Source organism: Mesoplodon densirostris, chromosome 17 (assembly GCF_025265405.1).
Source record: "Mesoplodon densirostris isolate mMesDen1 chromosome 17, mMesDen1 primary haplotype, whole genome shotgun sequence".
Classification (NCBI taxonomy): Eukaryota; Metazoa; Chordata; class Mammalia; order Artiodactyla; family Ziphiidae; genus Mesoplodon; species Mesoplodon densirostris.
This window is the reverse complement of record NC_082677.1, coordinates 57,959,940-58,032,028: the sequence shown is the minus strand read 5'-3', so window position 1 is coordinate 58,032,028 and position 72,089 is coordinate 57,959,940. Positions and strand designations below refer to the sequence as shown.

Below are 72,089 nucleotides of genomic sequence, written 5' to 3'. Positions count from 1 at the left end.
CCATCTTAAAAATATGGTAAAACCCTTCATAGTATACATTCTGGTTCTGAGTATTTTGAAATCTTCAGTTAATCTTTTCAACTTATTGGTTGATATTAAGTGTTCTTTCTTCTACGAACAAATAATGCCTTCACTTGTTAATCTCTTGCAAATGTTATTATAGTAATGAAAAGAAAGTACATTAAAAGATTTTAGATCAATTTGAAATGCAATAGACACAGAATGATAAACAACGATTACAGAATTTAAGGAAGTCCTTGTAAATCAAACACACCATAAATCCCCAAAACTTTTAGAGAGAAACGCAAAAGGAAAAAACAAGAAACAAAATTCTTATACTAATCATATTATGCCTAGGTATATAAAGCAATTTTCAGTTTACTGCCATTTCAATCCAAACTCCTGCCTTTGCAATGAGGTAATTCTTTTGAAAAAGAATTACTTTTTAATTTAATACTTAAATTTCTGAGTTCATGCCTGGGCACTTATATTTCCAGGACAATTATGGTTATGCATGTTGCAAACATCACTTTTTAATATGTTTTCCATTATCTCGTTAATAAAATTCTGTACTAGACAGTTACATTTCTGGGAACACAGCAAGTCAGAATGAATGCTAAGGAGAATTGCATAGTCTTTGCATGTCTCTTTTCAATCACTTGACCTAATGGCCATATGATATTACCACTTTCCTGAAAGTGTTAAGAATCACTTTTGCCAATTTCTTTTTTTTCCCCTAAAATTCATTCTCTCAGAAAAGTACAAAGAATAAATGCTCTCATGCTATGAGCATCTGAAAGAGTGCTAACAGGGATAAGGAAAATGTAATGCCTCATACTAAAGACATTTAAAACAAGACAATAAAAACAAAGGAATTAACTGGCTTAAACTGGAGTTCACCTGTGCTCTGAAGTACTGGAAGCTACGTATTAAGAGAGTGAAGAATTCAACTAGTAGAATTTAGAAACTATGATAATAGTATTTAAACGAATGAATTAACTGATTTAAAACCCTTCTCCACAGATGGGTTGCTATTCAATGATTCTTAAAAACTGTGCCGACACTTATATAATGCAAATATACCACTACTACTACATAATACATAACAATAAGGGCAAACATTAAATGCTGGATATACACATCTGTGTATTTTAAAGCATATATAGACAGCTTATATAAAATGTCAGGTTCACTTGTAAAAAGGAATAAATGACCAGACACTATGACACTATGACCAGAACATTGCAGAGCTATAAATTAAATAACTATAATCTCTGGTAAGTTGGAGATTACTTGATCATGGAATCATGATTTTGATACGAGTGGAGCAGTGCAAGTGGAATATATGGCAAGACTAAGATCAAGATTTTCAATGAAGAATTTCTGGTAGACAAGTTTAAGATTTTCTCCGCAAGTGAAATAGTTCAATTAAATGGACATTATAGTCCTTTGAATGCAAATATTCTCTAACTCAGCTGCAGCTTACAACCCTACAGGAAGGTATTTATAATATATGTATAAAATTACAACAGAAGATTTGAGTTACTAGTGGACAGGAGTTACATTTTATTGATCTTTGTACTACAGAGTACCAAATAACCACAAAATTAATGTTTGAGTTGAATTACTTTAAGTTTAAAGTTATACTTCATACATAATTATACAGGTTTTTTGGTAGGTTATACATAAAGTTATGCACATTTTTACAATTATTGATTAGTTCTTTATTTAGTTGTAGCTATTTTTAGAAGAATCTAACCTCCCCTCTACAGGATTTAGGCCATGTAAAAGTAAAAATCATACATGCAGTAACACTGGTTTTTCTGTGATACACATCAATGACAAAAATGACTCCCAACAACAAAAGGCTCAACAGGCTACAATACTGGTATAATGGCAATTATCCTATGTATGCCAAATTTCAACAAAGCAACTTGTTAATATATATTTGTAATTCAAACCAGTAAACTCAACATAAGACTATTCCTTAGTTTTTATCAGCATGCCACATAAACTAGCATAAGCTAAAAAAGTTATTGCTTGACTTGGTGCTTTTACTGACCAATAATCAGTGTTATACATACATTGAGAAGTTTTTAATTCAAGTATATACAGGTGATCAATGCCATGGACTAAAATGATAATCTGGTGAACATTCATAAAGAGAGCTTCCGAGTGTAGATTTAAAATCTCAAAGGATAAGGGTTATTTTGGCCTATTTTGGCTTATCAGTAAGTCTCAATGATCAACTGACACTATGATTAAAAGAAAAGTGAGACCCAGATAAGTTTGTGAAAAATTAAGTAAGTTTTAGAACCATTTCATGTCTCAGACCTGGCTGGCATCACTTCAAAGAACTTTGTTTTCATGTTTAATATAAAAAGTACTATATTCATACAGAGAGTTGAAAGTGTATACATATTCACAAATGTTCATCTTTAAAAAACAGGTTAAAGACCAGAAGCATAACTCTCAGCTTCAGAGATCATATTAGGATGTGTTATTTTTCTGATTTACATAGTTCTACAGAGAACGAATATCAAAGCTTTTAGAAAATTTAATTATGTAAAAAGATATTAGGGTGAAAAAGGCAAAATTTTTTGTTTTTATATAAAGGTATTTTTATGTACATAAAACTTAAATCAGTGGATTAAGATAGGCAATAGTGTATTTGTAAAATTTACAAACAGCAATATCTTTTCTAATGCAAAACAATTATAATAAATGGTCCTACATTTTATATCGATAGAAATTAAATAGTAAAAATTTTGAGAGAAATATTCAGAATATTTAAAGAACTGATGGAAATGTTTTGAAGGAGAAATATACAAGAATGACAAACTACTAGAGTTCTATAATGCTCTGGTTAGATCTAAAAAGGGACTAGGAGATCAAAGCACTGTCTACGAACTATTACTTCTACCATTTCTCTAGTTTGAGCATATTGTTTCCTAAATATATAATAGGTTTTTATATAAAAATCAGAAGAACCTTTTCTGATTATTTTAGAAATACACACACTGAATAGTATATATTCTATTACACTTTCCAAAATAATGGTTAATAAATACAAGAGAAAACATGCATCAAGAGCCTTAAATATGCACAGCTTAAGTACTAGTTCCAGAAATTTATGGGAGATAGAGGTGTACTTAATTTATAACAAGTATCTAAAAGATTATGATAAAGAAAATTGCAAATAATTTCAATGCTAATAAAAGTGCAAACATATGCTCTATTAAATACTAGGCGGTTATAAACATTTTTCAAGATATTTAATGCTCAGTATCTAGTATTAAATGAAAGCCAGGTATACATGGATGTATACATGTTACCAAGCAGCATGTGTTTGTTACCAAGCAGCATGTGTTATCTACTCCCTTCTTCCTCCCATTCAGTCACTTCCCAAGAACACATACAAACACTCATATATACATAAAAACAATTGTAAAAGAAAATTATGCAAGGGTTCTTAGTGTGCTTGAAGCATTAAAATATTAAATTGTTTACTTATAAAAGCTTTAATAGCATAACTAAAGTTCACAGAAGGTAGTAAGTCTCTAACATCTAGTCTACAAAACTTCTTAAAAATTAACTAGAATAAAAGACAGAATAAAAGACAGTGTGGAATTAGTGCTTTCCAACACTACTACATAGATCACATGTAGGCATTTATCCCTAAAACACTGAAGCTGACTGCAGTTCAGTACCTTCAAACCATTTACTAACTGGCACATTAAATCAAGTATTTATATACTTTAAAAAACAGAAGTTAGAAGTTAACAGATGGGGATTCACTTCAGGAGAAAAAGAATCCTTAAGATATTTACTAACTGAAATTAAGATTCCAAATTGTGACTTATGTCCAAACTTATGTACCATAACGTCTCTAGATTTAAAGCCACAGGGGGGGGCTAGGTTCTAACACTACCATGTGAGAGCTCTGAATCTGATGCCAGGTAAGGGTTTTTAAAAGCTGCCTAGGTGATTCTAATGTGCTCCAGGCTACAACCACATCTGAGTTTTAACCCCCACTTTCCACCTCCTGTGAAAGACCCCTCTACCTTCCTTGAAGGATTAGTATAATGTTTTCATTTGTGTACAGAACATTGTGACAATACTCATTTTGATTTGGAATGGTTTATCTGCATTTGATGGATCTTGAAGCACACTGACACACTGCAGTTTGATCTATGGCTACAAGGATTGTAAACTCAAGTTACCTCAAGAAAAAACAAAACAAAAAACATGCTACATAGGGCTTGGAAGAGCTGGCAGCTTCTCTAACATTCTACTACTATTGTCACCACCTCGGGCCACACAGGATCTCCCTCATCACATCTGCTGCTTAAGCCTACTCTACTCCTCTCTATACTACATACTGGTTTCTCTGTTTTCTCAGTTGTTATCATCATATATATATATATATATATATATATATATATATATATTTTTTTTTTTTTTTTTGCTGTACGCGGGCCTCTCACTGCTGTGGCCTCTCCCGTTGCGGAGCACAGGCTCCGGACACACAGGCTCCGTGGCCATGGCTCGCGGGCCCAGCTGCTCCGCGGCATGTGGGATCTTCCGGGATCGGGGCACGAACCCGTGTCCCCTGCATCGGCAGGCGGACTCTCAACCACTGCGCCACCAGGGAAGCCCCATCACATATATTTTGACTGGCCAAGTCGATCCTCGTGCTGGGTCAGTCTCACTAGCCTACAGGTAGACTGCTCTTGGCTCAGAAGCTCAGCGCTATCTACTCGGCCAGAGCGGTGGCAGGGCTCCCAAGTCATCTAGACGTCATGCATATGAGCAGGACAGGTTCCCCCAGAAGGCAGCATGGATGGATGTGGGCAGGCAGCAACGTGACTGACAGCTCTAATAAACACAGGAGAGCTGTCCAAGGCACTCAGGGTAGCACTGATGCCCAGTTTTAAACTTTGGTAATTCTTACAGGAAAAATGACCAACTTTAACTAGTAAAACTGGTTTTACCAGAATATTTTCCATGAAATCATCATGTCTGTGAGAATGCTGCTTCTAGGAACATGAATATAACTAAGCAGTTAGTCCTGTCTTTCCTTGAAAGGTACAAGTTTTGATTGCCTAATAATGATATTCACTTATGTGCAAAACAGGGACTGCAAGTCAAAAGTACAGAGCTGCTCTGCCAACTCACTAGAATTTCAGCAGCTTACTTCTGAAAGACCTCCTCATTCCCAAATCATGAACAATCTTTCACCTCACTGTTAAGAGCTGCATTCTCTTATCTATAGTATGCAACAAGTTCTTATAACTTTTTATAACAAGTTATTTCCTGCTTCATTAGAATAGATTATATTATAAATTTGAATCCTCAACCTCCCATTTAAAGACCAGCCAGTATAAGATCTTAAAGAAAGATTATGACATACTAGCATATTGATGCATCAGTTAAGTTTTCACACCTCATTAAAGTCTAAGTTTAAAATAGATCAAACTTAGTCTCTTTTTAACCATTTGGTTTCAGAAAGTTCATCTTTATAAAACTGTATTGTAATAACTGACAAATTGTACAACCATCTACTCACCAACTATACTTTGACAATGCAGTAGTTCCAAAATAATTGTTAACTTGTTTAAAAATTTGTTAAAGCCTTTGACCTTTAATGACCAATTTACAAGAAATACATGACACAGAAAAGTATTTGATAAAGGGGCTTGCAATCAGCAAAATCGATACTATGGGAAACTCAAGGACAACCAATGGGCTTATTCAATAACCACAATAAAATAAATAAGAGGGAAAGAAAGATCTATAGATTAAGAGAGACTCAAGGAGCAAATTTACCAATTGCCATTTATGGACCATATTTGAATCCTTGTTTGAAAAAAAAAACTGTCAATCACTTGAGATGAGAATTTGAACACTGCCTATTTGGTGATATAAAAGATTAATCCAGATTCACACCTAGCTTGAATATTTCGATTACTGTAAAGAACAATTAGCATTTTTCTGTTTCCCCCAAAGACAAGTTCTATTATCCAGTAAGATCTTACCTAAGAGCTCTGAAATTGCACTATGAACTTCAGACAAGTGATCTAACAGAGGTTCCCTAATACTCTAAACTTTGCTAAAGCATCAAACAGAAGTCCTTTCACTGAGTCTGTTCTATCTGGTTGCTTTGTAAAGTTTCTGCTCATGTCCAACACCATCTGGCCTGGAAGGTATTCCAAGCAGTCAGTTGCTGCAGAGAGGTACTCATCTTCCCTAATGGGGAGTTATTTTAAAAAACAAGGGAAAAAATAAAACACAGTATCTAATTTACTAGCTATTTCATGTTTGCAACCAGCTAAAATTTCTACACACTTAGATATCTGTGTAAAGCTTTTTAACGTACAACTGAGTTAACATATCACTGATGATAAGTTCAGCTTAATGTTTTAATGTTTGTTTTTTAAGCTATAAACAAAAGCTATTAGAGTTCTGAAAAGGACACCAAAATCAAAATCTCCTCTTTAAAATTCATAATGGAGAATCAAACTAATTTATCTGCTCAGGTCACAGTCAGCACTATATTCCAGACCCAAATCCTAGACCGTTATCTTTCCAACACAATGTCGCTATTTCAAAGCTCTATAAGATCCATCATTTGATTTTGGCTAGGCAAGAATAGAGGGAAACAAGTTAAAGTTCCAAAATAATTAACACTATTTCTAGTAAAATGCCACCTGGGTAGCTTCAGAAAAAAACATTACACTTCAAGAAATAAATGGCTAACTTTCTAATCTGTCAACTTATCTAGTTAAAACCAATCCATTGTCATAGAATCAGGACAACTAAGTGTGTCATGACCCATGTGTCATGTGTTATCTTGACTAGGTCACTTCACCTCTCTGGCCATCAGTTTCATCAAGTATATAAAATGTGGTTAGATTTTTAAGGTAACTTACAGCACAAATTTTGATTCTGTATTGTAATATATAGAGAACTACAAAATTTAAGTTACTTTTAATTCTAAAAACATGATTTAAATTCTTATGGAATATATATGTAGGTTTGCTGTACAGCAGAAACACATTGTAAATAAACTATACACCAATAAAATTTTTTAAAAAGCCTCCTATTGTAATCAACAACTAGTATGTTGTGATTAGTTCAACCCTCATCTTCTATAAACTGCAGTATTGCAACAGACTCCTGACTTTCCCCAAGAGTCTGTCCATAAAGCTGCAAGGATGACCTTCTTAAGATACAATCTCCTGCTTAAAATTTTTCTGTGGCCTCAACACCTGTAGGATCAAGTCCAAACCCCTTAACATGTCACATGAAGCACACTGCATCCTGGCTCCCACCTGCCTGCCTTCACCTTCTCTCTTTTACCATGCTACTTTCATACAAAATCTTTAACATCTACTACTTTTAAACTGCAACTTGAAGCAGACTTTGTTCATCATTAAATATATGAACAAAGAAGAATTATAGGACACAACCAGTAAACAAAAGCTCACTGTATTTTATGAATACAGTGACTATTTCCCATGAACTCAGATCCTGACCTAATTCGCTATTTAGAAAGTAAAGTCAGTCAGCCTTTCATAAAAGATAGAAAAAGATCCTGTCAGTATCCCCCAAGATAATCTTACATACTAACCTGGGAGGTGAATAGTTTGTTCCCTTTGTCTGTCTTGATATAGTATTCCTGTGAATCTACTACCTACAAATGCAGATATTTTGTCTTTTCCAAAGATTTAATAGAAATTCATTTTGAAAATGTAGTACCTAAATGCCAAATGATGTTCAATGTGCCAGGATACGGCAGTGAACAGAAGAGTCTCTGTCCCATGGACGCATACTTTGTGAAAGGATATAGACAAAACGTAAATGTGTTAGATCAGTGCTGAGAAGAAAAAGGGTAAGGAAGATAATGATATTTTAGATGAGATGTCACCTCTCTGAGAAAGTGATATCTCCTTTTAACACGAAGAAAGGAAGAAGCCAGTTGTGCAAGGTATCTGGGGAAAGAGCGGAGAGAGGAAAGACTGAGAGAGCATGTGCTCTGCTAGAGAAGGAGTGGGGCCACCGTGGCCTGAGGGACATAAACAAGTGAGAGAAGAGGAGTGAAATCAGAGAATGGAGCTGGCGTTTGGGGTAAGAGTGGGGGCAGTTCAGGTAGGACTTGGGGCAGGTATCAGTTATATGCAAGGCAATGTATAAGTTCCTTTCACAAATTCTCATTTTCATAGCAACCCTCGGAGACAGGTATCATCTTTATTTCAGAAAAAGAAAATAGACTCAGGTTAAATAAAAGTTACAACCTTTATGAGAGGTGGTAATGAGATTTGACCTCAGGGTCTGCCTGACTTCAAGGTATTTATCAACTTTATATATGTCTTTTAGATATATTATCTGTAAACATTTTCAGCAATAGACTAATATTTTAAGCTTCCTATTATGTACACTTCAAACAGTGAAAATTAACCATTTGCATCTGACTAAGAACTTAAGACCTATTGCAATGATAAGGTGGGCCCAGAAATGAAGATTTAAGCCAAATGAAAAAGAACACAGGTTTCAAAGTTTTCCTATCACATTTCCCCATTGTATTAATTGATAGTTCCCAAAACTACAAAGAAAAGGAGAAACAAGATAACTGACCTTAGTTTTCAGTAAGTCAATGGAACTGAGTCAATCATGACCTTGCTGGCCTTGCTTTTATATGTTACACTTTTCAGGGAGCCTCTAAAAAATTCAGCGGTGCTAATTTTTAGGCTGCTGTTTTTGTCAAGTATATTCCTTCCTTTATTTTTCGGATATTTTGTCAGAGAATGAGAAGTTATGATTGTCCTTAAATATTATTAAAAGGAAAACAATATGCACCAGGAGAATAATAAGAAATAAGGGGAATTAAAATTAGAGAAACTACTACTTAAAACTGCCTCCTTAACTTTTCTGATAAGTGTGTAAAGTGAAAGCATAATTTCCTGAAGAATATTAGAACTCCCTTTAATGAACTAGTCATAAGTTTTAAGTGGATCATTTGTAATTCATCGTATTGTAATAAATATAAGGAGTGCAGTGAACCATATACCTTGTTCACTTATAGCATAACTGTTATATACTTACTAGCAATTTTAACATCTTTACCATAAAAAGCTTCTAATATACACATATATAAAGCCACTTACTGTACTTGTATCCCAATACCAAAAAGGTGTGATTCACAACTTACCCATTACTATGTTCTTAGTTTAAAATAATCAGTAAGATTGTTTTTAATTTTCAAAATACTTAGAGACTTCATAAGCAAGTATTAACAAGGAAAGTAATTGTTGCCAGTCTTCCAGATAGCTTGCAAGCAGTTTCAAGAATTGAATTACGGAGAATTAACTAGATAAGTCAAGCTGGAAACAGATTTACCATAGGTAATAAGGTTTAGTCTCTACTGGAAGGAGCCACAGCAGGCTTTTGATGGAATCTCAAAATAAGCCCAGTTCATTCCTGGTGTCTAAAACCCATGAGTAGCAGTACTACCTTCATCCACAATGTCCAAATAAAATGAGTGTTAGCAACACAACTTCCTAAAATACCAGAGATTATAACTGACATTTAAATGAATGCAATATCTACTCTCTAATAATTTTTTCAAATCTCCCTTTTATTATTGTTAATATTTCAGTACTTCAATGTGATAAGGCTCTGCTTTCTCTCATTTAATCCTCATGAACTTCTTTGAAATAGTAGCTAAATCTTACTTTGAGGAAATTAAGGCTGAGTTCAACAAACTTGCCCTCATGTATTATTCTGGTCAGGCTGTCCTAAGAACAACAAAAACAACTACTTAAAATTGGGTGGCTTAGATAACAGAAATTTGTTCTAGTTCTGGATGACAGATATGCCAGATCAAGGCTCTGGCTAGTTTGGTTCCTGGTAAAAACTGTCTTTTTGGCTGCCTTGAAGAAGGCTGCCTTCTTACTATGTCTTCACATGGCTTTTTTTTTTTTTTTTTTTTGGTTCTTGTTGGGGAAGCTGAGGAGAGTTCTCTAAGACCACTAATTCTATTGAATCGGGGCCCTACCCTATGACCCCATGAAACCTTAGTTACTTCCTTAGAGATCGCATCTCCAAATACAGCGACACTGGTGGTTAGGGCTTCAACATGTGAATTTTGTACGGTAACAAACATTCGTCCATAACACCTCAGTAATATTGCTAGTAAATTTATACTACCTTTTCATAAAACTTAAACATTAAAAATCAGTTATCAAATAATTTTAGTGTTAATATTTCATTGGAGACTTAGGAAGTGAGATAGCTTTAAGAGAACCACAAGCATTAGAAGAGAAAAACAATTCTAGGACTTGTAAATCTTTAGCTAAACTACTGAAATGCAAATTTATCAGTCACTTTTCCTGAAATAAGTTAGGGAATAATAAATTGGTATGATAAATACTGTCCATATACACACGTTTAAGAGGTAACACAGGAAAGCAAGGCAGACAGATTTAAAATTGTAGAAGTCAGACTGCATTTTAAATCCCAGTAAAACTGACTTCTGGACTAGGAATAACATTGAAGTTGAAACAAAAATCCTAATGCTTGAGCTGTAAATAGGTTAGCCTAAAAATTCTAAAAGGTAAGGCTGAGTCATCTACTAACTTGAGATCAATAAGACAACTTGAAGGGGATAAAAGTGCTGATGAGGAGAGAAATATAAGCCTCAATGACATGGAAAAAGGATACTCTCCCCAGGGGAATTTAGAGGTAAAGAGTGAGTTTCCCCATATTAACCTGCTGCCTGAAATCGAAGTTTTGCAGGTTGAATAACACCATACAGAAGATTTAACAGGTTAGAACAGCATAGTATGCACCTGTGAACCACACACTGTTTCCAGATTCCTCCAGACATAATACAATTCAGCATCTTAACATTTCCCCTCAAGCATGATCACCCACACACCCAAACTAGATCATGTTCACACAAGTACTTTAATACATCATGGGCCCTGGTCTTGACCAGTAAACACGCCAACACCTATACCTGGTTAACCTGTTTTTTAATGCTGATTTTGCCAAATAATACAGATCCACTGCATGCTGAATGGAAACTACATATTTATCATCTAAGATAAAATAAGAGTTGAAATGAATATTGGTATAGCAGACCATTAGCCCAGTAGGATGAGTTATTTTTATTTCTAAACAGTATTCAAGAGACCAGAGAAACATACAGTGAACATTTTACATCCAGCAATCAGAATTTAAGCTTCAGCTTGTCCTCAAATTTCACATGCATATGATGTGGACAAGTCTTAAGTCTGTCATTATCGTACATCTTGATGCTTCCTTATTTACACCTGGTCAAGTGTCTTCTAAGCACATCACGACCAAAGAAATTAAAGTCTAGTGACCAGTTTCAATAACTCTGGATATTAGATTTAATCTTGGTAGGCTGAATTCTTCAATTACTGATTCAAGTGTTGAACACTGTTTAAGGTTAGTTTTGGATATAAGCAATCCTAAGAATTCAGAGTAATCCTAGGATAAGTAAATCCTAGGGAGTTTACCTCCCTCCATTTATATATGAACATTGAATACCCAACAGACTAGAAGAGATCTATAACTAAGAAATGAAGCACAGGAACAAATATGACCCTGTCAGATACAAGCTTTTAGAAGGTTTAGCAAGAGGGCTCAGAAGTTGTTTTATGCTATACAGCATCTTACACATGCTCTTAAGCACTATATGAATCTAAGCTAGCTAACATTTTCAAGCAATCTCACCCTTCTCTTTGCTTGAAAAAATAGCTATTCAAGGAAGGACATGTCCTTCCTATGTATTTGGTTCAACCAAAAAAAGTTTAACATTGTTTCAGATGTTTAATCCTTTTACTAAACACTGATAACATCTGTAATACCTTTTATTAAACATTGAAAGCATCTGTAATACTACTAAAAATCGTCTTTGCTAAGAATGCACACTAAATAATTATAATTCCTTTAAAAAAAAATCAAGTCATAAAGCAGACACGTCATGCTACATTACATTTACTCAAAAGTTACAAGGGGATAATCAGCATCAACTATGATCCACACATTCAACATCAATTATGGTCCTGCTGTGAAAACTACTTAAGGGCAAAATAAATTCTATATCACATCAAACAGTGAGATATTAAAATCCTTAAAAGTAGATCAATACACACATTATAAAATTGGATCCCAATGCAAGATGAACATACAGGCTTACTAAACAAACTCTAAATATGTAACAATTTGACTTTCATTCTCAGACTTTAAACAAGAACAAAATCATACACCCCATGTTTTCCCACAAAACTAACAGTGAGCTATGCATTATTTCTTTAAAACGTCCTTATAGTTTTTAGATGTTCAAATTGTTCCATTGCCTCAGAATACAGCACTTTATTCAATACTTGTTATAGATTATTACCAGCTACTTAAAACATTTTTTAAGAAGTGTTAACCCACTGGTTCTCAGTGGGTGATTTTACGCCCCCATGGGAAAAATAGCAACATCTGGAGTTGTTTTTGGTTGTCACACCATGTGGCTGCAAGAAGGCAGGAAGGCAGGTGTTACTAGCATCTAACGCGTAGGGGGAGGGAAGGGATACTGTTAATCATCTTACAGTGCACAGGACAGCCCCCACAACAAAGAAAACACCAAGACTGCTAAAGTTAAGAAAACTTAGGTTGACTTAAATAATGTTCAGATATGGAAATCTGTGCTAATGCAGCAGACACCGTGCTAACTGCTACAAATACAGAGAATAAGACAAGAGCATGGATTTTAGAGTTTCAAGGCCATGGGTTCAACCCGTGGATCCATCATTTTCTAATAATGCAACCTTGGACAAACTGTGTAACTGTTCTGTTGCAAAGCAGAACTAATTTTACTTCTCTCAGTTATTGTAAGGAGCAAATGAGAAAATATATGCAAAGTGGCCAGGACAGTGACCAGGAATCAATGGATGTAGAATCAAAAATACGGGAGTGTTCCAGCATAGAGAAACCTAAAGACACATGACAATTCAATGTAATGTAGTATAATACTGAATGGGATCCTGGAACAGAAAATGGACATTATGTAAAATCTAAGGAAATCTAAATAATATGGACTTTAGTTAATAATCATATTTCAATATCAGTTCATTACTTGTTACATATACCATACTGATGTAAGATGTTAATAAAAAACTTGGCGTGAGGTATCGTGCAAACAGTATGTATTAACTTCATGACTTTTTTAAGTCTAAATTTATTCTAATATTTAAGTTATTAAAATGGAGGCATTTCTATGCTTCCTCCTTCCTCTGAACTCATCTAAATGGTCCCCACTAAATGAATTTTCCTTTTACCTACTCTTACCACCTGGATGGATAATGGTATCAAACTCCAAAGAGTATTCAATCTACTAAAGACTATCAGGACACAGAAGACAAGATGTAACATAGCAGACGATTTAACTCTATCAGAAGATATGTTTAGGCCTAAAACATTTAGGATATAAGAGTTCTAAGAATTTTTCCAAAAGAGGTTTGAAAAACATTACGGAATTGTCAAGATAAAAGAACCATATTTATTGGAAAGTAACCAGAAACTCATGAAAATGTAGAAAAAAAAAAGTGTTATGGGTGTTAAAACTGGGTGCCCTGAGTGGAAAAACCTTCCTATACTATAATCAAGACTACAACGCATTTACTGAATATTGTTTTTGCTAATGCAAAGTTTACTTTTCCTTCTATATGGCATTAGATTTCATGCTGAAGACTGACATTGCTGCTGAAAACAGGTAAAGGCTTCAGACTGATAAAATACGTAAAGTAAATCTCTAGTAACAAAAACAATTAAGTGCTCATAAACAAAAGAACTGGCCCCTGCTTTAAATCCAACAGCTTAATGAGAGCATATGGGATTACTTTGAGCTCCCCAGAAAAGTGATACCAGGCAAATGCAAAGAATTCAGTTATAACAGAAAGGAATAACAGAACATCATACCATTTTCTTGATGTATGTGTCGACGATAAAAAAAAAAAAAAAGTATCTTTGAAATACTGGCTGAAGGTTGGTGTAAGACCTTATTTCTTTTACGTAAATCACGTCCCTGGTCTTTACAGCCCCCTTAGGGGTACAGAAGAGTTACAAATAGAGAATCAAAAGTACAAAGCCACTTGCCAGACCACACAGAAGAGAAGCAGTAAGGGTTCTCACCTGAATTGTTTCTGACCAAAATATGCTGAAGTCCTAACCCAGGTGCCTGTGAATGTGATCTTATTTGTAAACAGGATCCTCGCAGATGTAATCAATCAAGTCATTATGATTGTCCCTAATCCAAGAGCGCTGGTGTCTTTATAAGAGAAGAGACAGGGAGAAGACAGCAAAATGACAGAGGCAGAGATTGCCGTGACATCTTCAAGTGAAGGAATACCAAGCATTGCTGAAAACAACCGGAAGCTAAGAAGCAGCAAGGAGAGATTCTCCCTTAGACCCTTCGGGGGAGCTGAGGCTTGCTGCCTCCTTGATTATGGATTCCTAGCTGCCAGCACTGGGAGACAATAAATCTGTTGTTTTAAGCCACCAAGTTTGTGGCACCTTATTATGGCCGCCCAAGGAAACTAACACAGTAAGGAACTCAGAAACACTGGCTGCCCTTACTGTGTCACTAGAACTGTGACGAGCACCTAAATATGGAAGAGGGATAAACAAATGCCAGCAGATAGTGAATCCAACTCTAGCAAACAAAACCAGTGAGAAATTACAGTGGGCCCTCCCTGCCCACTGTACCTTGTGTGCAGCGGACGGTGGTCCTTTTGGGGGGTTCAAATCCACTAACCATCACTTCCACTCCTCCCACTGAGAACCATCAACTTGACTTCTGAACACATACTCCCTTAGGAATATCATCTAGGAACGTATTCACAAACACCCACAACCCAGAATTAGTATGTCAGCTGTTAGAGAAAACAGGTGCCATGTTTTCCACTAAGTGAAGTCTGGCAATTTCCTTCACTCAGTGAACCTAAAGACTTCTCAAGACTATTTGCAATTATCATTTGAAGAGGTTTTAAATTCTTGAATAGTGAAATAAACTCATTCTACAATGTAAAACAAGGCAAAATTCAGAATTTTGCCATCATGTGCTTATCTGAATCTTTCAAATGGGAGAAGAGTAAGGCCAGTATCAAGATCTTTCTTAGATCTGTACAAATGAAAGGTGGTTCTCTTTCAATTTATCATTAGCATTTTGAAGATTAAAAGGAAAATCAGTAACTCAAATGCAAGACTGGACGCATCCACTTGACCTAAGCCATTTGCTGACCACTGTTGCCTTGAATCAGACAGTTTTACTCGTTGGCATTTTGCAAATGAAAGCCTTTTGTCAGATGGAGAACCCAATACCTAGATCACCCCAAACTGTAGCTTCAGAAAGGGGAAGAGTTGTAATTTATCTAAAAGAAAAAAAGAGCTAACTGTTATCCGGACATCTTAACAGTCATATGAATCACACCCATTTACTTAGTTACAGATATGCCAGAACCAAGATTTTAGAACTGCTTATCTGATTCAATTCACTGGTTTGCACATTTGAAGAAACCAAGCTCCTAGGCAAAATGCCCCCCAAAGATAACATATAGCTGGTTGATGACATCTACCAACTTTTATCCTAATATCCTGCCAGTATTAGAAAGTCAAAAACTTATATACATTGAAATATTATTTATCCACAATAAGTGCAACTAATATATTTCATGCTAAGTTTCTACCAAGAAAATTTATATCTCCCTCAGGAAGGGTCTGGGGAGAGGAGCCTGACATCAGAAACCTAACAGCCTAGAGAACGAACGAGGCAGGCGAGAGAGATACTCGATCCCTAGTTATATTGCGGAGGAAGCCAAGATTAAAGGCTGAGACGGGGACAAAGAGCTCTACAAACTCCAGATACCCTCGTACTTGCCACAAGTAATGCTGAGGAAACCTTACTCGAGTGCCGGGCACACTGTGCACAAAGACAAACACGCCCGCCGTGAAGTTAAAGTTTGAGTAACAAGCATAAGCTGCGCTGTGAGAGCAACCCATCAGCCAGAAGGGAATCCCATCCGCCTACACTACGTGGCCGCCGACCGAGTGGCCTCCGCTTTGCCGGGTTCTAGAAGTGGCAGGGCCGGCTATTTACTGCGGGCGCGTGCGGCCCGGTGGGTACAGGGCGTGTCCAGCACTTGGCTGCCCACCTGTCCTGCGCGGGAACCCTGGCTCGCTTCTCCATCCCCGCCAAGTCCCCAAAGAGGTCAGGGGCACCTACCTGCAGGCCTCTGCGCCGGGTCGCGGGTCCTGGAAAGCCGAGAGGTTCGGAGAGACTCTGTCGCCAGCGCCATGGTCAGGGCTGTGGCTGCCCAACGGCAACTTCTCAGCTGTGAGGTCTGTGCCCCACCAGGGACGCCAATTAACCGGAACCCCGAGGCGGGGGCTCCGACCAGGCTCCGCCCCCGCCCGCGGTCCGAACGCGTAAGCCCAGGCTAGCGCTTGTGGAGCCAGGCAGCACGTGAGGCCCGCATTACGTGAAGGCCTGCGCAGGCGCAAATGGAAATGGGGCGCACCTGGGGCAGGCAGCACGTAGAGGCTCCAGCACGCACACGTAGGGCACGCCGAACGTGGGGTCATTGCCTCGGGGTCGTCAGGCATGCGCAGACGGCAGGAACTCAGGGCGGGTGCGGCCGCGCCTTCAGGGCTCCTGAAGCAGGCAGTCGGGTGCAAGTATTTCAGTGGGCCTCACCCCCAAGCCCGCCTTCATCCCAAGGATGACCGACCTTCACCATGCAAGCGAAGGGGTAAGTACGTGGTTAACTCACACCACCTGGGTTCAAACTAGCCTTAGTAACTTTGGTTAAATTATTTAACCGTTCTGTGCCTCTTTCGTCCCCAGTGACATGGAGGTGATACTAGTACCCACTTTATGGAGTTTTTTGTGAGAATTACACAAACTAATGACCATTTAGTCACTGGGCCTGGAACATAAATGCTAAAATGATGTCGTGGTAATAAATGCACCTAGTTTTTCACGTATTCCTTCCTGCAAAGAACAAACAAATCTTTATCTGGCCCAGGAGAGCAATGTTGGAAGGTCTGAGGGCCGGCTGCTAAGGACATATATGTGGTCTCCTAAGGGAAGTTGGGAGGGCGGGGGAAATTGAAGGTAGGGAATCCAGGCTAGATCCAGTGCAGGGCCAGGAGACCCATAATTAGCTCTGAAAGACCAATAATCCAATTGCCCGAAGCTTCCCATTTTTCTAAGCTTGAGAATTTTGCAGTCACTTTCAACCTTTGGCATATGTATTATAATGTCTTTTCCTTAATAGGGAGGATGCTTGTGTGATTTGGTTATAAATTACCATGGAGTTTAAGTGGGAGCTTATTGGAAAAAGTACCTAGGAGTGGTTGTTTCAGAGAATACTTACTAAGAAACTGTGACGCTGGGGGCCAGGGTTTAGTGGTGGGGACGTTGTGGGAGAAGGGACAGAGACAGCTGCTCCCCAGACTGAAAAATTTGTCAACTAGTAGGTCCTTTTGTTGATGTTAACATTCCTTTTGGTGGTGGTAAAATGTTCCCTTCGTAATTACACAGGTGGCTGTAGTTGACAGAGATAGGCTACAGCTGAGGACCACTTTCAGTCCTGCAACAGACCAGATGACTTTAGTCTGTCCTATGCTGCCTAATTGAATGAATATACGCGTCCCTCCTCAGTACTTGGGAGGAGAAAAGCTCATCCTGTTTCTGAAATCTTGACAAACACTAGTGGTGAGTCTTTTGAAAAAGCAGGTGTTTTGTTTCATTCAGGCCGCTCTAACCAGATAACCACAGACTGAGTGGCTGATAAAGGACAAATTTATTTCTCACAGTTCTGGAGGCTGGAAGTCTAAGATCCAGGCACAGGCCTGGTCAGGTGAGGGCCTTTTTCCAGGTTGCAGACTTCGGCTTGTAACTTCACATGGTGAAAAGGGCTAGGGAGCTCTGTGGGAGCCCTTTATGAGAACACTAGCTCCCTTGAGGTACAGAGCCCAAAGGCCCCCGTTCCTTATATCACCACATCAGACATTAAGATTTCAGCATCTGAATTTTGGGGGACACAAACATTCAGACCGTAGCAGCGGGTGACCTCAGTGGTCATTTTGATAGCTTATGTAACATTTCAGTTTTTCACCAGCCTGTGCTATATTTGCCCTCCTCATCTGGAATGCTTTCCTCTTTTCTACCTACCTACATTCTAAGCAACCTGGAGACCTTATCCAAATCCCAAATCCCACCTTCATCAATGGACAGATATTTCCAGGTTACCCTCATATATTCCTTCTCTGACTTCCAATGGCACTTATCAAGTACATTATTACTTAGCTATATGTCATATATTTTTAATTAATAGACTTTATTTTTTTAGAGCAATTTCAGTTTTACAGAAGAACTGAGCAGAAAACACAGAGTTTCATATGCCACCTCTTTTCCCCCCACAAATTTCCTTATTATTATATTGCATTAATGTTACATGATTTGTTACAATTAACAGACTATTATTGATACATTATTATCAACTAAAGCCCATAGTTTATATTAAGGGTTCACACTTAGTGTTGCATAGATCCAAGAGTCTTGATAAATGCATAAAGTCATATATACACCGTTACAACATAGAATAGTTTCACTAACCTAAGAATCCCCCATGTTCCAAGTATTCATCCCTTCCTCTCTCCACCCAAGCCCTAGCAACCATTGACCCTTTTACTGTATCTATAGTTTTGACTTTTCCAGAATGTCATATAGTTGGAATTATAGTATATAGAATTTTCAGACTGGCTTCTTTTGCTTAGTAATGTGCATTATTATTAAGCAAAATATTATTAATATTCTCCCTGTCTTTTCATGGCTTAATAGCTCATTTCTTTTTAGCACTGAATAATATTCCCATTGCATAGGTGGACCATAGTTTATCTATTCACCTACTGAAGGATATTTTGGCTGCTTTGAAGTCTTGACAATTATCAGTAATGCTGCTATAAGCATTTGTGTGCAGGTTTTTGTAAGGATGTAAATTTTCAACTCCTTTGGGTAAAAAAACAATTGCTGGACTATATGATAAGATTATGTTTAACTTTCTAAGAAGCTGCAAGACTATCTTCCAAAATGAATACCATTTTGCATTTCCACCAGCAAAGAATGAGAGTTTGTACTGTTCCACATCTTCACTGGCATTTTGTCAGTGTTTTGTGTTTTAGACATTCTAACAGGTGTGTAATGATATCTCATTGCTGTTTTAATTTACTATTCTTTAAGGAGGTGAAATGTTGGGTATCTTTTCATTTGCTTCTTTGTCATCCATATATCTTCTGTGGCAAGATGCTTGCTTTGATCTTTTACTTATTTTTATTGAGCTTTGTATTCTTACTGTTAAGTTTTAAGAGTCCTTTGTATACTTTATCAGTCCTTTGTCAGATGTGTGTTTTCAAATATTTTCTCCCAGTATGTGGCTTGTTTTTTCACTATCTTAAAAGTTTCTTTCACAGAGCAGAAGTTTTTCATTTCAATGTGGTCCAAGTTTCGTTTGATTTTTCATAGAGAGTATGTCTGGTGTGGTATCTAAACCCAAGGGCATCTATGTTTCCTCCTGTGTACCTTCTAGGAGATTTTATGTGTGTGTGTGTTTTACATTTATGTCTATAATTTCCTTTTTTTTTTTGCAAAAGGTGTAATATGTATGTCTAGATTCATTGTTCTGCATGTATATATACAATTGTTCCAGCACCATCTGCTGAAAAAACTATCCTTTCTCCATTGAATTGCATTTGCTTCTTGGTCAAAGATCAGTTGGTAATATTTTGTGTGGTTCTATTTATAGGCTCCATATTCTGTTCCATTGGTCTATTTGTCTATTCTTTTGCCAATACTACACTATCTTGATTAATGTAGCTTTATAGTAAGTCTTGATTTCCCATGAGGTAACCCGTGATAAGATAAAGCAGAGCTTTGTAGACTATAATGAGGGGTTGGAATTTTATTTTAAATGTGAAGGAAAGCCACTAAAGGGATTTAAGTGGAAAATGACATGATTTAATTTATTTACTTATGTGCTTATTTATCACTTTTAGAATCACCCTGGATGCTGTTTGGAGAATGGATAGAGGGAATCAAGAATAGAATCAGGGAAACCAGTTAGGAGGCTTCGAAGCAAGTAAGAACTCCTAGAAGAGTCAGATGTCAGATTAGCTAGACATAAATATCTCCTTTAAAGATTCTTCCTGATTCAATAAGCATGGAGTCTGAACTGAAAATAGAAACAGTGCAGAAAAAGATCTGTTCATAAATCCAGGAATCCAAAGGTAAAATATGACAGGCTGTGATAGTGTAATATTAAGAGGGATATGCCAGGCTTAGATCATCTCTAATAGCCTGTAGCTTAACTGAACATGTGCTCCCTTTGGTGCATTTTACAAGGTGCCTAAGCTTAAACAAATGATCCAGGGTTAGTTAGGAAGATGTTCATCAATTAAATGGCCATTTTGCCAGATACATACTCAAAGTCATTTACTGTCCTTTGAATCAGATGTCTGATTAGTTTCTTACTTGAGTATTTGATAGGTCCAATAGCAATATTTGTCTATCTAGTAAGGAGGTGGAGTTCCCAACGGTTTCCAATGTGATTTCCTACATTAAAAGCTAAATTACCCTCCTGTTAGAACAGGTTCCTTATCTACCATTCACAACCTGCCTGCCCTTTACCATTCCTCTACAGTGTTTTTAACCAATGTAATTTTACCACGGTTAAAATCATAAACAAGTTTGTGGAATACAACATGAGACCGAAAGGAATCTGAGAAATTAGTTTGTTCAAAAAGAGCAGTAGGCAATAGAAGGGTGCTTAAGGATGCAGGCTTGGAAACTGCTTGCATTTGATTGTCAGGTCCACCAGCCAGCTCGTGACCTGGAACAAGTCATTATGTTGTTATATTGATACCTCAGTTTCTTCATGTGTAAAATGGAGATAAAACTGATAGCTTCCTAATATTGTTTTGAGAATTGAAGCCTACCTAGAAATCTCAGTCTTTTTGTGCCCAGGAAGAACAGGAAACTGATTTGGGGTAAGCTCTAGAAACCTGTTCCACAGCAGGTGATGCAGAGGTAACTTTAAAGAGATAGGATGGGTTTAATAACCATGCTAAAGGCAATAGTGATCAAGATCCTGCAAGTTTCTTCCTTAAGAGAGGATGGTTGCAACATTTGGTACGCATGATGCAACCTACATCCTACTAAGTAATGACTTAGTAGAACTTGAGCTGGTACAGATGTTTTGGAGTTCTTGTAATCCAAGAACTGTAATTCCAACCCATCTGGCTGTAAATCCAACCCATCTGGCTACTATGTGTCCCATTTCCACACAACTGCTATTCAAAATCTCTTCAACCAGAATTTAAAAGAAGTTAGACAAAGGGGAAGATTCAAAAAGAAGGAGATCCATGCCATATGGAGTTCAAAAGGCTTTCATTCTTCAGATTTAATATGACCAGAAGCTGATATATCAGCCACTAAAAGACCTGATAGCACTGAGCCTCAGGATTTGTGGAAAAACAGCTACTCATACACAGGAACCAGGAGGACAGCCTACACTTCCTCGAGAATTTTGTGGAAGTGATAGAAATGGCAAGTACTACTTTGGTCTCCTAGGCTCTTCAGGTCTGACCAAAGCAGCTGCAATCTAAGCCCCTGTGTGTTATTAACCTAGTATTGTCTTGAACTGGCTAGAGAGCAGTATTTGGCCTCAGCTCAGCTCCAGGTTTTATGACCCTTATAGAGAAGCCTGGAGACAGAAGAAGCAGTCCTTTAATCTCACTTGCCTACAGTTTTCAAGCCCCTGCATGCTTAGGTTAGTACTGGGAGATAAGGGTATGGGAAGAAGTGATTAAAGCAAAGTCCACAGGATATTCTTCCTCTATTAATTGGAGAAACATTACATAGAATGTAAAGGGCTCCTGGTATTTGTGGAAGATTTCTCCATATAGCTCCCTATCCAGATATGATTGTTTTGGGAATCATCACAATAACACAGTAAGAACTATTGCACAACGGCAATACATCCGTGTCCTGGAGTCCTTTCCCATCATGTTTAATACCTATATTAGTTTGCTAAGACTGTCATAAGTAATACCATAAACTGGGTGGCTTAAACAACAGAAGTTTATTTTCTCTCAGTTCTGGAGGCAGGCTCGGTTTCCCCTGAGACCTCTCTCCCTGGCGTGCAGACAGCCATCTCCTTGCTGTGTCCTCACGTGGACTTTCCTCTGTGTGTATGCCCCTGGTGTCTCCTTTTTCTTACAAAGACACCAATCTTAATGGATGAGGGCCCCACCATTATGACCTCCTTTAACCTTAATTATCTTTTTAAAGTTCCTATCTCCAAATATAGTCATGTTCTGAGGTACTAGGTATTATGGCTTCAACATACGAATTTTGGGGTGACACAATTCAGTCCATTACAATACCTAAAGAATACGTCAGCTGGATATGCTGCACCTGTCTTTTCACTGGCCAAGGAACACAATGCCATGAACCACCCATGTAACATGGAGTGAAAGCTTATTCCTAGGAAGTAGCTTCTCTTGCAATGGTAGGATAAAGGCTAAATCAGCAGTAACCTCAACCTTTAACTAAGAGTGATGGCAGCCTAGAGTTTAAACTATTTGAAACACATACGGTGGGTGTCTCTGAGGAGTCTTACCGAGATTAATAACTTAAGTACAGACACTCAGTAAATTTTAACTGCGTGTCTTAACCCTCTCTTGGCCCTCACCTCTTCATCTGAGTCTCCTTGTTTATATCTCTTGGCTCTCACCTCTTCATCTGAATCTCCTTGTTTATATCTCTGGCTTTATTCTGGGGGTATTAAAGCCTGTTTCTGGCCAACTTGAATAAAGATCCGTAGGAACCGAATGTTAATTTTAAATATTTGAAATGAAGTAGTGAAACTAAATGACAGTAAGAGTATTTCTCACATTTGTCTGCTTGCCTTGGAAGTTCTAAGAAAGAGACATATATACCATGTAATAACAGTAATAGCATTTATTGAGCACTTTATGTAAGGATTTTTTTCAAGATGTTTACATATATTATCCTATTATTTACAACAGGACTCTGCTTTAGGTTATATTATTATCCTCATTTTGTGATTAAAAAATTGTGTAGCAGAGGTATTTTAAAACTTGCTCGAATGTAAAGAGCTAGCAAGAGGTAGGGTTGTAATTAAAATTCAGCCAGATTGGTTAAGAGTCATCATTTGCTGTATGCACCTTTTTCCTACTTACCAAGGAAGATATATTTATATTATTAAAGTTATTCTCCTTTAGTTAAAATGCTAATCACATCAAATAGACTAACAAAGAAGCAATGAAAGGAACTTACCCTAAACACCTCAGAATGTTTAGTATTGGGTCTTCAGGAGACTGAAGTTTTAGAATACAAATACATATTCATAAAAAAGCTTAACGTTTGCCATTTAGAATGCCTGAGATGAAATAAGCTTTGAAAACTGGAGGGAAAGTCAAAGATCTTAAACCAAAGAAATACCGAGGAAATATTTCTATAAAATATAAAGAGTATTGGTATGTTTGTATTTCCCCCAGACCCCTTTGATTCTGAGGTTATTACTATATATATAAAAACCACCTTCTTCCCCATCACACTTGTAATGTCAATCATATGGCTTCCCCTGCTATCAAAATTTCAGTGAAACTGATTTCACCAGTCCATTATCTTTTTCTTTCTAGAGGTCAGAATAGCAATAGTAGCACAGACTGATTTCTATTAAATGCATGGTCAGAGGTCATTTTGAATACCAGTCTTATATTTCTGATAAAAACAATGAAAACAAACCAAATGAAGAGATGTACAAGTCAACATGGTGGAAATGTACACACACACACACAAACACACAAACACGCAAACACCCATGCCCTTATCTTCAAAGGCAAATCCCGAGTTACTTTATTTTCTGTACTTGTGTTTGAATTCATGACCATTAGTGACTGTGTTGTGTTGGAAAGGAGACAGTGCAATGTAAGGCACCAGAATTCTATAAAAATCATCAAAAACTGGTATCTGTTCCAGTTGACATGCATGCTATTCCTACAGTAATGAAAATCTTTTTTATATAATTTTTAAAATTAAAAGCATTAACAAACTCATCCTGCTAAATGTTTGGTAGTATTTTTTGTTTGTTTGTTTGTGTTTTGTTGTTTGTTCAGAGAAACTGAACCACAATTGTTAGAATAGAAAAAATAACTCAAATACTAGGCTAAGACTCCAAAGAGAACCCTTAAGAGTCATCAACAGATGCAACAGCTAGAGCATTACCTTAGAACTAAAAAAGATTTCGAGGTCTTCTAAGTGCGTGTTCTTCAGTGCTGTTTCTTGTTGTTTTGATTTTGATTGTGAACTCCTACCCACCGATCCAGGACAAAGACAAACCTGTGTAACCTGGCTTGTCATGCACAAACAGAACTGGCATAATGACGCTGGGACTGGTTTCTTTTAAACGCTTTTAGAAATCCTAAGTAAAATTATTTTGCACTGCCCATTAATACGTGGCAGATCTGCTCACATTCTCTACAGCCGATTGCCTGATAATTCCCTCAAGTGTATATAATGAGGTGACTGACTCATGCATTCCTGAGGACTTTCTTTCTCTAACACCCATCCTCCAATCTTCTTAGACTTCAAGTGCATCATTCATGTGACTGTCTTGTGTAAATAACTATATTTTGAGCAGAGCAAGGGTAAACATAACATACCGGATACAAACAATGCAATAATATTATAACTATAAATTAATGTTGTATGAGAGTTTCCTTTTGGGTTTTGATGATTTTTTTTTTAATTGTCTGGCCCCTCCTTCCTTCCTGAGCTTTCCCCTCTACTCAAAAGCTATCACCATTTCCCTTGGGTAAATTATATATTATAACATATACTATATGAAGATGGTATAGATGTACTCTAGTCAGTCATTTACTTATTTGTTGGCCTTCATCTTATTTTCTGCTACTATGAATGTTCTCTTATTAAATATTTTTGAAAAATTGTCTTTGTGTTTGTACTTATTGTCAAGAGCTGAGACCTTATCCTACTTGCAAGCTACAACAAAGATGAAATATTTATTATCTGGCCCTTGACAGAAAAACTTTGCTAACTCTTGTTCTGGATCTCATAGTTGGATCTCAATAGAGCCCACTCTGTCCTTTTATTCTTTAAGTTAAATTTGAGATGAAATTATGCTTTTAATCTCCAGAGTAGCCTTTTTGGGGGACGGGGAAGGCTCTTATTATTTTTAGTTACTGCTGGGGTGTGTGGTGGGTGTTTTTTGTTTTCTGTTTTGGTTTGAGTTTTGGATTTTGTGCCACTCACTGATCTCCTTATGTTCTTTTCCTGTTTTTTGGTTTGTTTGTTTGTTTTTGTTTTATTCAGTCCTTCGCTCATTAGATAATTCAGTTTCACTAAGTGTATGCTCTGATTACTCTGCCTGATTACCGTCTCTTTGGCTGCTGGGCCACCTTTGGTGGGCTGTTATATTTCTTCTGGGCTCCTAGAAACTTGGGTCTGTTGAAGAGAGTACCCCTCACTGTGGAAACCCTGAAAGTACAAAGACAATGGAGTTTGACTCTATCTCCTTGCATTTAAGGGCAAGCTGTCAGTGCTCTGTGCAGGCCCCAGAGAAGAGTTTGCTACTCTCCAAAATCCCTATATTCTCGCAGTGTCAAAGCAGGAAAGACTAAATTCACAAACTCAACAACCATTTGCACTTTTTTTTTTTTTTTTTTTTTTTAAATGAGCAGTTACGGTGAGGGAATAATCACACATATTCCTTGACTTTAGCCTGGGAACCAAAGCTCAAACTTTTTGTTGGTTGCCCCGTTCTCCAGTCCATCTAACGCCTTAATGAGGATATTCTTCACCAGTTTTATGCATGCCTCAGCTGCAACCAACTGCCCAAAGATGACAGGATTTGTTGTATGATAAAAGGGAAGTACCATAGAATTAGAATCAAAGGAGAATGGAACAAAGTTCAGGCACCATGTTCTAGAATTTCCACACATATCTCAAAAGCCTTTAAGCATATTGTTTCAATTTAATCTCTTCAACATTAAAGAAATATCAGAGTTTATATACCAAGTATAGAGAAGCTGTGGCTACAAAATCTAGCACTTTCCCTAGATATTAATAATAATTAAAATAACCCAAGCCCCCTGAAAACTTACTTCCACTGTTACTTCTGACCAAGAGAGACCATTTAGTTTCATATGATCCTCTACCAGAACGCATTTTCAGAGATTTTTAAATTTCTTTTTTCCTATAGTAGAGGAGCTTGTTTAAATGTCACACCAAAATCAGTTTCATCATGTATTTCATTGATCTTACTTCTTAATTAAGAGAATAAGTTTAGCAAGCTCTAATACTAAGAATAGAATAGGATTTACTTCCAACTTGTTTCGTTTCCAAGCAATTTTTTTTTTTTTACCCTGAGAAGATAAAATATGAATGCAGGATCTTGTACCCTAAAGAGAATACATGGAAGAAAATGTCACAGTTCTCTTTAAGACAGCCTCTTCTCCTCTGTTGTCATGTACAATATACATTTCATTTTGCAGTAGCAGACTTTTAAGCCCTAGTAATTGTTGTATCACAATCCTGCCTTTATATAAATTATATCCATGTTAGGACCAAATATGTAAAGATGGAGAGGGAGAAAAAAAAAACCCATGTAATAGATTTGTCATTTTTATGCTCTAGTTCAAAGCTATAGGATTTTCTCTATCACCATCAATTATATTTTATACTGTCAAATATGTTCTCTATTATCTCCTATGCAGGCAGAAAATAGAAATAAGAAATGTGATTTTTAAAGGTAGATAAGTTATCAAAGCAGAAGTGCTTTTGAATTAGGTCATTCTTGCATAGCATAATGAATCTGAAATTCCCAGTAGAGTTTTGTAAGGAGCGTTTAGAAATACTCAGGGAATGTCAACCAGTGGGTATCAGTGAAACTTTTGCTCTAATTCACACTTTATACCTCAGCCTTAACATTAATTGAGAGGGGGCAGCCCAGAGTCTGACTACATAGTGAGGAAGGACATTGGTCTCTACAGTAGGTGAGCACCTCTAGTGGCTGTTCTCCTTCACATTTATCAAAAGGCATCATCATTTTCTCAGATATAGTTCTAAGTAGGAACTGGATAAAGCTTTCAGAATCAGAGAGGTAATAGCTGTGTACCACAGATACTTTTCTATAAAGTTTGTTTATGTCCAAACCATCACCTCCTTGGAAAGTGATCCTACATAGAAGGATTTGACAGAATTACAGAAGGGATAGAAAGGTCTCTTCTGCCTTTAATGAATAGAAAACACATTTCCCAATGAAGAAAGAATCAAGCCATGGGAATTATTTTTATCTATTATGCATGTCACATATTGTTTCCAAAATGATTTTATATATCTTACAAGGATGCATAAAATGAAAAAAGATAAGAGTGTCATTTCAGAAAAAAACTGATGTAGGAACAAAGTGGAATTGAAAAAAAGGAAAACAATGTCATAATACCCACAAGTCCACTGTAGATAAACCACAAAAATAGATCTGACTTATAAATAAAAAAGCTTCTAAGTTGTAAAATTTGCAATGTCCATGAGATACAAACAAAACAATTGCTAAGGAGGAGTACACTATACTTCATAGTTAAGTCAGACAGTACTTTCTCCTGGGGGTCCTCATGAAAAGGGTGTTGAGATGCACATGAATCAGATGTATCCAAAATGGTACACTGTGCTCTTAAGAGCTGAGAATTTCTTTATCACAGAAACGTAAACCTTTTGAGATAAAGCACTGTTATGTAATTCTTCGCTTTTTCTAAAAAAATTCCTCCAGGTAATCTTCATAGGAAAATATCTTTATTTGTAGTTAAATATGTTGCAGTGTAGTTGAAATAAAAGAGATATTGCTAAGCCTTCTTTTAAAAGTAGTATCAATTTAAAAAAGAAGGGTCATATATTACAATAAGATTGGATGCTACTAAATTCCATAATCAGGTTTTTTTTTCTCTTAGGAATTCACCTTTAAATTCAGCCTCTTTTTGGCCGTGAAACCCCTTTAGTATCAAGTGTGTAGGTTTACTTTCTTAATATCTCCCCAATTCTTCCCCGTTCCACGCAGCCATCACTACTGCCTTCATCAGGTTCCCATGATCTTTACTGTGGATCATTCCTCCAACTGCTTCTGACAACCTAGCTTTGCTATGTCTTGTTTCTACTTGAGCCAGTCTTCTTTTCACTCCCAGGTTGATTTTTCTAAATTGCAGATACGTTTATGACCATCTACTGTGCAGTATCTTTCAATTGTTCCTCTAATGATTTACCTCACACTTTATAACGTATCCTTTTCTTTCTTTACTGGAGTGTTTGGAGCATTAATTCCAGACACTCAGACACCTTACTTTTTTCCCAGCCATCTTCAGCCTCATGTACTTCCCATATTTTGGCATTCTTTGTGTGCACATTTCTTTCTTTGCACATCCTGTTGTCACTGTTTTAAAAGTCTTTCTTCACCTTAATTTCAGTATGATTGTCACCTTCTCTGGAATCACTTTCCTGGTGCCAACAATGTGGATTGGCTTATGTTCAGCGATGCTCTGTTAGTCCTGTGTGTTTTTCATCTCTATTCTAACCCTTACCCCTGTTAAAGCACTGTCACTCCTCTGTCTCCCACGAGACTGTGAGCTTTCTAAGGATAGCAAGCATGTCTTTTTAGCTCTAATTCAACATCTAATAGATTTACTTGTACTTGCTAATAATAAAATAACTTTGATATATATAGTTCTTCCTATGGGACAGCATGTTATAAGACCTAGCACATATACACATATTTAATTCTCACAATAACCATCGGAGGTAGGTAGTAATCTTTATAGATAATAAAACAAAAAATTGAGTGGTTAATCAATTTCTCAATGGCTACCTAACTAGTATGTCTAGTACTGAAGCCAAAAAGAAAAGGCTAAACAATTTCACTAATTAAAAATTTTTAATTCCTGCATGAATAAAATACCATACTCAAGCTCAAGAATGAACTAAAATCTGAAAGGGGAATATATTTTAACTATTTTAACAGAAAAGAATTAGGTACTTTAATTAACAAAGAACTTATGCAAATCTACAAGCAAGATGAAATCGAACAGTAGAAAAAAACCCTGAAAAATGGACAAGGCAGATAATAATGATATAATAAATAAAATTATATCGATAATCTGTAGCTAATTTTTATTTAATACATACAGCTCTTTGCATGGTAGTGCCCCACTGTAAAAATGACCATACAAGCTAAATCATGCAAAGAAATCATAATCCATGGGAAACATTGCAGTTCTATGACCTTTAAAATTTTTTGTCAAAACATTTAAAACTCTCTTACTATGTTATAGATGTACAGAAAAATATAATTATTAAAATTATCATTTATTTAGTACATTGCAATTTAAAACATTGAAACATTGAGGATCAAAGTTTTATTCTTTATAAAAGACTTATCAGGAGCAGTTTGGACATTGCTTACCTTCTACTTCATGTTGTTAAATATGTGACACAGAGTGAGTATCTTTTCTGTGCCTTGGCAGATTGTTATTTTCCTAAGTTGGGATCAGCTTCCAACATTTCATCCTTTTTGCTTTCAATGTTGTGAAATGCCTCTGAGAATTTCTTTAACATGAAGTTTTTTGCCAGCCTTGCTTCCTCTGGGATATCTTAATCCTTTTTGTTCACAACCATTTTACTTACATAAATTAATAGCTATTTCCTGGAACTTCATTTACATTATGATTCTAATTTCACTTTGTGTTAATTCTTTTTATTTATTTGCTGCACTTTTATCTTTGTTGTCCATTTTCCTCTTTGAATTATCCATTTTTATAAAATGTCACATGGATTTCTCTCTGCCAGAGGAGGAGACCCAAGTAAGTGCTTTTGCTTCCTGTGTGTGAACTGAATAACACATGCAGGGACCAATCACCAACAGACTTTGAAAGAAGTGTGAATGGCCACCGATCATGATGTACATCTGTTGTTTCTGTAGAGATTTTTGTACTGAAGAGTGAGCAGTGAAGATTGTATTTAATGCAAGTACTCCTATAGCATGGTAACTGAAATTTGAAATGTGTTTTGGGAGGTTGATGTTACTTACATAAACCATGTAAGTGAAACTACTGCATATCAGAACCATGCAAAATGAGAACTCTTATACTTTATACCACACTGCCTGTTTCCCATACACTAAATTCTCACAATAATTATAAGCAGGCACTGTTACAGTCCTAATTCTACAGATGAGGAAACTGCAGCACAAGGCTGTAAAGAAATTCATCCAAGGTTATAATTACCTGTAATCAGGATTCAAATCCAGGATCTGTTTTGGGTCTATGCTCTTAGTCAGAACCCCTGTTACCTCTAGTATTCTAAGTAAATGTGGGCACATGAGGTTTCCTGTCCTCTGTAATTTTTCATTACAGTAATATTATTAAATTCTTGTGAAGAGATGAATTAGTTTTAGAATCTTGATAATGTTAAACACAAATGACTAAATGCAGAAATGCCCTCTATTCAGAAAAGATAAAATATACTGAACACATTACTCTAGGAAGAGTATGAAGATTAGTAATGTGACTTGGATTTTAATTTAGTGTCACTCATTGCAACTTGGAGTGAAATTCTTCTACCTGTGTATATAAACAAAGGTGTCTTGTTTTTGTTTTGATCTTTGTTTGGTTTACTTGTTTTGTGTGGTTGCCAGAGGTTGTGATGATAGCAAAGAGATGAAGGATCTCTTTGATGTTCTGATGAAACTATGAGCATTCTTCTCAGAGAAATACATATCCACTCAACATTTTGTGTATAATTTAAATGGATGCGTTGACTCCCTGAAGTCTGTCCACAGACTTCTTATGAGATTAAGGGCACACGTTTAAGTTTCTTAACAGGCCAAAGCTCATTTCCTTCTCCTGTGGTCGCTTCATGAATCTAGGCTGACAAAGTCTCCAACACATTATGATGCCATCATCTCAAAACTAGGTTTCTGCATTTACCACCGTGGAGAAAAGAGCAGGGGTCATCATGCCCCAGTCCTAAAGCTTCCTTTGCAAGTGAGAGCAGTTCTTCTACTCCTGCAGTTTGAAAGCCAGCACTTTAAACAGTCTTACATTCTTTTTTGTCTACTCCTTTCATTTCATGTTTTGTCCTGTGTTTGACTGTCTATTTCCACTCCACCAATTAGTGTTTGTATTGATTACTATTCATGTGGTCATCTAAAATTTATTGGATGCAAAATGTGCAACTCACATATTCTTGATACCAATGAATGATTCCTAGGAAGACTCTGTTTTACGAGCCTTGCAAATCGATAGGGGCATAGGGACAATAAACAAGTAAAAATAAATTAAATACTTAATTAGTATGATATCAATATGTTCAAAAATAAATTAAAAGGTGGTATATTATACAGTAGCTATTTAGGAGAAGAACCTATTTAGCATTTGGAGGGGAGGGGAGGGGAGGGGAAATCTCTAAAGACTTAATATTTGAGTTGAGACTGTATCTTCAGAGATGTAGGGAGAAATACACCAGACAGAAGGAACAACAAATAAAATAGGCCCTGAGGTAAAGCGAGCCTGTTTGTAGGGAAAACCTGCATGCACATGTTGAAAGAAATTAAAAATAATAGTGAAAAGTAATTTTAAACCTACAGCCAGATCCTGAGGGATTCTAGAACAGGAACTGAAAAAAAGGGCTGAATAGCTAAGCTTAGTAAGTGGTTTATGAGATGAAGTTAGAGAGAGCTATACAGGACATTTGAAACAATTGAGAGGAAGTGATTGATCTAATAATATGTATATGATATGTTTTATAAACATCACTCTAACTCTGGACATTTCTGAAGGACATTTGGGGAAGCAGTAATGATGTCACTAGAAGGCTATTTTTGTAGTTCAGGTAAGAAATGATGGGTCCTATATTAAGGTGAAGGCAGTGATGCAGGAAGGGTGTGGATAGCTCAGAGATTGATTTTGGACAGGCCCATCTGCTTTACATTTGGAGAAAGAAAAAGCTTAGTTCAAGTTATTGACAGATTGTATTGATTTAAAATGTCTGTAGGGCTTCCCTGGTGGTGCAGTGGTTGAGAGTCCGCCTGCCAATGCAGGGGACACGGGTTCGTGCCCCGGTCCGGGCAGATCCCACATGCCGTGGAGCGGCTGGGCCCGTGAGCCATGGCCGCTGAGCCTGCGTGTCCAGAGCCTGTGCTCCGCAATGGGAGAGGCCACAACAGCGAGAGGCCCACGTACCGCAAAGAAAAAAAAAAAGATTGTAGATCACAGTCACTGAAGTAATATCCTTTAATTTTTTATAATTTATTTTTTCAGGTAAACTCTATATATGACAATATAAAGAAATTTCAGTATATTTTGGGTTCCTACAAACTTCGCTAAAACATATTCTTTCTAGTATTTTTAAAATGTTTCACAGTATGCATTCTTTTTTTTCATGTAATCTGTGTTCTCAAATTTTAAATATTATAGTGTTCTATTTGGAAATAGTGTCTTCCTCTGTGATTTTAGAGAATATTTCTTACTTTTGAAAGCAAAATACTTTTCTAAATATCACGTAACATATATTATTATTCTCTTATAACTTCTTTAATTTTTTTTGTACAGTGTCTCATTTTTAGCCTTTATTTCTTCTTACCTAAAAGTCTTCTGTATTTTAGTTGTGCATATTCAGATATGGGGATTTTTAGGGACATTTTAAATATCTAAAAATATTTCCTATTTTTCATTTTGGCAAACCATAAACATGCTATTAATAAATTTCCCCCAGTTGTCAATGCAAAGGTGCAAACTTACCTTCTATCAACTGAATCAGTTGTTCAGGCCAGAAATATTTGCCTAATAATTCAGTTCAATAAATCTGACTGGAGAATCTATCTGATAGGCACTGTGCCAGGTGCTGTGGTTACCTCCCTGCACAGTCTTTAAAACTGAATTTATATCATTAATGTAGGAATGACCCTTATTTTCTTTCTTAACAGCACGTTGATAGTAGACAGGTAGGTAGACCCCATAGGATTCTTTTTTCAGATGTCATCTGTCATGCTCCCACCAGTGCCTGTTAGTTTCAGTGATCTTTCTTGACTCATACCAGTTGCTAAGTAACGTGGAAAAGTACTGCAGCTTCACTCCCTTCAAACTACTGCTCCTAAATATGAATAAAACCATAGACATTCTATTTTTGTGTTCAGAACTCACTGCTTAGATTCTCTGAAACATAATGGAGAAGGCAGTAAAATTACAGGCCAAATAAGACTTCTGAAAAATATTTGCTTCCTTTTTTTCTCTGGATGCAATAGAATTAGTTCTCTTTTACCTCTGAGCTTCCATTAGAGTCCTAAAATGGACAGATTGAACTGAGAACCAAGAAGACTCATTGCTTGACCTTGGGCAAATTATTAATTTCTCAAGTCTGTTTTTTAAATCTGTAATGCATGAAGTGGTTAAATTCAATGGTTGTTCTTCCTCTTCCAGCTGGATGATTCCATGAAACAGTTCTGCGTAATATCCCTAAGCCACCAAATGACATTATTTCTACATAAATTTTATAAATTGTTTTATTATTATTTGTGTTGCATCTCTATTTGGCTGACACAGGATAGCTACTAAAGATATTTACAACAGAATTCTACTTCTGCACACTTTATAGTTCTTTGCACTCTCTGTGGATAAGTAAAACTAATCACATAAAAATAATATGGAGTAATGACCCTTTGACAAAGTTTTAGGTCATTTTCCTTCTCAAAATTAACATTAAGTCTGGGCCTGCATTCAGTTCACATCTTGGGGAATGAAGCAAGCTTGCATGTTGCCTTGCCTTTTATCTCTCTCAATTCCAAGTGACTAATTGCTTTAGTAAGTTCTCTCTTGGTGGGAAGAGTTCCTATAGAGTATGTTGAGTTTTTCAAATATAATATGTATTTTCATCCATTATAACTATGACTGCTTGTCTGTCTTCCTCCCTAGGCTGTGACCTCGTACAGGGAGAATGGTTTGCATATTTCATCTCTACATTTCCAGGACCTAGCACAGGTCCTGTTGTATTACAGTTATTGTATATTTTCTTTAAACCAGCAGAAGTAAAAGTGCTTTAGGAAACCTCATATGTCCTTTGGCTAGTGGGGATATAGTTAGCAAATTACTACTTTTCAGAACAAAATTTCATGAGAGATATATCTCCAGATTCTGTACCCTCAGAGGAAATCTAAGAAATAACATTTCATGTATTTCTACAGAGTATATTTCACTCAAATTATAAGGGAAAGTGTAAATCAAAAACAAGTAATCAAAATCATTTAAAACTTAACATTTTCTATTTCTACCATATTGTGTAGCAGGTGTATAGCACCTGGACGGGTGGTAATTGGGAGAGGAGTTACTGTTTATCTCATAAGGATTTTTTATATTAGTGGTATTTATAACATAAATTTTAGGATAAAAAATTTTCATTACAAGAATACCTTGTTAATTTACAGTTAAATGATAATGTTTACTAGCACCCTCTTCCCAAGTAAAGTATACTCTATATGTATATAATGTTATTACATATATATATTCTATGTATATTATATGTGTGTGTGTAAATAACCTTAAAATATCCTCTGTAAGGCTAAAGAAAATAACTAGTATAGATTTTAAAAACTTGGATTTTTAAAATAATATGAGAAAAAAAACCCACCCTTATTTTTGTCTTTATTTCATTAAATATAATAATTGATTGTGGAATGAAATAAAAGAAATATAAGAAAAACATAGGTAATCACTTTTTTCTCAGTATACCAATTAGGCTCAGTTCCCAAAAATGTAAACCAAAATATGAAGACCTAAATAAAGTCTTTCTTATATTCTTGCTTGCTTATTCAAATATATTGTCATATTGAAGAGTAAAATGTAGGTTTTTAACATGCTTAGTATATAGTAATGGTTGTGTATATTCAGTAACAATTTAATTAAATGAAGATGGCCTCCAAATACATTTACTGTCTGTATTAATTATTGTCTCCCATAAGTGACTGGTTATTTTAAAATGCACTAGTAATTTATCTAAAGTATTTATATATATATATATGAAAACATTTTTCCCTTTTCACTATTTAACTTAAGGGCATTCACTAGTTATTTTTTTAAGGTTAAGCATAATACCATGGAGCAATTTGTGTGAAATATAGAGTTGAATCCAACCATGATTTTTTTTTTTTTTTGCAGTACACAGGCCTCTCACTGTTGTGGCCTCTCCCATTGCAGAGCACAGGCTCCGGACACTCGGGCTCAGCGGCCGTGGCTCACAGGCCCAGGCGCTCCGTGGCATGTGGGATCTTCCCGGACCGGGGCACGAACCCGTGTCCCCTGCATCGGCAGGTGGACTCTCAACCACTGCGCCACCGGGGAAGCCCCAACCATGATTTTAAGGTCTAGTTTGGAGGGATTTTTTTTTTTATGCTATGAAGGCTAAGTATTTAATTATTAATTGGAAGGGAAGAAGAAAGAAAAGGAAAGGGAAGAAAGAAACAGATAAAGAAAAGGAAAAATTGATTGATTGTTGTTTTTAGCACTCAAAATGTATATGAAGCAAATGGCCCTTAACCCACATGACATCACTTAAGCTAAGGCTCTTGACTAGCTTAGGGAGAAGACAAATTTATGCATGTGCTGTCAGGATTATGTCTCAAATTTTATATCAGTGTGCTTTTTACACATATTACAGCTGCTTTTACAGTTGGACCACAAAGAACAGTTTTGTACACTAGCCCTAGCCTAATTTGGACTTGATCCTGTGTCTTAGTCAGCTGGCAGGTAGGCTGAGAGATGCCTGCTTAAGATGGTAGTAAATAGCAGTCCAAATCCAATTGGGTTCTCCCACACCACCAAACAACTCAATTCTGGCACTGTCTATCTGGAAATAGCATCTGATCCCACAGGTTAAGGGCTGAGTCCTACAAGTCTGCCACCCTCCACCACTCCCATTTTAGACTTCTATAGTAAGTCCAAGTTATCACCTGTGCTTCTGACTGACCAGATGTAGCACAGAGGTTCCAGCAACTCCCGTCTTGGGTTCAATTAATTTGCTAGAGCAATTCACAGAACTCAGAAACATTTTACTTATTAGACTGCCAGTTTATCAGGAACAGCCAGATGGAAGAGATGCACAGGGCAAGGCAAGGGGAAAGGGTGCAGAGCATCCATGCCCTTTCCAAGTTCTCCGCTCTCCTGAAATCCCCATGTATTCACCAACCCCAAAACTCTTTGAACCCAGTCCTTTTTTTTTTTTATTTTAAATGAAGCCTTCATTGTATAGGTGTGATTGATCATATCATTGGCCATTGGCAGTTGATTCAGCCTCCAGCCTGTTCCCCTCCCCAGAGATCAGTACGTAGGACTGAAAGTTCCAACCCTCTAATCACACGGTTGGCTCTCCAGGCAACCACCCCCATCCTGAGGTGCTCTCTGGAAGTCACCTTATTTACGTAACAAAAGACACTTTTATGGGTCTCACCATTTAGGAAATGCTAAGGGTTTTAGGAGCATTGTGTCAGAAATGGGACAAAGATATATTTCTCGTTATAAATCGCAATATCACAGGTGACCTTGATTAAGGCCCTTCACTTCTGCCTCACATGGTCCTCTTCTTTAAGAAACTAGTTTGGACATGTCTTCATGGTAAATGCAGAGGAGCATGGAGAAGAGGTAGAAATGAGCAAGGACTTTTTCATCCTTCTGTTTGTGTCACATTTGATAATATCCGGTTTCCCAAACCAAGTCATATGGTTAATACCAGAGTCACAGTGGGAGTGGGGTAGTGGACTACAAGTTTATAAGAAAGAAGTGTATGGATGCAGAAATATCATTAACTCACCCCATCAATGAACTCTATCACACCTCAGAATGTGGAGGGATGGCTGCTTCCACTGAAAAAGGAAACTTAATGTGATTTGAGGGTTCAGCATATGTCATAGAGCAAAGGCTTGTGTGCCCACAGAACAGAAAGCCAAACTCTGAAAGCAAGTGTTTGCAGCAAAGTAGGGGTTTATTTGCAGGGTGCCAAGCAAGGAGGAAAGACAGCTCATGCTCAGAAGAGCTGAACTCCCTATTGGCAAGGGCTTTTAAAGACAGTGTTAGGGGGACTTCCCTGGTGGCGCAGTGGTTAAGAATCCGCCTGCCAACGCAGGGGACACAGGTTTGATGCCTGGTCTGGGAAGATCCCACATGCCATGGAGCAAGTAAGCCCGTGTGCCACAACTACTGAACCTGCGCTCTAGAGCCTGCGAGCCACAACTACTGAGCCCGTTCACCTAGAGCCCATGCTCTGCAACAAGAGAAGCCACCACAACGAGAAGCCTGCGCACTGCAATGAAGAGTAGCCCCTGCTCGCTGCAACTAGAGAAAGCCCACATGCAACAATGAAGACCCAATGCAGACAAAAATAAATAAATAAAAATAAATAAATTTATTTTTTTTTAAAAAAGGACAGTGTTAGGGGGAGGGTTATAGGATGCCTGATTAGCTCATGGACCTTCTTCTGATTGGTTGGTGGTGAGGTAACAGGGTGATATTTCAGGAATCTCAGTCATCAGCCTTCTGGTTCCAGCCAGTCTGGGTCTAGTGCTTGTGGTCTGCATGTAGTCACCATCCTCCACTGGGTGGGGGGCTCTTAGTTTCTGCAGCACAACTCGAAGATATGCATCAGATTGTTATCTGTATCCCTTCAGGAGAAACTGATGATTGAGTCTAATCATTAACTGCTTAAGTCTGCTGTTTGGAACTTGGGTAAGGCTTAGGAAACTAAAGCCTTTTTTCTACCAACAGAAACATGGAGGGACTTCTGTATCCAGAAAGCCCCACAGGGTCCTGCTTGGTTTGAATCCCCCCTTTTCTTTGATAATCCTCAATCCTGAGGGGAACAGAAGCAAGACAAGAAAATGAATAAAGTTTTGGGCAGAGAGATTAATCATAAACTCGGCAGGGGAACTGTTTAAGGGGGACGTGGTTTCGCATACTTATAATTATTGGAATAAACATCTCCTTTTCAGTTCATTGGCTTCTTTTCTTTCCTAAACAATGCCATATATTTGATCTAAGAGACCTGTAAACATTATGAATTGAATTTTTATTTTATATCAGCCACCCAAAAAATTAAAAACTGAGTTTGTCGTTCAGAGAACTGGTCTTGCAACTGTAAGATATGACGAATTCCTTAAAGGTAGAACTAGAGGCTTCTTATTTGGTTCTCACAAAGTCTCACAAAGTCTTCATTAAATTTTGTTTTTCTTTCATGGGCCTTATTTCATTCATTGAAAAATACATTTGGCCTAAACCACAAAATAATTTCCTATACCCACCAATTTTGCCACAGTTCCTATTCCCACCTTTACATCTTGCTGGGTTGTAATGATAGTCTCCATTAGTTTCCCTGCCCAATTTCAGTCTAATTTTCATAAGGTAAACTGTGTCATCCATTTGAAATATTAGTTATATCATGTAAACTCTTAAGTTCAAAATCCTCCAATGACTTCTCATCACACTTAGAATAAAATTACAATTTTAATAAAATCATATAAAAATCTATATAATTTGGCCTGCAGTTAATTCTCCAGTTTCATCTCTTACTCTTCTCTAAATGCACTGCATTAACATGTCAAATACACCCGTTTTAAAGCCTCTGCGCTTCCTCTTCACGCCTCCAGTCATGGATTCATTCATGTGGCTGGTTCTCTGACTTCATTTGCATCTGTGCTATATGCTATCTTCTCAGTAAGAATTTCCTGGCTCCATTACCTAAATTAGCATCCCTTCATACTGGATCTCATTTCTCTGCTATTTTTCTTAATGTCATTTATCACCACATAAAATTATGGTATATGGAATTGTTTATAAGTGTATGGTCTATCTAACAGTAATGTGAGCTTCAAGAAGAGAGAGCCTTCTTCTGTTGCCAGCTGTCTGGCTCTTACCTCAGAGGCATCTGCTACATAGCAAGCCCTCATTAGATGGTGCTTGTCGTATGTAATTCTGATGATAACAAAGTAGTAAGCTTTATTACTACAGTTTTTGTTAGGAAAAAACCCAGAGAGACTGATAGATCTAGGTTGCAGTTCAATGGGAAATCCAAATTTCTGCTATATCAGACTAAAACTATCACCAGTGTCTGTTGATGTTATAGAAAATATATCTATTTCTGGAAATTACACCATTTATCTTTTAATTATATTGGACAGATGCACATCAAAGGAGAGTTTTCTAATGATATTTGGGAAGAAAGTTTTTGATAAAAGAACTTTAACAATCTGTTTATGTTATCCTGTTATTATGTGATAGTAAACTCATTTAAAAGTGTGTACTTTATATTTTGCTAGGTGTTAACATGATAGCTTTTAAAAAGTAGAGTGCCTTTTCTATAAAATTAATTAAATCTGAATTTTCTCTGATATGTAACGGAAAACTATAGCAGAGACACAAAATGTTAGATTTCTTAGGAATGGTAAAATCATTAAGGGCAAAATAAATTAAAAATAAGAGACATAATTATCTATGCTGAAAGATTTCCTTCCCTCCTTTTTCTTAGATAATTTACCTTAGAAAACTTGAAATTGTAAGTTCTCTCTTTGAAATTGTGTGTGTGTGTGTGTGTGTATAAAGCTACTTAGCTAACACAGATGGTCACCCCAACTACCAGATGAAGTTGGGATGCACTGTGTGTGAACAGTGGTAGTGTCAATACCTCTGACTTGAGGACAGGTTATTTATCTTGAGAACGTGTATGTAATGGGTTGTATCTGCTTGACTCTATAAAGGGTGAGATTTCTTTCTGTCTTCACAATCTCTTGGCAATTTGCCTGTAACACATCACATTCTGGTCTAATGCTTTGTTAGGGCTCAGGGGGACAACCCCAAAATATGTCACAATGGCCTATTGATTACTTTGAATTGAAGTTCCTTGAGAAGCAGCCCATCCAGGAAGGAAACTCTGACCCTCTCTGTCCCTCTGAAAGCAAAAAGTAAATTTCTAATGTGAAAGATGCCCTCCCTGCATCTGGAGTAGAAGGACGCCCTTACCACCAGAGAACAAGGAATTCAGGGCCTAGAAGCCTCTATTAACAAACCTTGATTCTTCTTTAATTTACTATCCCAAGCCCAAACTCTGTTTAGATTCTTCGCTAATAAAGCACTCAAAGCCTAAGTTTCTTCAACCTGTCAATTCCTCACACAGTTATTGTTTCTTTGTCTAAAAAGTATAAAATTTTCCCATTTTTTCTTTTTTTTGAATATTTGAATTTTATTTTATTTATTTTTTTATACACCGGTTCTTATTAGTTATCCATTTTATACATATTAGTGTATATATGTCAGTCATAAAAAACCTTCCCATTTTGGTCACTGCTTAAGTCTCATAGAAATGAGACCTCCATGCACACAAATTAAACATTTTTTTCTTTTCTTTTATTAATCTGTCTTGTGTAAACTTTGTTATTAGTCCAGCCACAAGAACCCAAGATGGGTAGGGGGGAAATTTCCCCTCCCAACAGTTTGTTCAATAATAAAAGTGTTGTCTTTCTCTACTACCCTTGTGGAGAGGATTTCTGGGTTGGAAGAAGTTTTTGTCTTTAATTATATTTCAATCTTTTAGTTTTAATTGTATCATTCTATTTGTTAATGTATGGTAAAGCTAAGTAGTGAAAACTGGTAATATTTGGCTCCAAAAATAGACCATCATTTAGCCTGCCTTCCTGGGAAGAGGAACAAAGTCTATATTAACTGAAGTACCTGAATTGATCTCCTATTATTTTTTACCAGATTAATCTCACAGAGGTTAATCATCTCTGTTCAAAGTCAACTTGAGAGACAATTTACTAGATAATTGTACTGGCCTAATATTCAGAGAAGCTGATCTTCTGCAAACTTTTAGGAGCCCCTTCTTTCAATTCCTTTTGCGGTTTGACCAGTCACAAATTATTTTCTTTTGATGTAAATGATGAAAATTCGGAAAGGTAAAAAAAATAGAGAAATTTTTATATAGAACAGGGATAATGAAGAATATCAAAGGTTAGAAGAATATCAAAGGTTAGGTTTGAATCTTTCCCTTTAATGCATGAAAGCATTAGATTGCTTTAAGTGGCCATACATTTACATAATGGCATATTGTGGCATATTACATGGCATATTACATAATGGCATAATGTGGTTTCCCTTTTTTTTTCTAGTTGCTCCAAATAATTGTTTTAGAAATCTTCTGTTATTTAATATCATCCTTTGATGTGATGCTCCTTAGGGATATGTAACATTTGGTAATTTGTGATCTTTGAATCACAAAGACAAATACATTGATAAAGTGTTAATCTCTAGATATCAAAGGAAAAGACAAGTACATTGACTTGATTTCAATCTAAATCTTTCTTGATGTCCCTGTGGTTATGTGGGTTTCCATGGCAATGGAAGTATTTGTAGGAGTAAAGACATAAAATATGTTATTTGGGATCATAAAACCTTTTAAAAATGTTTTCCTTAAATTATTTATTTTTCTTTCTGAATTTGGCTTGTAGATGGAAGAAAAGTGGATGGCTCAACTCTAATTGTGTTGTCGACAACATAGAGCCAATAAAATCCACCTCAGTGCATTTGATTATCAAGCCCTGCTTTATATAGTAATAGAGCAGAATAGCTGGGACAGGAATTCAAGATTCATGGGTATAGTATGGCATAATATACTGGAGAAAAACCATATGATTGGAGAGACTTAGATCCTCCATTTACTTTTACCCACTGTGAACTTGACATCATTAATTAATTGCTCTAAGGTTCAGTGTCTTATCAGCAAAATGGAGATACCTTACTTTTTCTGTTTTTGTAAGAATCAAACACTAAGTACCATGTATACCACATAATAGATGCCTAATAAATGCAATATACCTTGCTGAGTCCACCTGTAAATGTATCAGCTGTCAAAAACTTTATGTTATTTCAAGAATCACAGTGCAAAATAACAACTGAGAAAACCTATTTACTAATTATAATCTAATGGTTCTAAGGGGATAAAGATATTCACTAAATATAATCTGTGAATTGTATGTTCTTTTGTTAAGCTACCCATCAGGCTATCTACTACACACTTGTTATAAGTACTCAGTAATCACTTATTTTTGACTGTCTGGTTGTCTGATATTAATCATGCAAAATGATTACTGTCAGCACCGTTTGCATTTACATAACTAGAGAAATATATAAAATGGTGCATAAAACATTCCTTCTATTAACATTTAATTTTTTGTTTTTTAAAAACATATTATAAATGTTTACAAATTTTTTGTTTAAATTTCCTGCACAATACACAACTATATATAACCAACATAACCAAAGCTCTTTGAAATCTTCAAATATTTTAAAACCACTTTAGGAGAACTTGAAAAATTATTTGCTCCGTTTATTAAGGCAAAGAGACCATTTCCCCTTCCCTCTTTCTAAGTGTATTTCCTTGGGAACATAGTGAAGCTGAGACCTGAGTCTTTAGCCTTTGAAATAGAGAAGAATCTTGTAAGTATTAAGCTCAGTGTATTAGTGTGCTGGGGCTTATTTAACCAAGTACCACAAACTAAGTGGCTTAAAATAAAAGAAACTTATTTTCTTACATTTCTGGAAGCTAGAAGTTCAAAATCAAGCTGTCAGCAGGCCCATGCTTTCTCTGAAGGCTCTAAGAAAGATTTCTTTTTTGCTTCCTCCTAGCTCTTGGTGATTGCCAGCAATTTTGAACATCCCATGTGAACTTGAAAAGAATGTGTATTCTGAACATCTAAGTTATTTGTTTGACTTCTTCCTACAATAAGAAAACTCTCATTTATACATATATGTTCCTTAATATTTTTTAAAAAATGAATCCACATCCTCAGAAAATTGATAGTTTTTGCCCAATTTTAGGAGCTTTACAGAACCTATGTAAACCAGTTGAGAACTGTTTTCTAGATTCAGAACCCGTGTTGCTGATAAAGAAATGGAGACCCATATGTGAACCATTAATTTAAATCAAGTCCTGTTCCATTGTCCTTTCTAGTAACAATGCTATTTATACTCCAGATCAAATGTAGCACCCTGTGATACTTTAGCACTAGAGAGTTTCTTCTAGTTTAGCCTTCATCCATTATAAACACTATTTAGGGGAAAGTAATAGCTAGTCTATTAAACTGTACTATTCACAATATGCTTTCACAAAGAAATTTTACTTTATACATCTTTTTGAATTAGGATGAATGTTTTATTGTTTGTTTTTCTTTAACAAAAAAGGAAATGATGGCTTTAAATGTAACTCCACTAACAGGAATATTAGTAAATAGCAGAGGCTTAATTCAGGTTTGGTCTGCTGACTCTGTCCTAAATTCTGTCCACTGTAGCAGTAGATCCTAATGCTAACCTATTGACCAGCACCTGTCCATATAAAGGTTTTACATATCCTCAGTAAAGAGAGAAAAGCAAACACAAGGGAAGTTTCATAAAGTAAAGGTATATGTTTTCAGAAATGTCCTATGTTTTAAAGTGTTGCCTTTTTTACTTTCATGGTGTTACACATTTTTCCATTATTAAATTTTTATTGTGAATGATATGTATATATGAATTTCTGTGGGTGTATATGTATAAAAGTACATTAACTTATTTTAATGACAAAATACAATGTTGCCAACCTTAAACCTGAGTCTCAGTTTATTGTCTAATTTGGAAAACTGAATCCTGAAGATTATCTCCTACACTACAGATGCCTAGAATTCACTCACTTAACATCAGCCTAATTGGATTATTACCAAGTTTGCTTTTCTCTCTCCTCTTCACAAAAACATCATGTAAGCATTTGACTTTGCCTGACTAAGCTTAAGATGTATAATTTCATGCATAATATTTACCCAGTAAGTCAAGAAATACTGTCAAAATCTGGAACAAATTTGAATTGATGATCTCATTAATTTTCAGTAATCTTAAATTTTAAGTAGTAAGAAACAATGATAATTAAAATAATTCTTGCTAATGAATACCATCTCAGATATTAATTCCCTGTTGCTTGCTTAAAGAAGTTTTTAGCAAATGTCCTGCTATTTATAGATGCTACGTCATTCAGTTTGCAGAGTCAGATATTCTTCTAGCCTTAGCTATTGTCAGTAAAGTCAAATCATATTTTGATCTTATTTGAAGTTTTTAGTCATCTATTCAGAAAATGTTCTCAACTAAGTACATAAAGACGTATACTTCTGCTTTGGATAGCTTTTTAAAAATATGTTCATTAATTTTAGGTATTTTTGAAAACTTGATTTTTGAGCATTATTTTCAGAAGTCTTCTTTATATTAGAAATTTACTTTTATTAAATCAATAAATGTTGAGTTTTGGTCACTTGATTAAAAAATGTATATGACCAAAATGTATAGCCAATATGTAACTTCTTTTTCCTGGTATAGTTTCATTGGCCTGTTTTCCTGTTTGTGTTTCAGCAACTTAACAATTATAGCAATCAAGATTATTATATTGTAACATTCACTTACTCATTCAATAAAATACTGAAAATTCAGTGCTTTTTATTTTTTAAACGTATCTTCAGTCTAGTTAAATGCTGTAGTCAGAATGGACTAAGGTGTGTTTCTTAAAAAGTACAATTCTGTTTTAATCTGAATTAAGGAAGACTTTTTACTTTTTATTTTTTTCTTATAGAAGAACTTAAGCATATACTTTAAATTTCAATAATATGAAACTAATTCCTTTTGTAAGAATTGAGCAATATGCAAGTTAGAATTTATGTAATTTTGAATGTAAAAGGTAAAAACTTCATACACCAAATAAGGCAAAATTGGAGAGGAAAAGTAGATAAATAGTTGTTTTCAGTGAAGATTTTTATTGTTTCCAAATAAAATTTCAATACAAACTAGTTCTCACTGCTCTAGTAAAGGCAGCTTAAATAACATTTTCAATCAATAAGTATAATTGCTAACTGTGCATTTTATAGGGCATAATATATGCTTGAATAGGTAGATTATGATTATGCCACAAGAACCTTCCATGTCTACATTCTTTTTGGGAGTAAATACACAAACCACTGTTAATTGTTACATTATAACGCCTAGCAGAGTTAATTGGACTTAGAAAGGCCAGCTCAGGAGGAGAAGAAAACTCTTAAGAGGCCTGCATAGTTGCTTTGCTCCATGGCAGTAATAGTGACTATCCAACAAGATATAACCTCTTAGAATGTTTGAATGTGATACATACGGAACATGGACAATAGTAATAAGTGATATTCTTGCCCCTTTCTGCCTGGCAAAACCATAAGAGGTTAATTCAGTTCTTTGTTTACTCTAGCTAATGATGGCAGATGTAGAACATACAAATTTACTATCTAGTTTCAATTTAAATCCTTGACTTAACTCAGACGTGTTTAGTACTGCCTGATATTTCTACTACATATATATTATTTAATAATTAATATTAAATAAAATAATAGTAACATGTGAATTAGTCTATTCTCCCATTCTCCTAAAATTCTATTTCACAGCATCACTCTTTTCAAACCCCCATCCCTTCAATATCCTGCTCACTCTCAGCTGAAAAGTTTGTTTCTTATCTCACTTAAAACAAAAGTTGGGGCTTCCCTGGTGGCGCAGTGGTTGAGAGTCCGCCTGCCGATGCAGGGGACACGGGTTCGTGCCCCGGTCCGGGAAGATCCCACATGCCGCGGAGCGGCTGGGCCCGTGAGCCACGGCCGCTGAGCCTGCGCGTCCCGAGCCTGTGCTCTGCAAGGGGAGAGGCCACAACAGTGAGAGGCCCGCGTACCGCAAAAAAAAAACAAAACAAAACAAAAAAAAGTCACCAGAAGAGAACTACAATCCATCAGTGAGGAAACTAAACTGGCATTCAGTCCAGAGACCTCCCCAAACTGTGACTAGGACAAATATATTGTTCCCCCACTACTTTTATTTTTCTAACTCATGTAAATCTGTGAGGACAAAGTCCAGGAATGCCATGACATCTCCTTAGTAATCACAGAATTATATTCCTTTTACTTCTCTGCCCTCTTATTCTTAACAAATGGCTTTTACATTCGACTTTGACTCATGGGCACCAAATGATTGTAGGACTTGCAATCATGACTTGTGAATTCGAAGCAGAAAAAGAAAGGGCAGGGAGAAAAGTACACATCCCTAGCTGAATCACCTCTTTTAAAGCTCTAACCCATTCCCTCCAATTATATTTTATCATCTTCCCATCCTCTTTGAAGTCTGAGTACAGAGCAGCACTAATCACAGCACGATTCTATGTCTAAGGAAGATGGGAAATGGATATTGGATAGGTAACTAGTAATCTCTGTGACAGTCCCCTGCTCCTCAAAATTTTGATTCAAACTGTGAAGTCTCTGAGTGATGTGTAGTCCTTTCCATCTCATGTGGATGCTGTTTTTTCCTGAGGAGAAGGAACATATAATCTGCAAAACAATATATTTGGCCCCATCACACCCAATACACCATAGTAGAGAATGTAGAGACAAATCTCTCTCTCCCACACATGTACACATACACACACATACACACACACACAAACACATACACACAAAACCTTCCCAATCAGAAAAGACAAGATGAGAAAACGCGCACCAGGCACTGGTTCAGAACAATTATCAAAACATTCTCATGAGGACTCACTGACACTTCTTACCGTGGCCGTAAAACAAGGCCTTCACTTTCTGGTTCTCCTCTGTGCATGTGTCTCTTCGTCGTTCAAGTGTTGCTTCATTACCTCTGTGACTCATTCAGAGATGGGCATTGAGGAAAAAGAGGTTTAAGAGAACACAGACTAGTACAGTTTGGGGAGGTCTAGGATTTCTCTAAGGGCTGTATAGTCACATGCACAAGTGTATGTATAGCCCCCCAGGTCTTAGTTGTTTTTTGAAGTTAATACTTTCAGATTCCTGTAAAGTTACCTAGTTCTTTACTTCCAGGCAATTCCTTGGATGAGTAACTATAACCAAGAAATTGTCTAGGTATAACTTTCAAGCACAAAGATTCTTGTGTTCTACTTACTGTGTTCCATTTGTCTTCCCATGCCTGAAGTTGGCAGTTACCCTGCAACCATATAAAACTATAATTAAGTAGATGACATTTTTAATATGGTCATCATCAGTGCACTTAATGTCAATATATGGCAGGGATTATTAGTGGAAGATGGGTTTTTTTTGTTTTGTTTTGTCTTGCAGTACGCAGGCCTCTCACTGCTGTGGCCTCTCCCACTGCGGAGCACAGGCTCCGGATGCACAGGCTCAGCGGCCATGACTCACGGGCCCAGCTGCTGCATGGCATGTGGGATCCTCCCGGACCGGGCACGAACCCTGCCTCGGCAGGCGGACTCTCAACCACTGCGCCACCAGGGAAGCCCAGTGGAAGATGTTTTTAAAAGTCTGGTGGATACACTTTCTCTCCTGCCAAACTTACCTCCCTGCAATAACTGCTTTAAGAGCTTCAGTTTGGGCTACAGAGCAGCAGCAGTTGGCCTTTTCCCCAACTGGCTCCAAATCACAGCACTCTCAGTGATCGTTGATATAAGGGCACAGGCAGAGAGCATCCCCACTATCAGAACAGGATTTCCTTTTATTCTTGCTTACAGCTTAGATAACTTTATCCTGAATTCATATTTTTGTTCAAGAACTTTGCTGAAAACAGCAAAAAGGAGCCATCATATGGAATATTCTAAACATTCCCTACCATTTTCTTTGGTTTTACAGTCTCAGTAAGAATGTAGTCTGTTCTCAAAAATACATCAAGTAATGGTTTGACCAAATGTTTATTATTATTATTATTATTATTATTATTATAATGCCGACTCTATCTTGAACCATGTGAACTCACGTCATGTCTTGTCATCACTTTTGTTCAACCACATTTTAGTTTGTGTTACTACCAACACTTCCAAATTATATCTATTTCAAGAATTGTGTTTAGAAAACATTTTTAAAAGGTGTAAGCAAGTTAGAGGCTTATTTTTCATTCAGGTAAAACATATTTGGAAGAAGACAGTCCACGTCTTCTTTTGGTGACATCATACTTATTAGAGACTAGCAGTGAGTACCTTCCAGTCTCAGTACATCAGAGATACAGGCAGACCTCGTTTTACTGCACTTCCCTTTATTGTACTGCGTCTTCTACAAATTGAAGTTTGTGGCAACCCTGCATCAAGCAAGTCTAGTGGAGCCATTTTTCTAAAGCATTTGCTCATTTTGTGTCTCTTTATCACATTTTGGTAATTCTTGCAATATTTCAAATTTTTTCATTATAATTATATTTGCTTTGGAGATCCATGATCAGTGATATTTGATGTCACTATTGTAATTGTTTTGGGGTGCCACAAACTGAGCCCATTAGAGATGGCAAACTTAATAAATATTTTGTGTGTTCTGACTGCTCCACCAAATGGCTGTTCCCCAGTCTCTCTCCCTCTCCTCAGACCTCCCTATTTCCTGAGACAAAACAATGTTGAAATTAGGCCAGTTAATAACCCTCTAATGACCCCAAGCGTTCAAGTGAAAGGAAGAATTGCACGTCTCTCACTTTAAATCAAAAGCTGGAAATGATTAAGCTTAGCAAGGAAGGCATATCAAAATCTAAGATAGGCTGAAAGCTAGGCCTCTTGCACCTAACAGTTAGCCAAGTTGTGAATGCAAAAGAAAAGTTCTTGAAGGAAATTAAAAGTGCTACTCCAGTGAACACACGAATGATAAGAAATTAAACAGCCTGATGACTGATGCGGAGTTTCAGTGTTCTGGGAAGATCAAAGCCTCGGCAACATTCCCTTAAGCCAAAGCCTAATCCAGAGCAAGGCCTTAATTCTGTCCAATTCTGTGAAGGCTGAGAGAGGTGAGGAAGCTGCAGAAGAAAAGTCTGAAGCTAGCAGAGCTGGGCTCCTGAGATTTAAGGAAAAAAGCTGTCTCCTTAACATAAAAGTACAAGGTGAAGCAGCAAGTGCCAATGTATTGTAGAAGCTGCGGTGAGATATCCAGAAGATGTAGCCAAGATCATTAATGAAGGTGGCTACACACTGAACCACAGATTTCCAATGAAGACTAGACAGCCTTATATTGGAAGAAGATGCCATCTAGGGCTTTCACAGCTGGAGAGGAGGAGTCAGTGCCTGGCTTCAAAGCTTCAAAGGACAGGCTGACTCTCTTATTAGGGGCTAATGCAGCTGGTGACTTGTAAGTTGAAGCCAAAGCTTATTTACCATTCCAAAAATCCTAGGGTCTTTAAGAATTATGGTAAGTATACTCTGCCTGAATGACAGCACATCTGTTTAGAACATGGTTTACTGAATATTTTAAGCACACTGTTGAGACCCACTACTCAGAAAAAAAAAAAAATCGTCTCAAAATATTACTGCTCATCAACAATGCACCTGGTCACCCAAGAGCTCAGATGGAGATGTACAAGATTGATGTTGCTTTCATGCCTGCTAACACAACATCCATTCTGCAGCCCATGGATCAAGGAGTAATTTCAACTTTGAAGTCTTATTATTTAAGAAATGCATTTCCTAAGGCTATAGCTGCCACAGACAGTGCTTTCTCTGATGTATGTGGGCAAAGTAAATTGAAAACCTTCTGGAAAGGATTCACCATTCTAGATGCCATTAAGAACATTTGTGATTCATGGAAAGAGGTCAAAATATCAACATTAATAGGAGTTTGGAAGATGTTGATTCCAGCCTTCATGGATGATTTTGAGGAGTCCAGGATTTCAGTGGAGGAAGTAATTGCAGATATGGTGGAAGTAGCAAGAGAACTAGAATTAGAAGTGGGGCCTAACAATGTGACTGAAATGCTCCAATCTCATGATAAAACATCCACAGATGAGGAGTTGTTTCTTATAAATGAGCAAAGAAAGTGGTTTCTGGAGATGGAATCTTCCCCGGTGCAGATGCTGTGGAGATTGTTGAAATAACAACCAAGTATTTAGACTCTGGCATAAACTTAGTTGACAAAGCATCGATAGGGTTTGACAGAATTTCAAGTGTTGAAAGAAGTTCTACTGGGGCTAAAGTGCTATCAAACAGCAGCATTGCATGCTACAGAGAAATCGTTCATTTAGGGAAGAGTCGATCGATGCAGCAAACTTCATTGTTGTCTTAATTTAAGAAATTGCTACAGCTACCCCAGCCTTCAGTACCCACCACTGTGATCAGTCAGCAGCCATCAACATCAAGACAGTACCCTCCACCAGCAAAAAGATTACAACACAGTGAAGGCTCAGGTGATGATTAACATTTTTTATCAATGAAGTATTTTTTTCACTAAGGTATATACATTGTTTTTTTAGACATAATGCTGTTGCACACTTAGACTACAGAATAGTGTAAACATAACTTTTATATACACTGGGAAAAAAATTTGTATGACTCACTATATTGTGATATTTGCTTTATTGTGGTGGTCTGGAACCAAACCCACAATATCTCCAAGGTGTGCCTGTAGGTGATTCCTGATGGAGCTTCAGTCTACTCTTGCTGTTGTAGAGAAGAAGATAGAAAAATGTGTCAGGGAGAAATTGCTTGTTTCATTGATCACAGACAGTGAATCATACTTACTCTCACTGGCCAAAGCTATTGCAAGAATGGCTGACACATTTAGTTTTAAACTGGAAATATTGTCCAACTTCAGTAATACAAGGATTATTCAGTAATTAAGAAGGGGAGATTGGGTATGGAAGAGATTGTATACTCCCATCATCACATCACTGTGTGTACTGCACATTCCACTTCATCTCCTGCTACTTTGGATGAATATTTAGGCTCTTCATAAAATTTTTTAAAGTATGTTAGCAATATATCTGAGGCAAAATCTTCCCCTTGTACATTCTCTTCTATACTCATTCACATTTGGTACTTAGGAGGTAACTTGTGTGATTTGCCCTCTTTTGAATCATCAAGATTTGCCTCTCTACTAGGTTATTTATATCAGCCTATAAACCTACAACCCTAATGAAATAACTTCTGCTTTAAAACTTTTCTGTTACATAACCATCCTCTACCAGCTAATTCCTCATTTCTTTCTTACACCAAGCTGTCCAATGAGGTGGGTCTTAGCTGTTCAATAAAAAAAAAATTATCAAAAATTCAGTTTCTCAGGTGCACTGGACACATTCAAGTGTTCAATAACCACATAGGGCTAGTGACTAACATACTGGACAGTACCCTTTATATACTTCTCTCTTTGTAGAATATCTATTGGACAGCCCTATATAATGAAAATATACAGTGGAAGATAACAAAACAATACATATCAAAACTTGGGAGATGCAACAAAATTTTATGTAAAGGAAAATGTATGGCTTTAAATGCATACTTTAGAAAAGAACGTTGAACTCTAATAAGGTTAGAAAAACCACAAAACAATAACTCCAATGAGTTATTAAAGTTAATAAAATAAATAAATAAAATGGAAAACAGGCAAACGAAGAGGATCAGCAAAGCCAAAAGTTGGTTCTTAGAAATTAGTAATGAAATTTATCAACCACTATTAAGGCTTATCCAGGAAAAATAAATGTCTCCTAGAAAATAAATGTTAAGAATAAAAATAGGAATCACAGATATCTTATGGAGGAGAGAGCAAAAGTTGCTGAAGTGAAGGCCTGTGTAAAGCTGGCTCTGTCTGGGTAGTGGGTGATGTCCAAAAAAGCAACGTGTAACTCGGAAAGAAGTCTTTAAGAAAGTGAATAATGCTTTCAAAGACATTAAAGGAAAACAAAAATAATTATTATCAGCTTGAGCAAATCACGTGTGATATTTGACACCAGAAGAATGGACTCGCTTTTTTAAGGCAAGTTCAGACTTAGAAGGCAAAAGTCCAGCGGAAAGTGTCCAAACCAAGGGAAGAATATTTGCTTAACCACCCATTCCAGCAAAGGCTTTCTTGGAATGTGCTCTGTATCCAGGTCACATTTCCTGTACCACCACTTTGGCAATGAACTGTTCTCTGTTCTGCTTTAACTATGGTTGTGCAGAGATTGCTTCCTGATTCTTCAACCACTCTGAGTTCTGAGGAGATGTTCAGAGTTCTGGATGGAAGTACCCAGTGAATCCCTGCCACGCACTTAATCCATAGCTGCCTGCCAGAGGCTAAGGAGAGGGGAGATCTGATCTCCTTGCCTCCCACTACGACTCACAAAAAAGGAGTTTCTCCCCAAATAGGACATATGTGGGGCAGTTGAAAAGTATTCCAACACGCAATGATGCCTTTTATTATTCTGTAACTGTTTTTCAACTTAGAGTATAAACTCTTGCATAGCAGAACCAAAGTATATCTCAAAAAATACATGTTAACCCCTAGTTTAAAGTTTGACAGATTTGTTTTCAGGATTTATTGCTTTTTATGCTACAGTTTGAATTTAACAAAGCAGTGAATTGTTAGAACTTTATTTTGGTATCAGACTTAAAGTACTGTTCCTAAAATGGTGATTAAATAATTGCAAGAGAAAACTGGAATATCTTGTCAAGCTAAATAGACCACCTATAGTGAAATTAATACCCTGTAGGGTGGAGAGTCAAAATAAGAGGGCTGTGGCCTTGCTTTAAGATTCTGTTAAATGCAACCTTGGACCTAGAGGATATCAGAACTGTAATTGTTTATGTTCTATGGCCTGGATGAGTGTGATTTCGTCTTTGTTTAGACCTCTCAACTGAATTTTGGTAACTATTAGTGAACTGACGAGTAGAGTCATGTGTATGCATGTTTATGGATTTTAAGATTTTAGAGCTCATACAATAGTCTAAGGTAAAGTTTTTGAGGGCAGTAATCACGTTTTCTAGTCAGAGAAAAAAATGCAATTTTGAAAATTGAGTTATATGTGGCAATTAATTTGCTTTTAAGTCAATATCCATTTATTGACTTTTTTATTCATTCTACATACTTCCTGAGCCCCCATAATGTGTTAGGTACTCTTCTAGGTGCCAGTGAGATGGCAGTGAATGAACCTGTCATAAACCCCTGTCCTGCTCAAGCAGACTCCAGAGTTTGTAGTATATATAATATGAGAGATGATTACACATCTGATAAATGTCAGTATGCTTTTGAAAAAGTCTCAATAAAAATATGAAAATGCGGACTTCCCTGGTGGCGCAGTGGTTGAGAGTCTGCCTGCCGATGCAGGGGACACGGGTTCGTGCCCCGGTCCGGGAAGATCCCACGTGCCTTGGAGCGGCTGGGCCCGTGAGCCATGGCCGCTGAGCCTGCGCGTCCGGAGCCTGTGCTCCGCAACGGGAGAGGCCACAACAGTGAGAGGCCCACATACAGCAAAAAAAAAAAAAAAAAAAAATGAAAATGAAAATGCTGGTACTATGATAAATCTAATATAAAAAAAGAATATAAAAGACTTCTTAGCTATCATTCATGAGTATGATAAAATTTTGTATTAGGTTATCTTATTTATAGTAGATAATGCATCTCATTTTTAATATCTCTATTATATTCAAATTTTGGAAAAAGTATATGTGTTTACAACCTTACAAACAAGTCAATTTGTATTCCAGTTCCACTGGAAGTGATAAACATCTCCAAAAAGACCTAATTTCTTATGATGGCCTTGGTAAACTTACTATTCATAATTTATTCATTAATCAATTTCAATACAGAAAGATAAGTATAAAAAAATTAAAGAAAATTATAATTATACAACTAGTACTGGATCCAGCTCTCAAAAAATAGAGTAACTTTTCTATCTACATTGAAAATTTTTTTTTAGTATTTTGTATTTCTTTAAAAACTCTAATGCAAGCTTCTTACTTTTATATAGACTGCATAGTTTACCTTAAACATTTGAAGATTCAAAGATACATACATCTGCTTAACCTATAAACCTGTCTTAAAAGTGAAGCAGATCTTGCAAAGAGAAATTTATAAAATTAAATTTGGGGAAATTATTATGAGGTACATGACATTGGCTCTAAATTTTAAAAATCTAGTTTTCATTAACTTTCCAGTATATACTAAAGAAAGGGAAATTATTAGTTCAAATGAATAAGATTTTTAATATTACCCAGTAGTGGAGTACAATGAGTAACATTTTACCATTAGAAGAAATTGCTTCCCATGAGAGAGATTATTAAACGTCAGTGGGGGCTTCCCTGGTGGCGCAGTGGTTGAGCGTCCGCCTGCCGATGCAGGGGATACGGGTTCGTGCCCTGGTCTGGGAGTATCCCACATGCCGCGGAGCAGCTGGGCCTGTGAGCCATGGCCGCTGAGCCTGCGCGTCTGGAGCCTGTTCTCCGCAACGGGAGAGACCACAACAGTGAGAGGCCCGCATACCGCAAAAAAAAAAACGTCTGTGGAAGGAAGCAAAGATAAATTAGCAGCCTCTGTAACAAACCAGCAGCCATTGAAATCTTGGGAGAGAATTGCTATTTTAAGACTTTCTTATGAGTACTTAAGAGATGGGGAAAATTCTACGATAGAAGACAGACAGTGATTTTTAAATTTACTATTTTGCAAGGTTGAAGGGACAGGAGAGTCATTAGAGCAATATCCTGAATGGGAAACAATATAGAATAATATTAATTTAACAGGCCATTTTCGTGATAGAATTAAAAGCCAAATGTAACATAATTACAAATAGAGAGAAAAACCATCCATATGTAGATGTTAAGTAATTTTAAAACAGAGCGCATTAACATTAAAGGACATCCTCAGGGAATGTATTTGTTTGCTTTATTCTTTTTTTTTTAACATCTTTATTGCAGTATAATTGCTTTACATTGTTGTGTTAGTTTCTGCTGTATAACAAAGTGTATCAGCTATACATATACATATATCCCCATATCCCCTCCCTCTTGCGGCTCCCTCCCACCCTCCCTATCCCACCTCTCTAGGTGGTCACAAAGCACCAAGCTGATCTCCCTCTGCTATGCACCTGCTTCCCACTAGCTATCTGTTTTAAATTTGGTAGTGTACATATGTCAATGTCACTCTCTCACTTCATCCCAGCTTACCCTTCCCCCCGCCGTGTCCTCAAGTCCATTCTCCTCTACATCTGTGTCTTTATTTCTGTCCTGCCTCTAGGTTCTTCAGAACCTTTTTTTTTTCTTTTAGACTCAATATATATGTGTTAGCATACGGTATCTGTTTTTCTCTTTCTGACTTACTTTACTCCATCCACCTCACTATGAATAACTCAATTTCGTTTCTTTTTATGGCTGAGTAATATTCCATTGTCTATATGTGCCACGTCTTCTTTATCCATTCATCTGTCGATGGGCATGTAGGTTGCTTCCATGTCCTGGCTGTTGTAAACAGTGCTGCAATGAACATTGTGGTACATGTCTCTTTTTGAGTTACGGTTTTCTCAGGGTATATGCCCAGTAGTGGGATTGCTGGGTCATTTGGTAGTTCTAGTTTTAGTTTTTTAAGGAACCTCCATACAGTTCTCCATAGTGGCTGTATCAATTTACATTCCCAGCGACAGTGCAAGAGGGTTCCCTTTTCTCTACACCCTCTCCGGCATTTATTGCTTGTGGCCATTTTTTGCTGATGGCCATTGTGACTGGTGTGAGGTGATACCTCATTCTAGTTTTGACTTGCATTTCTCTAATGATTAATTATGTTGAGCATCCTTTCATGTGTTTGTTGGCAATCTGTATATCTTCTTTGAAGAAATGGCTATTTAGGTCTTCTGCCCATTTTTGTATAGGGTTGTTTGTTTCTTTGGTGTTGAGCTGCGTGAGCCGCTTGTAAATTTTGGAGATTAATCCTTTGTTAGTTGCTTCGTTTGCAAATATTTTCTCCCATTGTGAGGGTTGTGTTTTCATCTTTTTTATGGTTTCCTTTGCTGTGCAAAAAACTTTTAAGTTTCATTAGGTACCATTTGTTTATTTTTATTTTTATTTCCATTCCTGTAGGAGGTGGGTCAAAAAGGTTCTTGCTGTGATTTATGTCATAGAATGTTCTGCCTATGTTTTCCTCTAAGTGTTTTATAGTGTCTGGCCTTAATTTAGGTCTTTAATCCATTTTGAGTTTATTTTTGTTCATGGTGTTAGGGAGTATTCTAATTTCTTTCTTTTACATGTAGCTCTCCAGGTTTCCCAGCACCACTTGTTGAAGAGGCTGTCTTTTCTTCATTGTATATTCTTGCCTCCTTTATCAAAGATAAGGTGACCATATGTGCGTGGGTTTATCTCTGGGCTTTCTATCCTGTTCCATTGATCTATATTTCTGTTTTTGTGCCAGAATCATACTGTCTTGATTACTGTAACTTCATAGTATAGTCTGAAGTCAGGGAGCCTAATTTCTCCAGCTCCGTGTCTCTTTCTCAAGATTGCTTTGGCTCCTTGGGGTCTTTTGTGTTTCCATACAAATTGTACAATTTTTTGTTCCAGTTGTGTGAAAAATGCCATTGGTAGTTTGATGGGGATTGCATTGATTCTGTAGATTGCTTTGGGTAGTATAGTCATTTTCACAGTGTTGATTCTTCCAATCCAAGAACATGGTATATCTCTCCATGTGTTTGTGTCATCTTTAATTTCTTCCATCAGTGGCCTATAGTTTTCTGCATACAGGTCTTTTGTCTCCTTAGGTAGGTTTATTTCTAGGTATTTTATTCTTTTTGTTGCAAGGGTAAATGGGAGTGTTTCCTTACTTTCTCTTTCATATTTTTCATCATTTCTGTATAGGAATGCAAGAGCTTTCTGTGCATTAATTTTATATCCTAAAACTTTAGCAAATTCATTTATTAGCTCTAGTAGTTTTCTGGTAGCATCTTCAGGATTCTCTATGTATTTGTTATCTGTGAACAGTGACAATTTTACTTCTTTTCCAATTTGGATTCCTTTTGTTTCTTTTTCTTCTCTGATTGCCGTAGCTAAAACTTCCAAAACTATGTTAAATAATAGTGGTGAGAGTGGGCAACCTTGTCTAGTTCCTGATCTTAGTGGAAATGGTTTCAGTTTTTCACCATTGAGATTGATGTTGGCTGTGGGTTTGTCATATATGGCCTTTCTTATGTTGAGGTAGGTTCCCTCTATGCCTGCTTTCTGGAGTTTTTATCATAAATGGGTGTTGAGTATTGTCAAAAGCTTTTTCTGCATCTATTGAGATTATCATACAGTTTTTATTCTTCAGTTAGTTTATATGTTGTATCACATTGATTGATTTGCATATATTGAAGAATCCTTGCAGTCCTGGGATAAACCCCACTTGATCATGGTGTATGATCCTTTTAATGTGCTGTTGGATTCTGTTTGCTAGTATTTTGTTGAGGATTTTTGCATCTCTGTTCATCAGTGATATTGGTCTGTAGTTTTCTTTTTTTGTGACATCTTTGTCTGGTTTTGGTATCAGGGTGATGGTGGCTTCGTAGAATGAGTTTGGGAGTGTTATTCCCTCTGCTATATTTTGGAATAGTTTGAGAAGGATAGGTGTTAGCTCTTCTCTAAATGTTTGATAGAATTCACCTGTAAAGCCATCTGGTCCTGGGCTTTTGTTTGTTGGAAGATTTTTAATCACAGTTTCAATTTCAGTGCTTGTGATTAGTCTGTTTATATTTTCTATTTCTTCCTGGTTCAGTCTCGGAAGGTTTTGCTTTTCTAAGAATTTGTCCATTTCTTCCACGCTGTCCATTTGATTGGCATACAGTTGCTTGCAGTAATCGCTCATGATCCTTTGTATTTCTGCATTGTCAGTTGTTACTTCTCCTTTTTCACTTCTAATTCTGTTGATTTGAGTCTTCTCCATTTTTTTCTTGATGAGTCTGGCTAATGGTTTCTCAATTTTGTTTATCTTCTCACAGAACCAGCTTTTACTTTTATTGATCTTTGCTATTGTTTCCTTCGTTTCTTTCTTATTTATTTCTGATCTGATCTTTATGATTCCTTTCCTTCTGCAAACTTTGTGGTTTTTTTGTTCTTCTTTCTCTAATTGTTTAGGTGTAATGGTAGGTTGTTTATTTAAGATTTTTCTTGTTTCTTGAGGTAAGATTGTATTGCTATAAACTTCCCTCTTAGAACTGCTTTTGCTGCATCCCATAGGTTTTGGGTCATCGTGTTTTCATTGTCATTTGTTTCTAGGTATTTTTTGATTTCCTCTTTGATTTCCTCAGTGATCTCTTGGTTATTTAGTAGCATACTGTTTAGCCTCCATGTGTTTGTATTTTTTACTGTTTTTTTCCCTGTAATTGATACATAGTCTCATAGCAGTGTGCTCTGAAAAGATACTTGATATGATTTCAACTCTCTTAAATTTACCAAGGCTTGATTAGTGACCCAAGATATGATCTATCTTGGAGAATGTTCCATGAGCACTTGAGAAGAAGTTGTGTTCTGTTTTTGCATGGAATGTCCTATAAATATCAATTAAGTCCATCTTGTTTAATGTGTCATTTAAAGCTTGTGTTTCATTATTTATTTTCATTTTGGTTGATCTGTCCATTGGTGAAAGTGGGGTGTTAAAGTCCCCTAATATTACTGTGTTACTGTTGATTTCCCTTTTTATGGCTGTTAGCATTTGCCTTATGTATTGAGGTGCTCCTATGTTGGGTGCATAAATATTTACAATTGTTATGTCTTCTCTTGGATTGATCCCTTGATCATTATGTAGTGTCCTTCTTTGTCTCTTGTAATAGTCTTTATTTTAAATTCTATTTTGTCTGATATGAGAATTGCTACTCCAGCTTTCTTTTGATTTCCTTTTGCATGGAATATCTTTTTTCATCCCCTCACTTTCAGTCTGTATGTGTCCCTAGGTCTGAAGTGGGTCTCTTGTAGACAGCAGATATGCAGGTCTTATTTTTATATCCATTCAGCCAGTCTGTGTCTTTCGGTTGGAGCATTTAATCCATTTACATTTAAGGTAATTATCGATATGTGTGTTCCTATTGCCATTTTCTTAATTGTTTTGGGTTTGTTATTGTAATTCTCTTCCTTGTCTTGTGTTTCCTGCCTAGAGAAGTTCCTTTAGCATTTGTTGTAAAGCTGGTTTGGTGGTGCTGAATTCTCTTATCTTTTGCTTGGTTTTAATTTCTCTTTCAAATCTGAATGAGGTCCTTGCTGGATACAGTAATCTCGGTTGATCTTGGTTGTAGGTTTTTCCCTTTCATCACTTTTAATATGTCCTGCCACTCCCTTCTGGCTTGCAGAGTTTCTGCTGAAAGATCAGCTGTTAACCTTATGGGGATTCCCTTGTATGTTTTTTGTTGCTTTTCCCTTGCTGCTTTTAATATTTTTTCTTTATATTTAATTTTTGATAGTTTGATTAATATGTTTCTTGGCATGTTTCTCCTTGGATTTATTCTGTATGGGACTCTCTGCACCTCCTGGACTTGATTGACTCTTTCCTTTCCCATATTAGGGAAGTTTTCAACTATAATCTCTTCAAATATTTTCTCAGTCCCTTTCTTTTTCCCTTCTTCTTCTGGTACCCCTATAATTTGGATGTTGGTGCATTTAATGTTGTCCCAGAGGTCTCTGAGACTGTCCTCAATTCTTTTCATTCTTTTTTTCTTTATTCTGTTCTGCAGTAGTTATTTCCACTGTTTTATCTTCCAGCACACTTATCCGTTCTTCTGCCTCAGTTATTCTGCTATTGATTCATTGTGGAGAAGTTTTAATTTCATTTATTGTGTTATAATTTTTTGTTTGCCCTCTGTTTCTTCTAGGTCCTTGTTAAATGTTTCTTGTATTTTCTCCATTCTATTTCCAAAATTTGGGATCATCTTTACTATCATTACACTGAATTCTTTTTCAGGTAGACTGCCCATTTCCTCTTCATTTGTTTGGTCTGGTGGGTTTTTACGTTACTCCTTCATCTGCTACATATTTCTCTGTCTTCTCATTTTGCTTAACCTACTGTGTTTGGGGTCTCCTTTTTACAGGCTGCAGGTTTGTAGTTCCCGTTGTTTTTGTTTTGTCTGCCCCCAGTTGTTAAGGTTGGTTCAGGGGGTTGTGTAGGCTTCCTGCTGGAGGGGACTGGTGCCTGTGTTCTGGTGGATATGGCTGGAACTTGTCTTTATGGTGGGCAGGACTGCATCCCATGGTGTGTTTTGGGGTGTCTGTGAACTTATTTTGATTTTAGGCAGCCTCTCTGCTAAGGGGTGGGGTTGTGTTACTGTCTTGCTAGTTGTTTGGCATGAGGTGTCCAGCACTGGCGTTTGCGGGTCGGTGAGTGAAGCTGGGTCTTAGCGTTGAGATGGAGATCTCTGGGAGAGCTCTCGCTGACTGATATTATGTGGGGCTGTGATGTCTCTGGTGGTCCAGTGTCCTGAACTTGGCTCTCTCACCTCAGAAGCTCAGGCCTAGCACCAAGACCCTGTCAGCCACATGGCCAGGAATGTGGGGAGTTTCTTGCCTTTTGGGACATCTGACGTCTTCTGCCAGTATCCAGTAGGTGTTCTGTAGGAGTTGTTCCACATGTAGGTGTATTTTTGATGTATTTGTGGGGAGGAAGGTGATCTCCACGTCTTACTCGTCCACCATCTTGAATGTCCTCCTGCTTTATTCTTGTAGCATATCAAGTCGTCTATATCGCCAAGCATGCACTGTGTAATTTTGAACCATCACTTTCTCTATATTATATCATATATCATATCATATCATATTATATTAAACACTGACTTCTTTCCTTTACCTATGTCTACATAGTAAAGAGTAGTTTTGAAGGTTCTTTCAGTTTTGCCTTCTTCCTGCAACTGACTTTGAATCTCTGCATTTCAAGCAGATTAGCATTAATCTAAAATTTATTAAAATCCTTCAGAGATTCTACAACCACTTCTTTTTACACAGTGATAACATTTAGTGTTATTTGATATTGTTTGAAACTGCCAGCCTTGACATATCACTGAATTATTCTTTTTTACTATGCCTTCAGATATAAAAATATTTTCTTATATCATTATCACCTTCATTTCTATACCCTCTACTTAATATTTATTAGCAGTATTATACATTATAATGCCTCATTCATTTCTAATTTCTTTTACCTTTCTCAAGTGTTCATTCTTCTCACATTTTTGCTTATTTATGTTGCATTTATTTCCTTTCAAACAATCTCTGCCTTCTCATATAAAAAGTTGGTTGTTCCATTCTACCATCATTAATTTTGTTTATAATGTACTAACCTTGCTCAATACTGTAAGACAAATGCAATTTCTTTCACATGGCTCTCAAACAGACTACTTCTTGTAAAGGTCTGTAAAGCTGCTTATGTAAAGGTCTAAAACATAATTCAGTTTGAAAAACAACGTAAAAGAGGATGCTTTTAAATATACATGTAAAAAAAGGTATAACAATAATTTTAATTAATTTTTGAATCTAAGATTAAATGCTAATCAATAATGTTTTTTTTTTATTTTAGAGCTGATAGTATCTAATGAAAGTGATTTACTGTGATGTATATTCATTATAATGTGATAGTCTTCATTATGGTAAAATGCACAGTGGATTAAGACTCCAGAATCTGAGGCATGTTTCAGTTTCTTCCACTACTCAAATATTTGACTTTGGAAAGTCACCTAATCCCCAAGTCTTCTGCTTTTTCTGTGACATGAGCAGCAAGGTAGCCTGGATGATGTCTCTGCACCCTACAGAGGCAATGAGACAATGATGCCTGTCAATGCAAATGCATCTTGTATTTGCTTATGGAATCCTTTTGTTACTTGGATTTAAATTTGGGTATCTCCTTTATGCTAGAAACCATAAAATAATGAACTGCCCCTCTGAAGATTCAGAAAGCTAATCAGTCTCCTTCCTGACAAGTATAAAACTTCTCTGTGTAATCTATTTCATACTTCACATTCATTGTTTGCTTTTCAGGCAGTTATAAAGCTTTCTACTAAGAAATGTTCTCTTTCAGATCCCCATGAAATAGAATTTCTGTATAAGGCTTTGAGATACCAAGGACTTCTCTGATGAAAGGGCAACTGTTTGACATATTGTAAGACTGATTAAAAAATTAAGTAAATCACTCATCTAAAAAAATGGTTTTTACTGGTACAATTGTAGAAGGTTCATTATACAAAGAAACATATTATCCAGCATCCTACATTATAATTGCTCATATTCCAATGGAGAGAGCCCTCAAATATTTAAGCAAACTTGAAAAATCATACAAGACTTTAGGTAAAAGACAACATGTGGTTATCTAGAGGCCAATTAGTATATAGTCCTGTGAAGATGGATGACCATTTCAGGAAGAGGATATAGCACAAGGATTGCACAAAAGACTCAAATGAGCAGAACACCAGAAGACATATAAATAGCTTTGCATGTCGAGGGCATGGGGATAAGTAAGAGATATAAGAGGAGATGGAGGAGACGAATCATTAATGACATTTTGTGTCTTGCTAAAGGTATTGGATTTTATCCTGGGGATTTGAGGTGGGAAAGTGACCCTATCAGGGGTACGTTTGAAAAAGATTATTATATCAGCAGCGTGAAGGATAGATCTGACAGGGATCTGAAGCACGAAGAACCTTTAATAGACAGGAGAGATGCAAAGAGCAGCATAGACAGTGCACATTAGTGAGCCTTCAAAAATGTTTATTGAGTTGAAATGAATTGAAGAAGTTTGTTGAAACTTTTCTTTCTCACGTCTTATTTTTAGAAAATGTCAATAGCAGCTATTCATTGGGTTACTTCAAAGTTCTTCCACTGAACCCCAGTGAGGGTGAGATAGTTGAAGTCTGGGTGAGTGACCCATCTCATCACAGATGCTTCAAAAATGTCATCAAACACTCCTCTAATAGATGCTCCCATTGTTCGAAATGGTCTTTACAGGTCCTGAGTCTTATGCTTCAGTCTGACGCACAATATAGCATCCTGCTTTTTGCAATGGAATTCATTAGGTATCTTAATTATTCCCTTTGCCCTTGGGCAAATGTATGTCAGTGATTGCATCCTCTTTGATTGTTGTAACCGCACTCCTTGGCTATTAACTAGTCTTACAGCTGTGGTTTATTTTTTTTTCTGGATCATTTTCAGAAAATTTTGTCAATAAAATAAATCATTTAGCAGTTCCTTGTCAATAATTTTGAAAGCTAAGATATACCAAAGAGAAAGCTGTCTACCAGTGATTGAAAGCTGATGGCAGCATTTTTATTTTTGGAACATTTCCATGTTTTTATAAATGTGGTATCATAATGCTGTCATACAGATGAAAAGAAATGTAACTTTTTTCATTTTACAAATGAGTTGGTTAAGATACAAACACTTAACTTATAAAAAGTTGGTAAAAGTGCTTAATTCAAAAGGAAAAAGAATATCCTACCACCACATAATAATATTTCAATAACTAGAGTATCTGTATTGGTGATGACATTTATTAGTTCAGCTTTAGCAATGGAAAAATATTATTTTCAATACACACACACACACACACATACACACACTCTTTCTCCTTTGTATACATATATCTTTCCAAGCCTCATAGCCTAGAAACAATGGCCAACCCAGTAGCAATGGGCACCTTGGCAAACAGACTGTGGTCTCCACTGAAATGAATCAAAGATCTTCAAAGAAATGGCTAAATCCAGGTATAGTGCAAAAAATGTAAAAAATTGGTTAAACATTGCCTAAATCAAGGAATCTATGAAAAACTACCAGGAGCATATCAAAAGGACCCACGTTGCAGTTTGAAGAGGCTTCTATTATTGGGATGACATAATTTGAGCAGCCAAACAAGTGGAACCAAATGAAAAAATGATTGAAATTAATAATTAATAAAACATTATAAGTTAATGAATTGATAATGTCACTTAATAAAAAACTCAGTCATATTTGGTGGGTACTAGGAAACCAAAGTGTTCTGAAAACTGAGAAATAAACTCAAGCATTCATCCTAATATTTTTTAATAAACTAAAGTTAAATAATTGATGAAGTTATTTTCTAAATTAAGCATTCCAGCTAATAAAGGGTGAAAAGTATGCTAGAATTGGGATATCATCATATGGCAACCACAAGTGAAGTTACTCACATAGAATATGATTCTCAATGACTGCCTAAATTATTCAGAAAGAGGCTAAAGAGGATTAGGCTAACTACACTTGAACCCACTGATCAATATTAACAGAAAAAGAGAAAGAAATAAGACTGCATGCAATATTTCTGTGACAGGAAATGTTAAATACTTCCTGTGACCCTTATAGTCCAAAATATAAAATCTGAGTTGGATCAAACCAAAACTGTCAGTTTATTTGAAGTACAGGAAATGGAAGGAAAAATTAAATGGCACCAAGGGATGCAAAATCCAGAGTGTGAGACACGTACAGGACAAATGACCTAGTTTTGTTAGCAATAACAGAACATTTTTTTAATTACAAGAAAAATAAAAGAAGGCATGAAACCTACAGATTAAAATAGTATTCAGAAACATTGATCCAATGCAATATGTGGACTTGTTTAGATACTCATACAAACCAACTTAAAGAAGAAGAAAACGAAAGAAAGAAAAACTTGGGCAATGTGGTATTAAGGTGTTATTATTAATGCGTTGATGTGATAAATGGTATTGTGGTTATACTTTTTTTAAAGAATTCTAATCATTTAGAAATATGTATTGAATTATTTGTAGGTGAATCATATGATTTTTGGACACTTGCTTCCATATACTCCAAGGAGGTAAAGATGAAACCAGATTGCTAATGAATTAACTGTTGAAGCTGGCTGCTTGGTAAATGAGAGCTGCTTGTACTATTTTCTCACTTCTTCATACACTTTAAAGTTTCCAAAATACAATTTTTAAAAATCTTTTAAATTTTCTTTAAATTACATCTAATCCTTAGTGAAGCAATATTTCACTAAAAATTAATCTAAAATAATTGTTTCTTTCTTTACTGTTGAGAGGAACAAAGAGTAGCAAGAGAAAGTTTATCATCCTGGAGAAGGAGGATGTTAAATGACATGGATTTGGGGTAGCTGACAAAATGTATCAATATGACTCAAATATTGGGTTGGCCAAAAAGTTTGTTAAGGTTTTCGTAACATCTTACTGAAAAATCCAAACAAACTTTTGGCCAACCCAATATATCTTATCTGAAGGCTCTAGGTAACAACACTGGTGCAGAGGCTAATGAATGAAATGAAATAGACTGGGATTAAATGTATAGTTTACTTTGAATACCAATTAATAGGAACTTTGCTCTGGGTTATTATGATGGAAGAGTGTGAAGCCCACAAGATTTGGATAGCAGAGTTACTGAGGGTACAGATTGGATAACTAGAAATAAGTTAGTCCATCAAGGTCCCATAGTGACCTCAATCAAAATTAAAGCAATTTATCTCAATCAGGGAGAAAGATAAGATTAGGTAACTGTCCACAACTGGATCTTTCAAGAGCAAAGCTCCAACATTGTTAAGCAGTATGGCTTTGGATTACTTGATTTCTCTGAGGATATTTTTCATCTGTCTATGATAACAAAATTCATGCATCATAGTAGAGTTGTATTGGTTAAACAACATATTGTATACCATATTTTAGGTACTCAGTAAATATTCTCAATAGAGAATAATTAGTTGGGAACAAAATAATAGAGAGTTAATTATCTGCTTGTGATGGGGAAAGCAAGAGCACGGGGAATAAGGGAATACACACAGAAGCCCACTTTTGAGAAATAAGATAACTTGAAAGGAAGGAGTGCTGTGTTACAGGGATAAAATTGGGGCCCAGTTATCACCTTGTGGTTTATGGCAATAAAGAAACAATGTTGGAGCCCAGCAATCCATAGTGGATAACACATCTTGCATCTGGGCATTTGGACAAGACGCAAAGTCATGAGACTGTTTCTTGGATAAAACTATGATTCCCTACAGTCAGAATGTACTCAGAAACATGAACACAATTAAGCCTGGAGCTGGAAAGATTCTTTTGACCAAGATGGCTGGAGCTGATGAGGGAAAACTGAAGAATTGGAGACAAGCCACACTCAGATGTTGCAGTTCTTCTAATGTTGCCTGCAGCCAGTCTTGTTGTTTACTAAATTCATCAATGTTTATCCTGTAAAGGGTGCTGGTTTCTCCTACTGCCTTGAAAGAATATCTTGTTGGCTGCCAAACTGAAGACTTGTTTACATTAGTGCTCCAACTGAAGTTTATCATAATTAACTTTAACAGCATTATCTGGAATTACAGAATGGTGGAATATTAGAAATACCCACAGATGTTATGCAATAAAAGACTTACATTATATCAAAGGATCTTTTTTTTACTTACTTGTAGTTGGTTAACAACTTACGTAGGATCTTTCACTCAAATCTGATCTCTTAATGTGTATCTTGTATTAAATCATTACTATTTATACTTGGGAGGAATGCCTGTGAGAAATATGTGTGGTTTGCATAATACTTTTTATTTAGAAAATAAAACAAAAGATTTTCCAAAGAAGACACACAGATGGCCAACAGGCACATGGAACGATGCTGACATCACTATTCATCAAGGAAATGCAAATTAAAGCCACAATGAGATATCACCTCACACCTGTCAGAATAGCTGTCCTCAAAAAGACAAGAAATAACAAGGGTTGGTAAGGATGTGGAGAAAAAGGAACCCTAGCACACTCTTGGTGGGAATGTAAATTGAAAAACAGTTTGGAGGTTCCTCAAAAAACTAAAGAGAGAGCTTTTACATGATTCAGCAGTTGTACTTCTGGGTATGTATCCAAAGAAAACAAAAGCATGAATTTGAAAAGACACTTGCACCCCAGTGTCATAGCAGTGTTATTTAAAGTAGCCAAGATATGGAAGCAACCTAAATGTCCATCAACAGATGAATGGATAAAGAAGATGTGGTACATATATACAATGGATATTATTCAGCCATAAAAAAGAATGAAATTTTGCCATTTGTAATAACATTGTTGGTTGGACCTGGAAGGTATTATGCTAAATGAAATAAGTCAGACAAAGAAAGACAAATTCTATATGTTTTCACTTATATGTGGAATCTAAAAAATAAAACAGATAAAAAAACGTAACAAAAATGGAAATACACTCACAGATACACAGAACAAACTAGTGGTAAGCAGTGGGGAAAGGGGTGAGGAAAGGGGCAAGATAGGTGAAGGGAATTAAGAGGGGATTAGGTATAAAATAAATAAGCTATAAGGATATAATGTACAGAACAGGGATCAATATTTTATAATAACTTGATGTGGAGTATAATCTACAAAAATACCAAATTACTTTGTTACTGACATTGTAAGTCAAGTACACTTCAATAAAAACGAAATAAAAACTAAAGCACGGATTAAATTGGCTAAATTAAGATTATCTGTGCGGGCTTCCCTGGTGGCGCAGTGGTTGAGAGTCCGCCTGCCGATGCAGGGGACACGGGTTCGTGCCCCGATCCGGGAAGATCCCACATGCCGCGGAGCGTCTGGGCCCGTGAGCCATGGCCGCTGAGCCTGTGCGTCCAGAGCCTGTGCTCCGCAATGGGAGAGGCCACAACAGTGAGGGGCCCGCGTAAAGCAAAAAAAAAAAAAAAAAAAAAAAAAAAAAGATTATCTGTGCAACTCTAAAATTAGCAGGAACTTGACATTTATATCACCTTAGCAAGAGAAATGAATTTCAAAAATTAAATTGAGCCACCAGAAACTCCATTTTCCCTACCTTACTGCAATATGAATGCTTTCGCTTCTATAATAATTCCATTTGAAGAATAAAACACTGGTAGAGATTTTCTTATTTAGAATTCACTGAATATAAAAATTCACATAAATGATTAGATATTACCTTATCAAAACTATTGTTAATATAACAAAAGATAGGATATGTGAAAATTCAAAATTTATGAATGAGATAGAAAAAAATTTAAAATAGATGTTTGTAATTTAGAACTTTTACTATTTTTCCCCTTAGAAGCAAAGTCTTTTTGGATATAGGTAACTGGTGTTGCACAGATCATAAGTCTGTGCATTTTGCAACAAAGGAGGTTGGGAAACGAAGCTCCTTGCTTATACTTTGAAGAAGAACTTATACTGTAGTCAGTTGTCAATTCCTTCATAAAGGAAGTATAATTAAAAATACAAGGGCTTCCCTGGTGGCGCAGTGGTTGAGAGTCCACCTGCCGATGCAGGGGACACGGGTTCGTGCCCCGGTCCGGGAAGATCCCACATGCCGCGGAGCGGCTGGGCCCGTGAGCCATGGCCACTGAGCCTGCGTGTCCGGAGCCTGTGCTCCGCAACGGGAGAGGCCACAACAGTGAGAGGCCCGCATACCGAAAAAAAAAAAAAAATACTGACAAGTCATGAAGCATAGCTGCTAATAAAGCCTACCCAAGGAAATGGACTAAACAATCTCTAAAATTTTAATAGAGACTTTCACTTGGAAGTTAGCAATCTGAGGATACAGGTGACATGCAAGTACATTTTTTAGTCAGGACTGTGGCCTTCTGGTATGTCAGTGGCAATTTCTGGTATCCATTGCTCACTGAAGTGGTGCCAGTTATGTCTCTGACCAGAGCAACATCCGTGGGGTCAGGCTGGTATAAAATCTTTCCATGTCTTAGGTGGGATTCCCTGCGAAACAGGTTCTGATATGGAGATAAACCAGCCAAAGGTTACTAGTGAGTGCTTTCAGGTACCATAGTTTTAAAAGAGTGAAGGATGCAGGATTGGAGAGAAGGAGAACTGCCACGAAGCTGAATCAGAGCCCTCAGCCTATCCCATGGGATGCTCCAGAGCTGGGATAGCAATTTAGAGTTTTTCCAAATTGAGATAAAGAAGGGGTGGAACAGGCTTTGTATACTTAAAAATCAGTCATTGGATATGGGTTAGTTCTAAGGTGAGATACAGTCTTGGGTGAGGCAGCTACCCTTGGCATAGGGTAATTCCTTGAGATAGATCATCTTTGAGCCTTTAGCAACCAAGAATGCTAGCATCTTGGTCAGAGAAGGGGCAAACTGAGTGATGCACCATGGTACCATCTACGCTTATGTGGTTTGGATGTCCTTCCTGGCTGTGTAACCTCCAAACCCAGCTTTCTGGCCTTCCTGGAGATTGTGAGAGTTAAGAGGCTTAATTACATGCCTTTTGCTTTAGTAATTAAAATAGGTATGTTTTATACAAGTAATAGTTCTGACTGATATAACATTTATTTCCTTAAATTATTCTAAATTCTTAGATATTTTCGTGTATTGACTGAAAATTCGAATGTCTCATCATACATGCAGAAGCCTTTCAAGATTTTCTAAGTGCTGTTGATGTAAAAATGAGGAATAACAGAAATCAGTCGTTACATGTAAGTTTCTCTCCATCTGTCTTTACATTAGAGCTTGTAAGCGAAGACGAGGTGCCACAGAGACCCTGAGAGCTTGTTCAAAGCACAACACACCTATCAGCTCTACTTATTCTACAACAGGCTCCATCTTTGACCAGCACTAAGAGGAGGTAAGAAAACTAGAGTAAAGATGCATTAGTCATGTTCTCACAAAAATGAAAGAACAATGAGATATCCTATGGAAGAACCTGGGATGAAATTATGATACTTGTTTTTGTTTTGCTATTTAGGAGACAAATATAAATTGGGTAGAACTAAGCCAGGATATCTGCATCTATAGGTGCAACTTGCAAAAGAAAAAATTATATATGTGTATATATATGTATTAATATTACACACACAAACAGAAGCATTCTAGTTGCTCTCCAAGATTAAAAAAAGTGAATCAGGTGAACGTTTTTAGCTAGAAGTTACTCCGTTTTGCTCATTATCTTCTTCAATCCAGTGGCCTATAGTTCTGAAGTATGACTGTTAAGATAGCAGAAATCATCTCCTGACCAGATCAGCACCAGTGTGTGGGAGCCAGGGGAAAAGAAAATAAAGATAAAATGGTGTTAGAAAAAAACTGAGATGTAGAAAGAAGAGTGTTCTGGAGAACCTTGAGAGGAATTTGAGTAGTCATTGTAGAGAAAGCATTGGCAGGAATCTATGGGGTTCCGGAAGACTTATGAAGTGTAGACAGCCCTCCTGATTTTCAAGTGATGTGGGCTGCTGATAGAACTGTTAAGCCTATGAAGGAAATCTATGCAGCCCCTGCTGTTAATCCATCTGCAGAAAGTTTCATATGCCAGTTTTCTTAATTAGGGTGGGCAAAGAGGGGCATCCTTTGAGATTAAGGCCACAGCACAATAAAGGAGGAAACTGTTTTTACTTACTGGGCTGCTACCAAGAAATGTGTTAATTACCAGGATAGGATAACATTTTGTATATGTGATAAGTGAAATTCTTAAGTGAAAAGATTGAAGGTGATCTTTCAAATTTTTATTCAACAAGGAAGACTGCAGCGTACTGAGAATGCTGATTGAACTAACTGTTCTAAGTATATTTATTTGATCTCTACCCCCAATTTACTTAGAATTCTACTCTGCTAAAGTGTGTGATGGACCTTTTTATTCCAGCCTAGAAGGAGCATTTATATTATTTTCAACTAGATTAAAGATATGTTTTATAATTTTGTTATGTAAGAAGTGCAAGTATCATTTATGCTTATGCTAGAAATTGAAGAACATTTTGAAATATAGGAGGATTTACACTATCATCTCAAGAAATGTGCAATACCATGGTATCAAATATAAATCTTAATTGCAATCTTTTCCTTTCATTATTTCTTGTTTTCTTCACACATATTGGCTCCTTGTAGTTTTATAATTTCTTCCATTCTGAAAAATAAGCCTATATGAAGAGTGTTTATAAAGTGCCTACATCTCTCTAACATTCAGTTGGCACTTTAATAACTTTTAACCTTTTGTATTATTTTGCTCTGATATTAAATTTCTCCATTGGCTTTTGTAATTACATTTGTCTGCCTTTGTGATTTAAGTAAATAAGCAAAGATTTTCTCTTTTGTTGGTATCTTAAACTTTCCCTTTGACAACTCTGAGTGATCTAGTTGATATGTTTGATTTTTCTTTAAAATGCCATTTATAAATTAGCTTACAGAAAGACTAGATTTATAATTTGACCTTCATTATTAATATGCTCACATCATGTTTCTAAGCAAGTAGGGTTTTTGAAAATAACTCGATGCTGAGGAGACTGGAGAAGTAAGTAGTATCCAGATGTCATGGAAACTGATGAGTTATTCTAAAGGCTTTGGAACTCCATGAGTAAGGACTCAGTGGTGTAAAGGGGTGGCATACTCAGGAGACAGAGTAATTTATTTGAAAATGATAGGTAACTGAGGAGCAAAACCGGGGAAAAATGCAAAAAAGCAGCATTTTTACCATATTGTGGTGGAGCAGAATATCAGAGAGAGATTAAATTAATTTTTACATATAGAAGCATGCTTTAAAATGATTAATCTTGACATTTATGACAATAGTTAACTCACATAGGGTATATATATTTACGTGAAACCAGACAATAATATGGGTTGCCACTTAGTGAAACAAACCCTCCTGGATTCTTCCTCCTTACCAATCTAAAAAAGTCCGCTGGCTGTTTAGGGAACTCAGTTAAATCTTCGGAAACAAAAAATTACACTTTTCTCAAAGTATGTATTTATGAATATTTGCTGGCTTATTCCGTTGTCTTTATTCAGGTTGTAATAATATAATTTAATTGTGGTTTTACCCCACAATGATGAGAATTATTTGCATGTCGATCATTGTACAATTATAAAATATTTCAGATGAAGATTCAACAAATGATAATAAACAACATTTATTTTTCTCAACACAGTAGCAATTATTTTCTCATTCTCACTTTTATAATGGCATTATGAGAGATTTTGATTTCTAGGCACATTTCCAGACTTTGTCAATCCTAGATATTAGTGAACAACTCATTCCACACGCTTTAGCGTATTCTGAAATAACAGTCTACTAAAGGTAATGACCTAGACTGCATGTGTTTCATTTTCACTGGACAATTTTAAATTTTAGAATTTCTCAAAGTACAGCAGGTGTACTTAGGTCCACCTGGGACAAGATCATACCTGGGGCTAGTCGGTACCCAGTGC

General features: G+C 36.5%; 1 pseudogene; it reads left to right on the top strand.

The window, feature by feature from the left end:
* The first annotated feature begins 16,678 nt into the window (after positions 1–16,678).
* LOC132477440 (tigger transposable element-derived protein 1-like) lies at positions 16,679–50,408 on the top strand (annotated as a pseudogene).
* Positions 50,409–72,089: the final 21,681 nt, after the last annotated feature.